This window comes from Triturus cristatus, chromosome 12, assembly GCF_964204655.1.
Source record: "Triturus cristatus chromosome 12, aTriCri1.1, whole genome shotgun sequence".
Classification (NCBI taxonomy): domain Eukaryota; kingdom Metazoa; phylum Chordata; class Amphibia; order Caudata; family Salamandridae; genus Triturus; species Triturus cristatus.
In genome coordinates this window covers 795,392,549-795,464,637 of record NC_140595.1, presented here as the reverse complement: position 1 = coordinate 795,464,637, position 72,089 = coordinate 795,392,549, and the positions used below count along the sequence as shown (strand labels likewise).

General features: G+C 45.6%; 1 protein-coding gene across 1 annotated transcript; it reads right to left on the bottom strand.

Moving 5' to 3' along the window:
- Positions 1–19,090: 19,090 nt before the first annotated feature.
- Positions 19,091–61,260, bottom strand: GABARAP (GABA type A receptor-associated protein). Its single transcript, XM_085638758.1, has 4 exons — positions 61,031–61,260; positions 23,973–24,051; positions 22,356–22,474; positions 19,091–21,772 (listed from the first exon to the last, which is right to left on the bottom strand). Exons 1-4 carry the CDS (start codon positions 61,118–61,120, stop codon positions 21,707–21,709), a joined length of 354 nt encoding a protein of 117 aa, XP_085494884.1. The 5' UTR covers positions 61,121–61,260; the 3' UTR covers positions 19,091–21,706.
- Between the last annotated feature and the right edge of the window lie 10,829 nt (positions 61,261–72,089).

Below are 72,089 nucleotides of genomic sequence, written 5' to 3'. Positions count from 1 at the left end.
CAAGCCGGAAGGCTCTTCTCTGTGGGCGCGTGGGAGGGGTGCTCGAAGCTTTTTCTCAGTGATGGCCTAGGCCCGCAGGCAGAGGAAGGACCAGAGCCTTTTTTGTCTTTGGCTGTTGGGGCAAGGGGGTTTCTGTACTCGCGATGCGCTGACCCGGTGTAACTTGATCCTCTTCTTCCATGTCAGAGTTGGCCTCAGACACTGAGACATGTTCCTCTTCCTCGGCTCCTTGAGGGTGTATTTCTACTCGGTCTGAATCTACGCCAAAGATGTCCGGTACAGAGCAACCTTGGTGTTCCATCTCGTAACGTCGAGCCAGACAGTCACGAAGCGTCTTCTTTGATCAAAACGATCAGCATGCATCACAGTCTTTCTCGTTCTGTTGCGGGGACAAACAGATTGCACACTTCATGCAGGTCAATGCGCGGAAACTTGGCGCGACACCAGGGACAGAGCTTCAATGGAGTCGTCTCATTGACTGCTAGCGAGCCTGGCGTGGGTAGGCCCAACAGCCCTACACAAGTTTTCCAATCGAAGATTTTGAAGTGGAAACGATACGCGGAGAATGGGAAACACGATTGAGAAACAAGACCGTTGAGGGTAGTGGATTGCATGTAGAAAGAATCCCAAGAAACTGCTAAACCAGAGCGCAGCAATTCACATCCGAACCCGATGGCTGAAAAAAACAATCTAACAATGGAGTCGATGCCCATGCGCACTATCACTGAATGGAGAAGTTATCTACATCGTGACTTAAAAAGACTTCTTCAAACAAAAACAAAGTGCACACATCCGGACCCAACACTAGATGGCAGGCTATGCACAGCATGTGATCAACAGCTCACATGCCTCGAATAAAGGGTTCTTATTCGTGTCTGCCACATTGACAATGCTGAAATACAGAGTGGCAGAACTGGGTGTCCACGAAGATGCAAATCTACCTAAGCATGTGCTCACACTAACAGCTTAGAACTTCGATCCATATCAACCACCCCCTTATTTTTCTCAAACAATTAATCATATTCCATAGAAACTGTTGTACTGGACCGATTCACTTCTGGACCATAAACCACTAACCTAGACAGTGAAGAATTGTAGCTCAATGACCTATAAAACAATAACTGAGACTACTTCTAAAATGCCTGCTCAGGCGCAACTGGGAAACTATGGTTAAATACAAAGGGCTCTCCATCACACAACCGACTAAACTGCAGCAGTATAAAAATTTTTTTATTTAACCTCAGGTGGGGCAGAGCACACCAGAACTCAGACAATGGATGAGACCGGTCCTGCTGAGGCTACAACAGAAACTATCCTGTTGGCCATAAAAGACTCAAACATAACTAGAAGGAAAAATAGATGAGATTGGTTTGGAATTCTCCTTAATCAGACAAAACCTTTATAATGGAGTGGACTGGATTATGGAAGGGAGGTCTCAACCAATGACAGTTCTATCCCTGAATGATTCAGGGACCAGTCTCTCAACTGCCACAAAACGCAGAGGGGACATTTATGATTGAAAGAGCCCCCCACTTCTTTTTCAAAGTCCCCACCTCGGAACACCTCTGCTCCTGCTTATTATAAAACGTAAATGTCGCTGGTTCAACAAAGATGCTCTTTTCTTGAAGACAAACATAAAAAGAGAGTGATGCAGTTAGACTATGTGTAAGATATCTTGTTTTTAGTATATTTCTGTGGATTTCAGTGGCGTTTTCCAATCCTTTTGAAATTAGTGTTGTCAGTCACACAGCTTTATTCGACCTTTTTAAAACGGATCATAAAAGCACAAGTTATCTAAAAAATTCCAACACAATATATACACATTTAAAATAAGAATTAAACAGTTGCAGTGATCTGGGTAAATTCATATCAAAGCGTTTATGAAAAAAGCAGTTCAGATTTTAAAATTAATTAGTTGTTGCTACTAAAATGTCGTCCCACCTTTTTCCTCTTCCTAAAACCCACAAAAATGAGGCAACAGAACAGCATACAAATGGATCCGGTAGAGTTTTTAAAAAGGACATGGCCACCCGGCACTTCCTAAAATTGTGGTACCTCAGGATTGGGAGTATGAATGTTTTCCTTACCTCTGTATAGGTCTTGCAAAATAATACAATGTGTAGATCTGACTGTACTGCGTAGTTGTTACAGGGACAGGGTGTGAGAAGTTGGCCTGATATGTAGTGCTCACTATTCTAGTGATCACTGTGTATCATTCCAAACGATTCTTATTGATGATTGGTTGTAAGTCAACCTTATAGACCAGCTATCCTAGTAGCGTGGACAGGAGCAGTCTTCAGGCTAAACTCTAGAGAGCGTGTTAAACCAGCTGTTTACCATCACATATACCCCTTGAACACCAAGTGAAAGGACACCACACAAGTTGTTATGAAAATAAAGGATATTTATTTATAACACGACTACCCTGGCTCTTTATGAGTCAGGGAGCTAAGCACACTACAAAACTCTTATGAAAATACTTCTGGTTGCACAATTTACACGAATGCCCGAAGGGCATGAAACCATTTACACTGCAAGTGGAATGGGAGAGATTAGAAAGTTTAAAGTTACTGATTCCGGAGGAATCCGATCAGTGGGACTAAACGAAAAAGGAACTGGACACTTGTAGAGTGAACCTACGATGGAGCACCGAGATGCTCGAGTTACCTAGCCCAGAGGCTGCGGCTGCGTGGGGTTCAGCAAGATGTCGGGAGTCCTCGTTGTAGTCTCAGGAGCCTGAAAGAAGAAGTTGCTGGCAGGTGACCAGTGTTGATGTTCAGAGAGATCCAAGCCTGGATCGGTGATGAAGAAAACCTGAAAGCAGAGGGGACTCAGTTCTCAACCGCTAGCCAGCGATCGTGTGGGTACCAGGAAGGTACCGGCTGAAGTCACCTCGACCAGGTGAGTGGATGACGTCGGACTCGGCTGTTCCTCGGACCAGGAGGCGCGGCGGCGACCAGGATGGAGGGCGAGCTGTCCCACGAAGGTGTCTGCTGTCGATGAGGCTGGGCCCAGGAATGGGGCAGCAGGTCTTGGCAGAGGCAAACCCACGCGGTGGAGTCAAGATGGCGTCTGGAGTGGACCAGGAGGGTCCGAGGTACTCCTCTGTTGAAGGGGAGCAAGAGCCAGTCTGGAGCAACCAGACCAGTGATGAAAGTCTGTTGTGGTGCGTCGTGAAGAGGGCCACAAGCCGGTCGGCGAGTGGTCGGACAACGCGGTGAGCAACAAGGAGCAGAAGGGCCCCCACGCAGATCTCGTGGATGCTGGGGAGGCAGACTTCGGTGCTGGAGCCGCTCAGGTTTAGGGCTTCTCAAACCCTAGGTGCACTCACTCGAGGGTCCCTCGGTGGGCGTGCTAGATAAGCGTCGTGCAGGTTCTGAAGATGGCCGGTCCCGCAGGTCTCGTCACACCTACGAATCTCAGCTGGGCTGACGATGTAGGTAGAGGTCAGAGATGGCAGGGAGTCCGGGTCTCGTCGAGCTGGGCAGTCTTGATCCGTGGGAGAGACGTACAGCAAACCGCAAGCGCTTAGGTGGTGCCTGCTGGTGCAGGGTGGCTACTCCTTAGCCACAAGGGAGAGTCTTCAGAAATAGTCAAGAGTTCCTTTCGTGGAAAGTAGTTCAAGATTCAGAATTATCCCATTTGGGAAGGGGACCCGCTCCCACCTTTATTCTAGGAAAAAGGGGCTGGCCCGTGACTAGGTCCTACCTATGGGTGGGCCCAGGAGGGGGGTGGTTACACCCCTATCCTTTGTCCGGCTTCGCCCCAGCTCAGGGGCTGGTGTGCCCCCGAAACTGGTTTGAGCCGGGCTATGCCCAGTGAGCACCGGGGTGCCACTTGCAATCACCTTCCTTTCAGCCCTGCCTACCTGGGATACACAAACCCTGTCTGGGATGGTGCTAACACCGCCCTCGACAGGAAACCCTTTGTCCAAGCTCCCCTCGCTGGAAGGTCTCCCAGCAGCAGGAGGTCAGACTTGTGTCTGGTGGCAGCATCCATTTTGTGATGCTGAGGCTTGAGTCAACTTTAACCGGGGTTCAAGGTTACTTCCATGTCGTGTCCCTCTAGAAGGGTGGAATGCTAACCCCGTCGCCAGAACTGGCGAGGGGTTCGTATTCCAATTCGTATGACACCTTACTCGACATGTTTGGGTGATGCGATGCCAACGTTAGCAAATAACCGCGAGGATTATAATGCACTTTAGGGTAGTTGGCCCGCGTCACCATGGAACGGCTATTAGGATTTGGTTCCGCAAGCCGTCGACGGGCTCAGCTCGCGCCAGAGCACCATCTCACATGATTCCCAGCACTCTGCATCCAGGATTGATAAGGCCTGCCATAGGAGTGACTGACAGGAATCCATGCGTCCATTTTAGGGTTAGGTATAGGAATACTACACCTACAGCAACGGGTGATTACACCACCTTGCCCCAGCTGTCGTGCAGCCAGTTGTGTCAGATTTGGGCGGCCATCCAGGGGTGGCATAATACATGCTGCAGCCCCTGGTAGGCCCTGGGTACACCGATGCCCTGGATACCTGTGGTATGCTGATACAGGGACTGATAAGGCGGCCCAGTTCCAATTAGTGGATGCACCTAATGTACATGTGTGTTAATTTCGAGAGAGAACAGCTAGGCTGTGGGTCTGATTGGCAGGCCCACAGCCGGGGAAAGTCGTAAACCAATGAAGCAAAAGCAAAAAAATCTGGGTGATCAAAGGATTGCAGACCCTACTCTCCTACACAGGGTAAGAGGTCTGCTAATTTATATTTATTTTTGGGAGTATCCCAGGAGTAGCGGGATCATGTTCATGCGGAAACGCAAAAGGATAAATCGGTGTTGCGCATTATTTATGCGTGATAAATACTGAAAACATTCCTACGATCTTGGTGGTACCACATCATAAAGAATGGAGGAATGATGAATACGTTTCTTTTCTCTTCGGGCATACTTTGATCTCTTAATGAATAAATCAGTTATTCTTTCCTTTGAAACCCTTTTGCAGGACTCAGGGTCCTGAAATGATTCTCCCATCCCTAATGCTTTCAGATGGACCTCTACATAATTTAACCATCCAATTTTTTTGGGGGGCGCTAGAGGGCGCCGGACTGTAATGGCCGCACACCTGTGAGGCTCTCACCAGCCGGGCGAGTTATCACTTCATTAGCCCATCCTGCATCCTGGAAATAAACTCCTGAGCAGCGCCGGGTGTTGGGCTGGGGGCCGGAGCGTGCCTGTGGCGAGTCTTGGGCCGAACTGCCTGGCGGAGCGGGAGAAATCGCCACCGAAAGTTCCGGCGGGTGCAGCTGAGTGTCTGCCGGAGCGAGGAAGCCAGCGCGAGTGTTCACGCGACAACGCGGCTTGCACGTGGACAGAGGGCCGCGGTGCGCGGCGGCTGTTGGAAGCGGCGAGAGGTGACTGGCGCTGGGGACGGGACTTCCGATGGCTGCGGCGGACCTGCTGGAGTGCCGGTAAGGCGGTGACGAGCTGGGGCGCTGCTGGGGGCTCTGAGCTGCATGACGGCCGCTGCCTGCCGGATCTCTGCATTTTTGGACCGGAGGGGGGGAGGTGCGCTACCTGCCCGGAGCTGTCCCTGGAGGTGCGGGACGACACAAATCCTTGTTGCTTACGCCCCCCCTCCGATCCACGGCGGAGAGACGCTCCCGCGGATACAGCACCGAACACGTCCAATATCGGAATCCAGCGAGAGAGGCTGCCTGATACCGACTGGCCCCCTGGCGTGGATAGTGACCCGCGGAGAGTGATGCTGCAGGCCCCTCTGCACCGCCAATACTGCGTCCTGTAAATTAAGACACACGCTACTAGAGGAGGTTGGTCATCCGGCTAGGCCGGACGGATCGTCGTCACCGGGCCCCTGGAGGCTTTTGCGGGGGGGCACTGGCAGAGTAGCGACCGTGCGCTGAAACTCCTCTTCAGGATGGGACATTGTGTTTGGCGCTCTCTGTGAGGTGGTTCCCCTGCCTTGGTGGTATCGTGCCCTTCCCTTTTGCGGACAACGAGTGGGGCCGTGTGTGGCGGTGGCTCGGAGTGCGGGGCTGTTCCCTATCAAGATACACGACGTGATCCTAACAGCTCCGGCGAGAGTCCTCCATACTGGTGAAACTATAGGGTAATTTGTCTCTGATACCTGGCTATAATGGGGAAAACAGACACTAAGCAATCCAGACTCCCCTTCGAAACTCAAAATAAAAAAACCCGCAGCCCTCCACCGGGGGACGGCGATTCTGATGGAGGAGACACTGAAGACGTGGACTGGAAGGCGCTCCTGCTTAACATGCAAACTAGCCTCACCTCAATTGACTCGAAAATTGACTGTATGTCTCGGCGCCTAGACTCTGTAGTACATAGACTCGACCAACAAGAGGAGCGAGTTAAGGAGTCGGAGCAGCGGATTTCTGGGCTGGAGGATGGGGCGACGGGCACCGCAATCAAAGTATCACACATGGAGAGATTACTGAAGGTGATCGCCGACAAGAACGAGGACTTAGAAGCGAGGTCGCGCCGCAATAACGTGCGCCTTATTGGTCTGGCGGAGTCTACCTCTGTCGGCAAAATGGAACTCTTCATTGAAAAGCTCCTGTCTGATCTGTTTGGCGCGAATACCTTCTCTCCACAGTTGGTGGTTGAGCGAGCCCATCGCACCCTGGGCCCTCGTCCCGTGCCCGGAGCCCCCCCACGGCCTATCATCATCAGATTTCTGAACTATAGAGATCGCGATACCCTGCTTCGACTAGCCCGGGAGAAACAACCTGTCCAGTTTGAAAACGCTACACTCTCCTTCTTTCCAGACTTCACACAATCGGTGCAAGATGCGCGCCGTAAATTTGGGTCGGTCAAGAAACGTCTGATCCAAAGTGGAATTCAATACTCCATGTTGTACCCGGCTCGCCTACGGGTGGTCCATCTTGGCAAACCTCACATTTTTCAAGACCCTTCTCAAGTGGAACTCTTTCTCAAAGACCACAAGAGCTCCCGGGGAGCTGCCGGGTCCCCATCGGAAAGGGCTGGCTCCCGATCACCCACTTCTGCACTGGACTGATTAAAAGCGTCATAGCTATTACTCTGGCCCCTCCTGATACTACAGTCTTGCTTTCGCTCACGCCTTGGGTTCGGGCCCGAGCGCTCGCTGTGCGCGTTGGTCTGTGCCCTGGCCCTCTCACGAAGAGCTGCCACTCGTTGGACTCTGTTGCTCTCATGGTTTTCCTAGATGTTACTTAACTATGACCTCGCCCCGGCATTTGCCTCCCCCTCCCGCGCCTTCCGCTGGCTATTGCGTCTGGCGGACAGCGGGTGAAATATCGGGGGAGGTGAAAGGCAGGTCCGGACCCCTTGTGTCCCCCAATTGGGTGTTCCCCAGTAGGGTAATGACTTGGTACTGTGAGTTTGTATGGGGTGGGGGAGATGCTCGGCATGTTTGGGATGTCGGAGTGGGTGGGCGGGGAGGGTTACAAGGGGTTGTATTTGGTTTGTTTGAATTTAGTATGGGAAAAGTCAACATGCATAGTGTTGTTGCACCATCTGACACCTTCAAAATACAGTGGCATGAGGGAAGGACTTGCGTGGTACGCTCCCAGACCTATTCTTCCCCTATCTGCAGACATGAGTCGCGCCGTAAACATTGACATCGGGGGGGGGGGGGGGGGCTACTCTCTGCTATCACCTGGAATGTTAGAGGCCTGGGAGATCCGAGGAAGCGGAGACTCATCTTGGGAGCGTTGGACAGATTAAGGGTACAGGTAGTCTTCTTGCAGGAGACCCATATGGATCCCCACCGCGGAGGCACATTTGCCGCCAGGTGGGCAGCACACTCTACTTTTGCGCCCTACTCGTCCTATGCGAGAGGCACCGCTATTCTGATAAAAAGAGGTGTCCCCTATACTCCCCTGGGCAACGTAGCCGACCGGGAGGGACGTTATTGTATGGCTTGGGGTAGGATAGGTGTTGAAACCATCACCTTGGCCTGCTCCTATGGCCCTAACTGTGATGACCCTAGCAGCTTCATTGCTCTCTGGAACAGGATCAGGGACGTGGGATCCACACACCTCATATGGGGGGGGCGACTTCAATGCGGTGCTTAACCCTGCGCTAGATAGGTCCAATCCCTCTACACAGCACTACACCAACACACACAGATACCTGCGTGACATTTGTGATGCACAGGAAATCATAGACGCCTGGCGTCACTTGCATCCGACTCAGAAGGAGGGTACACACTGGAATAATGCACATGCCACGTGGGCCAGACTGGATTACCTGTTGATTTCCAGAAGTTTAGCTCCCTCGCTGGTCGCAGCACAACATGTGGGCCGTACGTTCTCTGACCACTCCCCGGTGCTGGCTAAATTCCGCTTACCTGACATGATGGGGAGGTCGCCCTCCTGGCGACTCCAACCTAACATTTTACTTGATGAACTGTTCCGCCCCGAACTGTGTCAAGACATTGAGGACTTCCTGTTGCATAACAAGGGATCAGTGGAGCGTGTTGCCACCCTGTGGGAGGCGTTGAAGGTCACAGTGCGGGGTATTTGTATCTCCAAGAGCTCAGGTGTGTTGCGAGCCTTTACGTACCACATTGCACACATTAGAAACTGAACCCGATTATGCCACTAACTCGGATACGCAAGCACAATACCGGACGGCACTGTCGGAGTACAATTCCACCGCGGAAAGGGAGGTTAACTTCAGGGGTAAATACTTCAGGGCGAGGGCTTATGGGGAGGGAGAGCGCCCCGGGAGATTCCTAGCGGGAGTGGTTCGGCCCCCACGGAGCTCAAATTTCGTATTGGAGCTGGAGAGTGACGGAGGGGCACCTTTGCGAGACACAAACTCGCTCCTGGATGCCTTCACTGCCCACTATTCGGCCCTTTACTCTACCACCAGAGTAGGTGAACTGGATATGGACGACTATCTGAGGGAACTCACATTAGGATGGCTTTCAGACCGTCAGCGGGAGTTCCTGGCTGAGCCCATAAGCCTGGATGAAATTAGAGACGCAATTGGTCAGATGGCGCCTGGTAAGGCCCCCGGCCTGGATGGTTTGCCCATGGACTTCTACAAAGCCTATGTGGATATCCTGGCACCAGTGCTTCGCGAGGTTTATATGGAGGCTCATGAATCCGGCGCACTTCCCCCATCAATGCAGGAAGCTCTAATTACCTCCCTACTGAAACCCGGAAATCACCTCAATATTGCGACTCTTACCGCCCCCTCTCCTTAATCAACTGCAACGCTAAGATTCTGACCAAAGTATTAGCCAATCGATTGCAGTTGATACTGTGGGGCCTGGTGCTGTCGGATCAAGCGGGATTCGTCCCAGGCAGGGCCACCTCCCACAACCTCCGGACCCTCTTCTCAATATTGCAGAACGTAGACCCTGACTTGCTACTGGTGGCGGTCTTCTTGGACGCCACTAAGGCATTTGACTCCTTGGAATGGGACTGTCTCCAATGTATCCTGCGCAATATGGGGCTGCCGATAGGATTCACGCAGTGGATAGGTATCCTTTATCGTCAGCCGGTGGCTCGGGTAGGGGTGAACGGTCGGATATCAGAGGCCTTTGCTATATCGAGGGGGACACGTCAGGGGTGCCCCCTATCCCCATTGCTGTTCGCCATAGCGATGGAGCCGCTGGCTGCTCGGCTCCGACAGCATCACAGGGACAAGGCTCTGCGCTGCTTGCAGCGGGAGGTGCTCATATCATTGTACGCGGATGACATCACGCTGTACCTCCGCGACCCTGCTGCTAACCTTAACCCTATCCGGAGGGAATTCATTCGGTTTGCGGGCATGTCCGGTATCCATATTAATTGGGGAAAATCCACTATATTCCCGCTCACCGCGGCTGCACAGCCGTTCCACCTTGATTATCCACTGAGATGGTGCGAAGATGAGGTCCGATACCTGGGCATACTGCTCTCTCGGGATCGGGAAGAATTGATGCGGATGAATTACGGCCGCACATTTGATAATATTCAAACTTGCGTGACCAGATGGATCACGTTGCCGCTCTCTTTTGCAGGCCGTGCATCTCTCATTAAGATGGTGGTTCTTCCCAAACTCCTTTACCTCTTCTTAAATATCCCATATTATCCGGGCAAGTCCTTCTTCCAACGCTTGCGCTCTGAGCTTATTCGTCTAGTTTGGGGGGTGAGACGACCACGTCTGAGCTGGGACGTATTGACTCGCCCATTCGCGCAGGGGGGATTTGATTTACCAGAGTTTGAGCTCTACTACTATAGCGCTCAGGCACACTACGTCTATCACTGGTTCCACCCCACTCCTTTCATGCCGCAGATAGCGGTAGAACATTGGCTAGCAGATCCCATCCCATTGGAGGGTGCCATATTTAGTGCGCCAGAGGCAAGGGTTGTGCACCATACCACAGTTTCCACCTCAGTCCTAGCATGGCGGCATATCGCGAAAAAACTCTGCACGTCCTTGATATATTCCCCATTGCTTCCCCTGGCATACCATCCTCTGTTACCCATTCTGCAGGAACGATTATTTAAAAAATTTATGGACAAACTTAACATTAAGACTTGGGGTGACATATCAAGACGGACAATTTCGTTCACTGACACACATATTAGCCGACATCACACCTACCCCCATGGACACATTTCTCTACATTCGGCTCCGCGGTGGTGTTCGTGCACTGACGGAGGGATTTCCGGATGAACCACCCACTTTAGACCCTTTACACCAATTGCTCAAGGCTGCAACTTCAGCACACGCGGTCTCCAAGCTCTATTACTCACTACACCGGACCTAGAACCCTGCAGGGCACGTACAAAATGGGAAGCAGAATTAGGGGTACCCATTGAAGACGAGCTCTGGAGCTTTTGCTGCCTACAGACCGAGCAGATCTCCTCCAGCAGTAGATTCAGGGTTATTCACTACAAGTTCCTGCATAGGCTTTACTGTACTCCTGCTCACATGTGTGTGTAGGGTGGGCCTGCGAGAGGATGATTTCTGTTGGCGCTGCCACTCACCAGCGGCGGACTTTCTGCACATGGCCTGGAACTGCCGGGAAATCGACGACTATTGGTGTCAGATATACTCTGGCATTTCGGAGATGATTGATGTCCCTATAACACCTTCTCCAACGCAGGCACTTTTGGGCTACACAAAAAACGTCAAGAAACCGGTTCGCAGGTTTACCACGGTTGCTTTCCTCATAGCGAAGAGACTCATAGCATGTAGGTGGGGGAGAGGCAGGGCTCCTAAATTCAAAGACTGGATCAAAGACATGGTACAATGCCAGGACACTCTGCTTAGATATGCGGAACTTCTGCCCTCAGCATCCAGACCGGTAGATATCTGGAGTCCTCTCACAACCTATCTGTTATCGCATCCACAGATGACCAATTGCTCAGACCCTACACTACTGCTTCCACTGGATTGAATTGCTTGAAGGGGTGGCAGGGGGGATTCATTCGGGTGTAGGTTGTCCATATATCTCACTCCTGCCCAGCGGATCGGCGCTCCCGTTGATAACTGGCGGGGTGGCCGGGAGCTGCCACAGCCCACTCATCTGTTGCGGGAGGGTGGCGGGATGGTGGTTCCCCCTCACGGAGCTTCCGACAACTATGGGTTTACCACTGTGATTATGATGTACTATATATCGAAGATATGGCATGGGGGGCCGCTGCGCATGTCGGATCTTACTAATACACAATTTATGCATGTTCATACGGTCACTGGTAGAATACAGGTTACACGACACACAGAATGTTGCAGCCCCATTGACTGCCGTAACATATGTCGAAGATTATTGTGACGCTGCCAGCCCCTGGCGGGTTGGTGGCGGACAGCTGTGTACATTACCATCTTTCATTTCGCATAATACGCCGCCGGCCACTCGATGGTTGTAGGCATAGGGGCTGTGTATTGTTTATTCCTGCTGAATAAAGGTTTTGTTGAAACTTAAAAAAAGAAAAAAACCATCCAATTCTTTTATAATAATCTAATTTACAACAGTCCTTGATAATGGTTTGTGTCAAATCCACTGTAGACCTCCGCCATACTGATAGCCACAACAAGACTGGAGCCAGTCTTATGTTTTCGCTCAAATAAGGAAGCCCCAATTCACAGTGTAAATTATGATTTAGGGCTGATTGCGGTAAGGACACACGGTTTTTAAAAAAGGAGTCTTCTATTTGTTGTAGCGGTGATACAGGGAGATACGGCCGGTCTTACTCCTAGGTACACCACGGATTGATTTGCTCCGCAGAATCTTGTAGGCAACGAATCGTATGACCCCCGACTCCCATGAGGCACGCAAATACCGCGTTCTCAATTTTTCCCTTTCGACGATTGGAATGAAGGGAGTCCTAACCGTGAGTAGATGGTTAGGTTCTGAGTGACCAAGGGCAGGGTACACCTTAGCGAGTGTACACCCCCCGGGTCACGTTCACTGGTCCTGACGAAAACCCGGTAGTAACAACGGATGGTTGAAACATGTAGACCTTTTTTCACTTTTTACTCACAAGAAGATACTATAGGTCAATCTAACCTATCACGGTATCCCTATCATTTTTTAACATTGTCCAAATTGCCTTAGAAAAAATTATTTGGATTGGGTTCAATCTGGCCAATTTTTAACCAAAAAATGTTCTATTCACCTTCACACAAAACAACCAGCTCCACTGTAGTTAGGTGTCGCAGCACACCTGGATGGCACTCGGCTGTCCAGGTTGTACCCCGATGATGAATCATGTCACCAACCAGGTTGGTGAGTGAGGGGTCTTCTTAAGAAAGATAATCTCTTTCCTTTGCTCTGCATTCCAAATACCCCTAAGACAGGTTTCTGTCTATTGGGAGTACTCCTGTGCTTTGTTTGGTACTGTATTTTAAAGGGGACCAGGAGTACCCCCTCCAATGGTCTTTCATTGCGAGAATCCCTTTCTCTCCATTTTTGTTTTTTATGAAGCGGTGCAACATTAGCCATACCCCACACTCCGGCCCCATATAGTGCAGCGGACTTTGTTTTAGTTGAATATATATTCTTAATTGCATCCAGTGGGCTGCCTCCCAACTTTGTAGCAAATCTTTTGACAGTGTTAACACTCCTTTGCATGCCCTGGGCTCTTGCTGCCACTAAATTAGACCATGAGTGGTCTTTATCAAAAAGCACTCCAAGGTATGAAATTAGTGTTCATTCAGCTGCCTAATTCTGAAATAGACAAAAACTTTATTTTTCCAGTGTTGTTGAACATTTTTTTTGCAGTGCCTGTTATGAAGTATTTAATTTAAAGGAAAAAATAATGTAGGCTATGAAGTCCCGTCCCATTGGCAGTGTGTCCAGTGGTCTTACGTTACCCTGTTTTAAGCATAGAAAGTTAAGTGTATTGTACTCATACTCACTGTTCGAACTTGGTCTGGTTTACAGTACTATTAATGAATTAAAATGGTAAAAGTACTCCGTTCAAAATGTTGCAATAAATAAATCCATGATCACAGTGGGGAGGGTCATTCATTTACTCTTTACTGAATATTATGACATGACATTGCAGGGGTGATGAACCCTGCCAACAGCATAGAAACTTGTGAAATCTTTAAAGGTTAAAATCCAAGCTTAAAAGTGCAGTTGGGTAAAAAGCCTTGATTAGCTGAAGGTATCACACATAATAGAGCACCTTACAGTTATGCATTTTGTTGCCATGTGAAACGTCTCGTGTCCTGGTTTCACCATTATCCCATGACCATGGCGACAGCACTTTTTTCATAGGTCCCAGTCACTACACTTTGCATTGAATGTTCAATACTGACTGTTAGAAAAGCGGGCTGATATATCAAAGGGTTTTACGCTTTGAGTATGTGGGTAGTTGTGATAGTACATATTGGCCACGATCCTTATGAGCCAGACATTTCCCCAATCAGTGAAAGAATTTAACACTGCCAAAATATCAAATGTGATTTTATTATTCCCAGATTTTCTAGTGTATAAAATAATTAGATCAGATCGAAAACATGCTTTTAATCCCTGCACCGTTCTTTAATTCAAACCCACAAAACTACAGGCAATAAATAAATGCAAAACAATGAGTTAGTGACATCCCTAGACAACAAAACACAAGCAGAATAATTTTAGGTCCGTTTGTGTTGCTGCTACTTTATATAATAATAATACTGTATTGGCACAGTTGGGAAGACATAAAAAAAAAATTGCACTCAATTTCCTTCTTTTGAATGGCATTTTAGTTAGTGGTTGTTCAGTAGTTTATAGGTTTACACTGATGAAGGCGGTTTTCCTTTAGGTGGGGATTTGATCAATTATATGTTTAAACCTAGAACAGGATAGCCTAACTATGCGCTGTTTCCAGAGAAACTGCAGTGTTGCAAAAGTAGGACTTTCCCTGAAAGTTGGCCCTCAGAGGCATGGGACTGGGTGGAAACCTCCCTTGATACAAGACTGCAACTGTTCAGCGTCATCCAGATCAGGGAACGGAGTACTCACTAGCAGTGAAATGTTCAGGCTCCACTGTGATCCCTGACAGAGAAGATAGTAGATACCTTGAGTGCCATGCAAACCAGTTAAATACCAGGTCCACATAGTCTTTTATTGGAATCTTTTAAGAAACAAGTGTGTTTTTTAGTCCAGTTAACTATACTCTTCAGGCACGCAGCACATTTTCAAGTAACCTCAGCGCTGGCATCATTTCTGAGATTCAGAATCCAAGCCGGCCCCAGATTCATTGTGCATCATATCAGCCCATCTTGCTAATACCAAGATTTAAATATTAGCAAAAGCAGAATAGTGAGTGTAATAACTTCCTTGGTCCATAAAGACCAAAATGATTTCATGCCAGTCTGGGGAGCCGGACATTAGAGAAGAGTTCAGATTGCTTTTAGACAGTTTATGAGTTCTGAGAAACTAGCTCTCAAGTCATCTCTGATCCCTACAGTGTGTGGCACGAGGCAGGGTTGCCCACTCTTGTCATTATCATTTTCATTGGTGATTGAACAGACAGCATCCTGGGTAAGGAAAGATGGCCTCATGCAGAGATTCCATGGAGGTGAAAAAACTGAAGATAGGTAGCACTCTGTGAATAAGAAATGTTGATTTTCTTTCTACAGGTGAACAGGGAAGTGGCTCATGCATAGCCTAAATCTGCATGTCAAAGCATCCAGCGTTAATTAACACACATCAGTGGCATTCCTTATGTGGTGGGGAAATGGCCTTAAGGTTTGTGTTCACCATAAATTTCAAATACTTTTCTGGAAACTCAACTTGGCACCTTGATCACAAAACTGTGTAAAGACTTCAGAGCATAGGGTGCCCTCCCTATTAACACACTCAGTCAGGTTTCTGTTTTAAAAAGGATTGCTCTTTCCAGATTGTTTTATCTGATCCCCAACTACCCTTGTGTGGTACCAATATAATTCTTCAACACGATCAAAGATGTCTTGAAGATTTATTTGGGAAAGCAGACCCCTGAAGATTTCTTGGGATAAGTGCATTCAGTTCAAATACAACAGTGGACTGGGCATGATAGACATGTTATTGATTCCTTGTGATAAGATGGGCATGCAAATAAGATATTGGTTCAATAGAAGACTGGGATAGGTATAACCCAAGTTGGCACCTGGTGAACTGGCCACATTGGATCACCTGTACTGTAGCCAGATTAAATACCTACCCAAAGGTCATTACTCCCCTAAAAGACTTCAAACAATGAGGCATGAGTCCTCTACAAGTTCATGCTGCATGTCTGAAAAAGCAGACTGGTTTCATGTGGTCTTGAGGCATCCAAGGATTTATAGCCGCTGTAGGAGAATAGATCAATACTATTCTGTGTCTTAGGCTAGCCCCATAGACATCTTCCCAAAAATGTTTTGGTTGGTTGGATAACTGGAGAGTGGCACAATTCATGTTATGCACACGCTAGTTAACAGGGACAGGCTGCCTTCTTGCAAAGATACTGGACGTCAGAGCAGATCGCAATAGGCACAATTGATGAGGGGTAAGAATTACTATGCAATTACTGAGAAAGCAATTTATCAGGAAAGTGTATGCTCAAAAACACATTCAGATAAAAGAGGCCACGGAAACTATTTTTGCCCAGACATTGAACACGAATCAGCCAATTTAATGACGTCAAATGTTTTTATAGGACACTCGGAATTCACTTTCCCTAATGTCATACTATAATAGTTAACATGTTAGCTGCTGAACTGCCATTTTTTAAAACAATAAAAATGTGTTCATAAAAACAAAAGGCTGTTATTCAAGTGGCTGGGAGGGGTGAGGTGTTGCTAGGAGTAATTGTAGGAGAAGCTGGTGAGTTTATTTGAAAATCAATACCGAAAAGACAGAAGTGATGGAATTTGGGAAGGGGCCATCAGTCTGGAACTCCTTTTGGTGGCCTTTGGCAGCCGGGCAATGTCCCCTCCCAGTCACCAAGGTGAGGAATCTGGGGGTGGTTTTTGATCAAAAGCTAAACATGTCAGCTCAGGTCAACAGCCTTACGTCCTCCTGCTTTTTTCTGCTCAAAACCTTGCGGAAGGTTCTTCCATATATACCTCTGGCATTACAAAAAACTGTGATGGCTGCTCTTTTCATGTCCAGACTGGACTACTGCAACGCCCTGTTTTTGGGCACCTACAAATTTCAGGTCAGAAAGCTCCAATCCTTGCAGAACGCCGCAGTTCGGGTTATCCTTAACTTACCCAGGGGTTGCTCCACCTCTGCGGGAAGGAACTCCCTCCACTGGCTCCCGGTTCAACAAAGAATCGAGTTCAAGGCACTTTGTTTGGTGCATCGGGCTCGTTTTGGCGGGGGCGCGAACGATGGGACTGACAGGTTTATACCCTACACTCCGCTCCGTGCTCTGCGATCGGCCAATCTTGGCCTTATGTGTATCTCCAGATTCAATCTTGCCAGATGGGGTGGGCGTTCCTTCGCCATCTGTGCAGCGAGATTATGGAACCAACTGCCTGTCGAGTTGCGACTCCAACCTAGCTATGTCCTCTTCAGAAAATTGCTCAAGCATCACCTATTCCAGGTCCAGCTGTAATTTATTCTCCTGCAAGTCACATACACCACAGCGCCAAGACACCATATGGTATTCGAGCGCTTTATAAGCCTTTTTTATACTTATACTTTATTGGAATTATATTGAATTTTCTGAGATAAAAAATATACTGGTTTTGCACACCATTTGAGGAGGTGGATTTTTTGTGCTTTTGCTCCGTCAAGGGATGATAGTTCTTTATAATTTCTTTAAATGTCTGGAAATGTTTTCAGAATAGATGTGTTCATTGTAGAAGGATTTATTCACAGTGCAGGACCCTCACTTCAATTTACTGTACTGTGACATGCTTGCATGTTTATCAGAATCCTTGGGAATTCTTAAGACAGCGTCATTCAAGCCTTCTACCTTCCTGTTCCAGTTGTGAGAGGTGATATTAAAACCAAGCTCTGGTGTCTTGATTCTCACAGAACCTTTTTAGTGGTAGCAAGTGATCAAGAATCTTCATACATTTGGAGTAGAATTGGTTTGTGATGTGGTTAAGGTTATGAGAGATGTCTAGGTGAGCGTGTGATGGGCAGTAAGCCAAGAATAATGCATTTGGTGGGCTGGGCTGTTCTTGTGTTTTTGCGTTGGGATATAATGTGACCAGACAAGATACAGATGTTGCCCTTAGGATCTGGGAAAGGAGAATCATATTAATGTGAGATTCATTCCATGACAGGGGAGTAACTTAGAACATTCATGGGAAGTCTGGGTAGAGGTTGGTAAGATGGCCAGCTTGTTGGGTTGGGCCTTTAGTATGTTGGGCGAGGCAGATATAGTGTAGTTTGTGGGCGAGTCTTCTTCATCAACTTAAAAGTTGAAGTCACCTATAGTTAGAATGTTATTACTGGTGTCTTGTTTCACAGGGAGGTACAGCAATGTTCCTGAGCACAGTAAGGTGCTGTCATGGGCACTGAAAGTTTTGTTCAATGGTGTATTTTAGATATTCAGAGGAGGATAAAAGGGGGTGCAAGGATGTCTCTGCATAGAACAATGGGAGTTGTACAAGATGCCGCCTCCTGTTTTGCTTGGAGTTCGCGTACAAAGCTAGGTCGCTTAGTAGTAATGCTGCATTTAGGGCCACTTCAATGTTGATTTGAAACCATGTTTCTGTGACAACCAGAATGTGGATTTTATATTTTGCAAGGAGCTTTGGGATAGAATGCATGTTTGAAAGCTGATCTTGCATTTACAAGGATGTTAAGTCCATAGATGCTAGAGTGTTTGGATTGGGACAGCAGGCTTGGATTGATGCGGTTTTGTAATGTATATCTTTAGACAGTTATTATGTGGACTAAAAGAGGAAAGCCTAAACTGAATGCTCCCGAAACATCTATTCTTATGGGTCCAAGACTGGTGCAGCCATCTGTGGTGTTCTTTGCCTTTTTGTCCCTAGAAGATGGGTGAGGAATGGTATGGTGAGTATTTGACATGGGTTCTTAAATAGCCCTGATTCAGCCCAACTTACTTTAAACATCCAATCAGTGGTTTTGCTTGTAGAACTAGTTTGCCTCAGGGTAAAAAGACCCTCAAACTTACCTTCTGCTAAATGTATTTTGGGCAGTACTACATATAGAAGTGCTTTGGATATAAGTGAAAAACATAGATGTTGAACGTGCGGACACTGAGTTTCTTAATGTTCACGGTCACGTCATGTACCATGACAGTTTACATTTTGATTTTAGTGGCTCGCGTTACCAGTCCCTCAATGTTTTTTCTCTTGAAGTCAAATGCTTTCATGCCAATGATAGGAAATAAGCTGCTGGTGTCCACATTGCCGAGTACTCGGGCAGCAAACAAGGCCTCATACTCCTCACACCAAACATTCCTTTTTTTCCTTCTTTTAATGATGCTTCTGGTGGTCCAAAGACAGCAGTGAGGTAGAGGCTTCTGTTGATTTTAATTATCTTTCTGCTTTCTCCAACAGAAGATTCTGAAGCAGCTCTTCATTGTTCATTACTTCAAAATCCGAGTCTTCCTGCTCCTTGACTTTTTTTGGGCAGACAGGAAAAATATTCAACAATGTGAGGACTAAGAAGTCACAGAGCAAGAGGATTTTCCAACCAGATTTACTGATGTTGAAGAAAAGCACTTCAAACACTGAAGACATTCTGAGGTGTAAACTACAGTACAATGCACAAAATAAAAATAAATAAAGGACATACAACTTCAGCTCTTAGAAGGGTTCAGTAGATCCTCAGCTCAAAGACGAGCTTAAAAAGCATGAAGCACGAAAGGCATGGTTTATTTCCACACTAGGGAAAACTTTGCTGATTAACTTCAATTTCTTCATTATAATTTCCCTAACTAATTAAAAACTGTGAGGAAAAGACATGTTCACAACCTTCCTCAAATTCAAATGATTTGAAAAACCTAATTAGATACGTTTAAAAATGTGCCTTAGTGTTAAATATGAACAATGATAAAGCAAACATACAACTCACACACTCACCACCCCCACCACCACCACACACAGAGTGTTGTCACTTGTGAAAGCGTAACAGGATTAATTCCTGCACAGATAAATGTATTCTATGTTCATGTATATTGGTGACAATCCCATGATGGTGGGGACTAAGACCTTTCAGTGCAGGGCACTATGTGGTAGTAGGAAGGATAGCTACCATAAAGAATTATTTAGGGAGAGGGAGACCCACATTTATTTTGTGTGTGTTCATGAATGCGCTGCCTAGCTAGCTTTAACTCCCTCACTTTCATTCCATTTTTTTGTTTTAAAAAAAGGGTTACAGAAAAAAGTGTATTCAGTTCACACTACAGACAATTTGTAATTTAAAAATCAAATTTAAAATCAGGTTTAAATGAACAAATTCAACACATTTAAAACAGATTGTGGGAGATTTTAAAATACACTGAAATCCTGAAGCAAACTCCTTTGATGGGACATTTTAATGTTTATCACTATCAATGAAGATTCCATAATGAACAATTTTAAGTTCCACTGTTTACTTTCCCCTGCAATGCACGAAATGACTCAATCTGCCAATGGACCTGTGCCAAGACAAACTTACAGCTGTCACCTCTACAGGGTCCAAAGATGCATGAATACTCTCACATCAAAGGCCTCAAATAAGGTTCTCTTTAAAACAATTAAACCCTCTCCATCTTTTGCATGCCCCATGCCTCTGAACACAGCTTATGAGGGACCAACAAAAAAACCCAAGAAGCTGGAAACCACTTGTATCTAGAGTGAAGAGCGATCAGTCTTTTTCCATTGCTGCTCAGGGTTCTTCACATTGGCTACACAAATAGGGCTTATGTTTCTTAATTACTCCCCTGTCTGCAAGTAATCAATCCAAGCTACTGCCCTAATATACACACAGGACTTCCGTCAATTAACCTCGGCAAACTAGATCCATCCATTGGCAGTGTAAGCTGTAAATACATACTTAATTTTAAAGACACCATAAAATATTTAAAAGGGCAATGCCTTAATATGAAAGGGTGGCCATTTTCAGATTGCCAAAATTCGAACTCCTGAAAAATATCTTATGAGGCACCTGAAGAACTGCAGGGGTTACACTATATGACAGCATACTCAGAATGAGTTAACATGCAGCAAAGTTCAGGCAGGAGATCAAAGGAATCTTGTACACCAAGAGATGTTGCAACCTGCTGGATTTCTTCTCCAGATACGATTTTTATTTGAAGCGGAGACCTGAAACACACCTGGAATTCTTGGTTAGCTGTCCAACTAGGACTAATGAGACATTAATCTACTGCTAGAACATAATATGCATGTCCTCTTTGTGTTGTAGACTGAAAAGTCAAGATCCTTTCCACAACTGGAGGTCCTCGTTGCATTCCTCTACTTCACCAGAATCAATTTCCCTTTCCACAGCTACAGAGATCTGCTGGGGGTGCACATGCACTGCTCTGTAGAAAGAGGGCTAATCTGCAGAGGCAATGGAGCATCACTGGACATCCTCCTACAGCACTTTTGGACCACACTCCTTAAGTGACTCAAACTCTATTAGGTCTGGCTCGGTGTCTACAATCTACTAGCTGCACACTACACACAGCATGGAGGCATCATTTGTAGGTAGTTTGCTTGAAGTACTACCATGTAGCATTAACCAGTCACTAGCTGCCCCTGCATTGGAATTTTCTGTTTATTGAGGTCTTTGTACAATGTTGAGCAAGAGGTGACGTCCAAATTTACAATGTGCTTCGTTGTTGCATCCGCCGCTGCGTTACGCACCAAAAATCACAGAGACTTCTGTCACAACTTCCTTTTCGGGCCCTTCCCCATGCCTCGACCCAACAAAAAGGAAAAACAACTCAAAGGCATGAACCACTATCTGTTCCCACCCACCCACCCACCACACAAAGAAAGAAGCCAGACAAGCACAGAACAAACATGTAAGAGATTTAAGAGCAAACAGCAAAAGCAGAAGCAAAATGATTTGGACTTCGCACAGAAAAGGCATTTGCCCAACAGATAATAACCAGTAAAGGACGGAGGCACAACTCCCCTCCCAAGACCCACTCCTGTAATTCCAGCAATGCTGAGCATCTTGTCCCAACCCTGTACCTCCAGAGAGGGGAAAGCAATGCAAAAAACAAACAAAAAAAAATACCAACCCCACCTCCCTCCCTCATTTTCACGTGAAAGTGCAGTTCCGTTTGGGTTAAGGGCTCCGTAGGGCCTTCACATCCCATAAACGCTCTCGTCGCTGTAGGCTATGTACAGGAAAAAGTCTTCCTCATGATGCTCCTGCCAAAGAAAGGACAAAGTCACTACTCCGCCAAGGCCCTAGAGGGCTTCACAAACTTGGCAAGATCTTAGACAACAGAGATTTCCTTCTGAGAAGAAGGGATTGTTCAGGTACAGATATACATTTCTCACGTTCACAAGTGACACACTGGAAGAAATGCTGGATGGGGACGTTCCAAAGGACATTTTAAAAGATTCTTAATTTGCACCGCATATCATAAGTAGACCTAGTTTCTATTTTTAAACTGAAGAATTCTATGTGCAATTAATAGGAATTTTACTGCCACAGAAATATATCTTTCATAAGCAGTGCGATGGAGTAAGAAAAGCTATCACTTGGTGCATGTGATGGGAAGGGATGAAAAAAAGAAAGACAAAACAAAAAGAGTAAGATAAATGAGATCATGAGATGTGATGTCTTATGATGTGAGTGGGGATTGTGTGACTCTAGGAAGAATGTGCAGTGAGGATCAACACCCCCCCCCCCCACCCCCTCCTTCTGGATTTCCACCTCTGGACTCACATGCACACCGCTACAGGAACCCCCAGGTTTGGTAATGCTTCCCTCCTCATCTCGACTCACCTGGTATAACTGTCCCATGGTGGCACTGGTAGGAGGGATGACATTGTTTACAAAGAAGAAGAGAGCATCCTCCGCTCGCAGATGGATGCGTTTCCTGATCAGGAAATAGAACTGTCCAACTGAAAGAGAAGAGAAAATGAAAGGATTTAGACAAATCAACAGGTGAAATGGAGAATCAAATGTGTAGTGTGTTCCTACCAAAAAGCACAAAGTTTATGAAACAAAACTGACGCGAATTTTAAAGATAAATTCCTAAAAGCCAAATTGATGAAAATTAAGTTACAAAATCATGCAGCTTGGATAACAAATAAAGTCAGTCATCAAAAATGCTTATTTGGAAAAGAGATATAAACTTACCAGTACTCGACAATAAACCCATACCTTATAAACATTGTTTTTTAAGTAGCAGGAAAAATAAATGAGTAACAGCCAAAAAAACATTGCAGTAGCTGGCACTCCATTTCTAATGCCAACTAAGATGGTGCACGAGTGTAAGACAGACACAGAAAAACAGGAAGACTGCTAAGGAGGAAAGGGACAGTAAGAAGGTAACTTATGTAATTTGTAACAGAAAAGACGAGTAGACTTAACTAACAGCAAAGTGCGAACCAAGGACAGGCAACAGAGTGAAAAGGAATAAGCAAGTGTGTCAGGGAAACACAAGGGGGCATGGAGTATGTCTAAGTAATGAAGAGGGCTACCCTTAACAATAGTTCTCGATCATGGGTATTTAAGCTTCACAGGAAAAACATTTATTTCTCTCATTATCGGGAGAGGAACTCTTAAACTGCACATTTTCCATGTTGCCTGACTTGCATTGCTGGGCGCTCGTCCTGTGTTCATGGCTCTGTTGTTTCCCAGCCAGGTTTCCAATTTATAATTAGCGTTGCACACATACATGTGCAATTCAGAGGCGATGCACGAATAGGACTCAAGAAAAAGAACAATCTTACACATAGGTACTGAGCATTAGGGCAAAGAACATACCTACACAAAATTTACTATACATGACTTCTGACTGAGTTGCAAGCTCTGCAGGGTGTTTTGCTCATGACTGCGTTATTTGCATACAGCTACCCTTCAGAGCAGGGAGGTCACCTCACTCGCTATTGGTGCTACTGGAAGTTCAGTATGGAGCTATTCCACCCAGTATCTGTATGCCAACGGTTACTCCAAGCTCGATAGAGCTGAATCTCAGTACAGAGGTAACTAGTGCTACTGGATGTGAGCTCTCACACTGGTTCTGTACATTACTCGAAGCTCTGAAGGACCCTACTTCTCAGTAACTAGGGGGCCACTTTACACATCTCTTCCATTGGGGTGTCTTACCCCTCTGAACATCAAGAGTAAGGCTCCTATACTGTGTATTATTGTGAGCTTTACATAGAGATCTGTGTCTGGCATGTGCTGAATAACATTCTTGCAAGATCTACGGAACTGCCTCTCACACGCCTGGTCTCTCCAGCATGTGTTAGTTTAAGGTGTGCGGGGCACTACTTATGTGCCTGGTTTTGACAATGAATGCTACAATGAATCAGATATTCATGGATTTCCACCAGCATCTAAATATGTTAAGTACAGACAAGAGGCTCTATGCCCCACTTTCCAATGAGTTACCTGTTAGGTCTGAGGGGACCAGGTACTTCTTCTTATCCAGGTCTCCTATTCGAGCCTTCGGCGCCTTCTCCACTATCACCTGTGAACAGAAACAAAAGCTCGGCTCAGAAAAACCATACATCACAGCAGCAAAACCCAAAAACTGTAGCTCACTACAAATGTCTGAGAGAGTAAGGGAGAAGTCACGGAGTACCAGTTTTGGGGATTTTTTTCATTTTGTGTGCATTTTATTACTCAAGTAATTGGTGTTTATGGATATATTGTTTTAATAAATTAGTTTACAACTGGTTTATTTTCACGTGTATATACCTACAAAATCTGTATCCCTACTTCGCAGCACAGCCGTGTTTTAGCACTGTAAAACTACGATACATAATACATTTTTTAGCATTATAGGATTAACAAATATGCAAATATTTTTTTTAAAACCCTTATTAACTATTGATGCTGCCATTCTGCACTGAATCTGGGCTAGCAGTCATGATTGACACCATGGAGAACCATTTGAATGAAGAGCTATAATTTATTTGATTTTTTTCCCTCTACAAAAAGACCGGGAAACACGTGGCTTTAAACCTGAATTTCGGTTGAAAAATCATTAAAAATGAAAAATGATGGCTTCAAATAATTCCAATGGTAACAGTAAGGGCAGAGATCAAAACCACAGCACAAAATTTCCTATAAACCATAATTTGCAGCAAATTATTTCCCATATCGTTTTGCTCCAAAAACACATTTTGGTGAAATGGAGTGTCACCTGCTAAAACTATCATTGGAATAAATGAAGTATAATAATTTAATTAGAACGCAGAGACTTGCACCATTTGCATACAACTTTGTGTGAGAATCTGCAGGTTCATGCAGCTCTTGTATATTTAACAAGCAATGGGTAGGAATGTGCAGGCAACACACCTGCCTCACCTTTCACAGGGCAGTGATACACTCCTAAGCAAAGCTCAACCATCAAACTGCATCTACGCCAGGCTCAACCACAGGAATCATAATGGATTCCACAACTACACCACACAGAGAACACTCTCAACCATCACTAAAATTCAAAACCAAAATCACACTAAAGTCAGCAACGGCGGCCCAAAATAACAAGTTACTCGCCATAGAAAATTCCCAAGACATCATACTGGATCCGGAAACTCTTGAGCAGTACCTCTGCATGCCGATCGCCTCTATGTCGGCCATATCTGTGTTTGCAGTGGCGTCGCGGTGCCCATAAAAGCACCTTCTGCCATCAGTTTCTTCTGTGACTACAGTTGCGCAAAAAAATGCAGAGCCATGTAAAAAACAATATTTGACAAGTGTGCAGTGTCTAAAAGATGAAGGGCCAAGTTAGCAGAGAGGGGGTGGAAGGGTCAGTGAGTGACAAACCTGCAGTTCGAGTTCTAACCACAAATTTCAACCTTAGAATAGATACCCAAGAAATATCTCCCTGGAAGTACATCTGCAAACTGCCTCAAACTAGAAAATCCTGGAGGACCGAAGGGGCAGAATGTCGGACTGTACAGGCAGTAGTGCTTCATGAATGTGTGGAGTGTCTCCCACCATAGCAGCTAGGTTAATATCCAGGACGGGTACCCTGCGTGCCAACGCAGTAGTAGCTGCTTTGGCCCTGATGGAATGGGCCCTGAGGAGGCTGCTTCTTGGCTAATGTATGGCAGAACTTAAAGCACAATTCAATCCGTTGTACACTTTTGCACAGCCTTTCCGTTTTTCGCTCCAGTAAACCCTACAAAGAACTGACTGTCCACCTGATGGTCAGTGGTGCGATCAATTTAAAAAGAGAGAGCTCTCTTCGGGTCCAGGCGATGGCGTGTCTCATCCTAGGTTGGAGGAGTTGGAGCTCTGACCAAAACAAAGTGACAACTTTTGACAGGAAGGAGGCACAAGTCCAAAGAAACAGTTTGTCGGGGAGAGGGGTGAATCACAAGAGCTTGAAGTTCACGGACCCTCCTGGCTGATGTAATCGACACTAAAAAAAGTTTTAATAGTCAAGAGCTGCAGAGAATAGCAGTGTAGGCGCTCAAAGGAAGCAAACAGGAGAAACAGGAGGACCAGATTGAGGTCCAATAGGGGAATCACGAAAGGGATATTGGGGACCAAGTGTTGCCAACATTCCAGAAAACGAGTCACAGCGTACTTAAAAAAGTAACCCTCAACAGTTCCCCCAGGGCAAGGGCTTGCCGGGCTAAAGATAAAACAAACGGCAACACCTCCGACAGCGGTGCAGAAAGGGGGTCCAGCTGGAGTGAGAAATTCGAAGAAACAAACTTATCTGAACACAAGGCAAATACAGTTTTAGTAGAGAGACCTGGCTGCCAAGATGACATCACAGACCTCAGGAGGAGGATTGACAACCCAAACTGTGGTGGTCTAATCTCCACGCATGAAGGTGGAGTGTGCATGTTACGGTGCTGGACCCTGACCTGTTTCTACGACAGGAGATCCTTTCGAATGGACAGCCTGACCGATGCTCAAGCGCAGGAGGGCAGGATAGCATACTTTCCGTGCCCAACCTGGAGCACTACAATCACTTGGGCTCGGTCAGTCCTAATCTTGAGAACTCAGGCAGAAGTGGTATCCGTGGAAAGGCCTACTTGAGTCCCAAATTCCACTGGAGACGAAATGAGTCTCCAAACGAGAACTGCTTTGGAAGCAGTACCGGGCAGAGGTGCAGACATTGCCCTTTCTCTGCAGTGGCGAACAATAACAAGTCAAGGTTCTCCCCATACGTGGAAGAACTGTTGTGCCACCTCCAGACGTAGTCATCATACATGATCCGCAAGGCATCGGCGTCTGAGTTTGCCCGCTCTGGCATTCAATGAGCTTGCCAAGTGCTACATTATCAGGAAAATATTCTTGCACTCCAGCCAAGTCAAGAGGCACAGGACCTCCTGACACAGGGTCCATGATCTCACTCTTCCCTATTTGTTGCAATACCACATGGCGATGTTCGTGAACAGCTGAACCAACCTTTCTTTGATGGATGGAAGAAAGGCTTTCAATGCCAAACTTATCGCCCTGAGCTCCAGAAGGTTGATGTGCAGCTGGGACTCCGACAAAGACTAGAGAACTCTGATCTCCACTTCACCCAGGTTACAGCCCCAACCCGGAATTGATACATCAATCACCACTGTTAGCTCTGGGTGGGTGAAGAGAGAAAGGCCTGCCGCTGGGAGGTTAGCCAGCAACCACTGCAGATCTTGTGCAGTCCCCTCCGATCTGAGAAATTTCACTGATGCTGCACCCACTGGGACTTCACGTCAGACTGCAGAGCCTGCATGTGCCATCAGGGATGCTTCACCATCAGGAAACCTGAGGCCACGATACCCAGAAGCCTCAGAGTCAGTCTCAATGAAACCCCAGAGGTTGAAATGTCAGAATCATAGCCTGAATATCCTGGACTCACCACTCTGGATAGGCACAGAATTACATTGTGTCCAGACTAGCTCTGATGAAAGGCAGCATCTGAGAAGGTGTCAGGTGATTACTTTAGTACGTTGATAGTGAGTCTCAGCGAATGCAGGATGTCCTCTCTAGCCCAGAGATGGATGACGACCACCTTGGGCGAGCATGCCTTCAACAGTCAGTCGTCGAGGTAGGGGAAGACTCAAATCCCGACCTCCACAGATGGGCTGCAACCACCATTATCACTTTTGTGAATACTAGAGGGAGACTGTTAAAGCAGAAAGGGAGCACAGCAAACTGGAAATGTTGGTGTCCCACTGTGAACTTCAGGGAACGCCTGTGAACTGGCACAATGGGGATGTGGAAATATGCATGCATGGTCCAGTGCAGACAGAACTTGAGCCAATGTGAGTATCCTGAATTTCTCTTTCCCCAGAAAGTAGTTCATGGCGCAGATCTAATATAGAACGGAGGCCTCCATCCTTTTTGGGCACGAGAAAGTAGCAGGAATAACAACCATGCCCTACTTCTGGTGCGGGTTCCCTCTCGATGGTTCCTTTGGCCACAAGAGCTTGTACTTCTTGACGGTCCTTCGTCAGTCATTCTTTGGAATGTGGAAAAGGTGGAGCAGTTTCTATGAATGGGAGGGCGTACCTCATCCACACAATTGGAAGCACCCACTTATCAGAAGCAATTGCAGACCACTGGGGCAGAAGGTGCTTAATTGTGCCGGCAACAGGACGTCTGTGCTGGATGGATGATGGGTCTGGCTCCTTCATCCTCTTTGGGATCTACCTTCACTCCCTTCACCCACTCACCACGAAAGGACGGGTTAGTCTGCTGGACTGGCTGGTGCATATATGTGTCCCAACCATGCCAGTGTTAGGGATAAAAGGACTGTTACTAGGACTGGGCAGCTGGAGAAAGCCCAAGAGACCCGAGAATGGCCTGGCTTTCAGGCGTGCCAGCCTTGTTGCCAAATAGCAGGGAGTCATCAAAGGATGAAGGCTGTACCTTCCTCCGAAACAGGGCCTGGAGGAGAAGTCCAGAGAAGTGTCCAAATCATGAACATCACCCAGCCCTTCACACCAGTCCCTTCTAGCGCTGGGTCCTCTTCTTTGGGACCAACCTTTCCTCCTACTCACCCCCTTCACAAAGGAAAGGTCTAATTAGGGGCGGTAAATCTGGGGTAGGTCGTGTATGGACGGCAACGAATGGTACGGGGGCGGTGCCAGCTCAAAGTCAGAGATGATGATGGGCTCGGCACCAGATGGGAAGGAGCAGAGGTGGAACAAGGCACCATTGCCGGAATCAGCAGGGATCGGGAAGTGGATTCAGAGGGCCCAGCTGGCGCTTGATGTGGATCTGCTGGTGGTAACCCAGCTGGGGCATGTCTCGGCTTCTTGTAGCCCAAAGACATGCCAGAGGGAGTCAGTGGCCCAAAGATGGTGGGAGCAGGAACTAGTTGCATGGCTTTTAGATGGGGAAGCCGAAGAACAATACGACTTCTTCTTGTGCTTCTTAAGACTAACTCGTCTTGGCAGGAGAGGTCTTGGAACACGAATACGATGGTCTATGGGAATGGCTATGGGAGTGACCCAGCCATCTACCCTGGGAACGGTACAGAGCCGCCTTCTTCCACGCTACGATGAGCTTCAACACCCGCTTGAAAATTGCTTTGGGGGTGCATCGACTTGCACCCAGCGCAGTCCTTGGGGTCACGATCCGACCGCAGGCACTAGAGACAGACCAAGTGGGGATGAGATACAGATCAGATACACAGATCTCTCTGTTGCATTCCCCACATGGTTTAAACCCTGTAGGTTTGGCAGGAGACATGTCCCTAGCACACTGGAGCAATAGCTTATAATAGTCGATAAAGAGGCCGAAAAAGCCGGTCAAAAAAATGACAGAGGTAGCACTCTGGATCTGTGCTGTTGGTGTGGATACAAAGGAACTGATGTCAGTGTCCTGCATATATGGTTTCTGCTACGTAACTTTCGACACAGACTTGATCGATGCCAACTACCTGTGCGCAGGGGTCCTGCTCATGGTTCTTCGACTCTAGTCTGATGCCTGGGGAACATTCTATGGTGAGAAATCTGCAGTTAGAATCTCCAAGATGAACAGAAAAATAAAACCACGCCTAGAAGAAAAAGGAAAAAAAATAAAAAAGAACTAATGGTTCAATCACTAACTATACCAGGGGGTAACAGCAACCTAGCATGCAAATGGCAAAAATCACAACTAAAAGCAGACTAAACAAGCACTGTAATAGCCAACTGGTCGCACCCATGAGACATATTAGCATTGGTTATGATAGTAAGCCATGCTGTTCAGCAATGTGCCAGCTGTGTAGCATGGCTGAAAATAATATTTAAAATAATGGTGCTATGATATAGAGGTCACAATATTTTGTAGCGCCAACAAGGATGTATGCACCTACAAAATGAGGTGAGCATTTTTTTCTTTTTATTAACCAATCCAAGCTGGATTAGTAAATAAAAAGTAGTTTGAAATGCGCCGTTTAACATAGTTCTAATGCGCTTTATAAAAACAGACAGGGCAATGGGTTGGGTGTCGAAAGCGGTGGGGGAGGCAACACAAACGCAGAGAAGGCCAGAGAGAAGGACAAGCCAGAGCCAACAATGGGGAAAATAACAAACAATGGAGGATGGGGAAGATGAAGTACACAATCAGTAGAGAACATGCATGGGAAAGCACTCGGACAACAGAGGACAGTTAGGGAAGGCCAAGTACACAGTCAGTGAAGAGGGTGGAGAAACGTGAACAGCAATGGAAGTTGGGCACGTGGGGAGGAAGCAAGAACAGCAAATGAGGGAGGGCGAGGGGAACCGCACACAAATGTTGGAGACAGCTGGAAAACAAGCATTTTTTGTAAAGTTCTCGCCCCCCAAAAACACAAAATTAGCACCTGAAAATGGGAAAATGGAAGTACACAAGTAATGGGTTTAAACACCAGAAGAGAAAGGAAAGCCCCCAGAAACGTATGAGTAATAAGCTAGCAAATAAGAGTGACAAAGCCAAGAAAAGTAAAGCAATGGGTAGGTTCTAAGCCCACTGTAAGCTATCAATAGTCTTGCAACAGACAGAGCATGCGCTGCCTAAGGCAAGACCTAAATGCACAAAAGATTCAAAAGGCAGAGGGAACAAGAAAATGCTTCTACTTCGAACACATCCTGCAATACATATCCACAGCATTAGTGCAAGGGGGTCAAAGGACTCTTTGATAAAGCAAAACATTTGGTCCGAAATCACAATCGCCATATCACCCCTCAGCATTTGGTATAAAGACACCATGGTGGGTGATAAAGCAACAAAGCATGTTAGGATTTTAAGAGAGAACACCTTAGATCCGTATCCACCTTGCTACGCGACCTAAGAACCACACAGAACAATATTGATCACATGTAGCACTGAACGAAAAACTTGTATGTCTGAAAAAGGTCCGAGACAGAAATCAAATACAGCAACGACAACAACAAAAAAACAATGGATTTGCACCCTGCTGAGTGTGGCAGTAGTAAGAAAACTGGGAATAATGTTAGATTTTGAGCTCCGAATTATACTCTTTAGTAGCGTCTCCCACTCTTCATGGTGGAATGGCAATTCCATTCTTGATACCCCTTCGCAGACAGAGCAGTAGGTGAGCCACCACTGGACCAAGTACAAATTCACTCGGTTTTAAGACACACAAACTTTTTAAGTCTTAGATGGATACAAATCTTCTGCCATTCCGCAAACTGACAGCCAGAATCAGTAAAAGCAGGCGATTACTGAAGGTTAAAATCAGGAAACAGAATTAATAACTCACCTTTTCAGAACCCAAAATCATTTTACTAGAGAACCAGGGTGATAAAGTCATGTCAGTCTGAGCTATCCTATCAGGGCACGGGTCCAAGCTGCGAAATTCATTCTATTGAAGGGTTATATACACTATTTGTCAATGCCATTGCTTTGGCCCTAAAATTAAGTGAGTTCATTTTTAGCAAAGTATGAATTTCCACTGCAGATAGCGTACATGATCTGGCATAGATCAACATGATTTAACATATCAACTGACTGCATGTTCCCCAGTTAAAAAAATAATTGAGACCTAGATCAATTCAGACTTGCAGCACAGTCTAAAAACAAGCCCAACAAGATGCATATGCTGAACGCATCTTAATTAACTGTATGAAGTGGACTACAATGTGTGTATTTTCACACTGACATATTTTTAAGGAGTACTCACAAGCGTATTTTTGAAATATTTTAGTACAGCTGTTCAGGTTTATCAACTTTACAGAAACATATAACAAAGTAAAGTCCAGTTAGGCTGGTTCCAGCAGCGGCGAAAGATGAGGCAAGAAGGTAGGGAAAAACCATTTGGTGGATGGACAATGGCAGGAGAAGAAGCGAGGAGAAATATTACAGTTGAAGTAGAAACTCACACATAAGAAACCATGGTAAAACAAGGGTATTTTAATAAAGGTATCAGTAGGTGGATCTAAATGTATAAGATGGAATAATGATGCCATTAATCTATTGTCGTGATTCGCAAATAACATTAGCAAGAGGAAAAACTCAACAGTCAATATAGGCATACAATTATAGAACAATGCTCTTAGCTGTGAAAAGGGCCATCGAGATGTTGAATTTCTTGAGAAAGAACAAATAAAAGGCGAGAAAGACTGATGCTCCAGTGTGTGTGTGGGGGTGGGGGGGGGGGCATTGCCTTTCCTTGCTGCAGATTAACTATGTCTGGTGCGGCTTAGAGTCAGTTTTAGGCGTCTCTCTGCTAATGTAATTTCAACAATACACCATTTAATAGTCAAAGCCGAAAGAGGATTGACCTTGAGCTACTGGTTTGTTAAGAGTGTTAATGAACTGTTGGGTAAGCCACCAGAAAAGCATACATGAGCAGTGGGAAAAGGGTAGCCTTCTTGATGTACTGACCTGGTTTGCAGTGCCAATCTTATCTTAGCTCAGCCCATTGGATAGACGTTTGTTAATCACACATTTATGTCCGGTAATGGCATTTTGCATGGGCACGAGTCATGGTTTGGACTGGGCAGCAAGAGTGAACAAATGCCTCAGCAGTAATGGACTTTGGTTGGCTCCTCCTTGGAAAGCAGGTTATTGTGCAAGCTGTTGAAAGCGGTGACATGTAACTGTGAGCAGAATGCTTCTTTGCAAAACAAACTGTACTAAGATTGATAGTGTTGCACTGTAAAGTAGTTATTTGTTTTGCTTTAATTTTTTGCTATCAGCGAGTGGGTGGTTATTTTTAACAATTTGCTTTTATATAGATTTATCTATCATGTGGTAAATATAAGTAAGTCTCCCAGTTTTCCGTTTTTACAGATACATAAAGACTGAAAACGACGTGTTTACTGTTTAAGTATTTTTAAAAGAGTAAATATTCAGAAAATTAGCCTTCTTGTAAGTGAGTCTCAATGGTGTCTTTCATGAATTCCTAGCCAAGAACTGAGCAGACAGTATGGGGAGTATATAATAAAAAAACACATGATGAGATTTCCTTAAATGCAGGCATATTTTAAAACATTTGTAATATAATGCTAATATTGATCAGTGGGTGTTATATTTAGCTGCGCAATTTGCTAAACACACAAAAGGGATCAAAGTATGTCTTTCTGTTACATAAATGTGGAATTATACCATATTACAACCATTTACTCTCAAAGTAAACAATACTTAAGATAAATACTAACAAGATGACTATAAAATAAATATGGATGAAAACAGACGAAAAGATAAAAAAAGAAAAATCAGAGCCCTAATTGTAAGCAGGGAAAAAATACAAATGTCCCTGCGCGTCCCTGATAAGAAATAGGTAAATTGAGTTTATATTACAACATCTTGGACAATAACAATCTCAACAAACCATAATAATCAGCGGTGTTATTAGATAGATCACCCCATACCACACCTGCCGTTCCAAAGGAATGTATAGATCAGATAATTCATAGGCAGCAGCATTTTTTGTTGCATGGGCTTCTAAGATATCCTTGTCAGCTAAAGCAGGCAACTCGTGCTTTTCTTGTAGTATGAATGATATGGAACAAACAGTATGTTCTAGACTACCTTGGATTTTTCTTGGTGCACTGTCAGTAGATGCAACGATTTTCATTGCTTTTGCCACAAAGTGGGACAATGAGGACACAGGTTTGTTCCCTTCTCACAGCTTATTGTATCAATGGATAATTCAGATTGCTGAGAGAGCTGTACATGTGCTCCTTACTGCAATAAGTGCTTGAGTACAACTTAGTTAAAGATTTCACTGGCATCTCATCGGACAGACTATGGCCCCAGACCTCTTTGCATATTTACACTGCATGTTCATTCTAATCAGAATATATAATTTTTAAAGGATTTGGCTCATAGTACCGTTTGGTTGCAAATGGTCAAATGAGAAAAGATACATCATGGTTACTCACTTTGAAGATTCTCATTCAGGTTTTCATAGGAAATATGTGGGCTCACATCTAAACAAGCATACGCAACGCCACTAGTATGTCACTAGCTGCGGGCCTTTTAGTATTGTCAATGCCCGTTTGGCATAGCTCTATTACTGTGGGGGCAGTTAGGCCCTCATCAATCAAATTTTTTTTTTTAAGCTAGAAACAAACAACTGTATTAAAATCCAAAGGTCTTGGCTAACATCAGACCTGAAGCAGCAGAATTTAACTTCACCAAATCTGGGAAGCTCTCCCCTTACTTGATACCATGTAGTGCCTTTATTTTTGGAAGGAAAAGAGCTATTTCAGCACCTTTAGATGCTCAAGATAAATAGTTCAGCACCTTTAGATGCTCAAGATAAATAGTTTTCATTTCAGGCATCTTTGAACGATGCAAATTTTAACACTAAAGGAGGTCTCGGTACTCTGAACGGAAATAGTAAAAAAAAAGTCCTTGACATTTACTGATAATACTAAGAGGGATGCACTTCAAGGCTACAAAACATAAGTCCCAAGTACGTTGAATCACCAGCTGGAAGCAACATTACCTCCCACCAGGAACTACCACACCCACCCACAAGCCATTGCTACTGAACACACATTTCTGAACCTAGTCTAGAGCTGGGGGTGTTTTAACAAGAACTTTAACCTGAACTTCTTGGGCACCTTAACCAGTCGATTTTTGGATTCGAAATTTTAAAAACCAGTGACCAATGGTTATTATCATTTCCATGGTTAAAGTTAATGGTCATTCGTCTTTGAAGACCATTGGCTCAAAAGCAGATAATATATACATTGTAAGTGCTTAAACATTAAGTGATGCCTTTTTGTCTTCTGTTGAGTCCGAGACTCAGTCACCTACAAAGACATTCCTTCTGATGCAAGTCAAATAACATTGCGATGATCAATGCTTTGGGCACCTAAGAAATGTGAGAGGTGATATCTCAGGTCAAATACTATTAAGAATGAGTTATGGTCATAATTGCATTGCGCAGTAGGTAGGAGCCATTGAATCCATGGGAAGAAAAAGACTTCCTGGCCCAGCAAACCTAATATTCTACCTATTTTCATTTGATCTCCGGCTTTACTCTACTTCCCCATCAATTTACGCACAAAAGCAATCAATTACTGCGCAAGTGACCCACCTTTTACTAAATGTCCAAGGAAATGCTACTCATGTACAAAGGCAGCACCCAAACAAGCTCGGGTATAGATATGCTAAAAATGGACCACAAAGCGTCATCGAAATGTGGTGTGAATGGTTTCATAGGTAAAAATCTCCTCCCTAAATAATCAATGGTTCACTCCAGCATTGGCTAATACGAAACTGATTTTACGCCAATATGGGCTGAAATGGCAAAGAAACCATGAGGAGCTAGCCATAGCAAGGTACAAAGAATATACTAAACTTTACAAGGACTAGATTGCAGTTGAAAAAAAGATTTCTCAGATGTAGTCAAGAAGTTGCCAAATTTGGCTAAAGATCTCTTTAGAGTTACAAACAAACACCAACAACTGGCACAGTCTGAGGATTGGTAAATTCAGATAGACGCAAACTGTGAGACCAGAATATCAAATATCCACAATGAAATTTAAGGGTCTCCAACAACATTCCTACACGCCGCCCTGGAGAGAAAAGAAAATACACTGGGATAAAAAGGGATCAGCAGAATCTTTACAACTAGAGTTTGAAGCCATCTCTTCATTGACTCTAACTGAAATGTTCTCATTATAAACAACCGACGGGATCACCTAATGACCCTGCACCAGCAGAAAATACTCAAGTTTATAACCGTCTTAGATTATACTCTTTATATTCAGCTGCAGCTTGAGGAATAGACATGTTCCCTCTGCTTGGGAACAAACTGTTGCGAAACCCTTATTGGGAAGGCCCGATTTAGATCCGAAGCTATTGATCAACAATAAGCCCATCTCACTCTTACTGTTTTTGGAAAGGTTCTTGAGAAATGGCTCTACTAGCAATTGATTACATTTGCTAAAGCACATATACGGTTAGATTCACATCAGGCAGGTTTTAGACATAGGCATAGTACGGAGATGGTGGTGGTGTCTGGCCTGGATGACCCAAGGAGAGCGGGGAAGAGGTTGGAGGCCTAGTCCTCCTCGATTTATCTGTCGCTTTCAATATCATCGAACACTCAATGCTAATTTCTAGATCAATAAAAAAAGAGGGATTTGTGGGACAGCCCTGAAACTAATCAATTTGTCTCCTAATAAAGAACACAAACTGTTACTAGTACTTTTTTCTGCCAAGCCCACCATTATTAAACATGGCACGCCACAGGGCTCAATTTTGTCTCTGCTATTATTTAATATTTATTAACGCAAAATGAAATTAGCTCACCATGAGCTGGGGGTCGAACTTCTACATGTTTGCTGATGATACACAGAATTGTTTTTCGACTGAAGAATGTTTTTGGTCAGAGCTCCTTGTCCAATCAGGAAATTGCAAATGTCTAAAAAGATACTGGATGTCTGTTAATGCTTTATAGTTGCAAAGTCTGCTAGTCCGCAACAGCGCTCAAAACTTCAATGTGCCACATTGGCCCCAGACATGGGAATAAACCCAATCCCAGCAACTCTGTGAGAAAATTAGGGATCACTTTTGATCCATATCCAACGCTTAACAACCAAGTAGCAAATGTAGCTAAAATTTGTTTCTAGTAACTAAACGTTCTTAAGAATTTGCTGCTTTTCTAGAGAGGAAGCTCCATCCCCTAGTTATAACTTTCTTCAGAAGCAACGTCTTATATTTGCGATGGTGATGGAACCGCCGACGTCGTTGTGAGGCGGAGACCAGATCCCTGGGGTATCCGGGTGGGAGACACCAAACACAAGATCTCATTAAACACGGACGACACCCTGGTGTATCTGCCTGATCCAGTGGGGGCCATACCGGTACTTTTAGCAGCCTTATCCGAGTCTGCAGAAGCATTTTGACTCTCAATCAATGCCCAGAAGTTGCAGCTGTTGCTGCTTGGAGGTCTGGAAAGAGCGGACCCCGCGACGCTTACGGAGCTCGCACAGCCATGGTGTCCGGAGGGTGCACATTAGTTACCTGGGAATTAGGATAGCTACTGAAAAACAGCGATTTCCGGACATGAATATTGGCAGGGTGGTCTCTGTTTCTGGCGAAATCTCCCCCTTCATTGATGGGATGAACAGCCCTAGTAAAAATGGTGATGCTACCTCAATGCATGTACATTCTACAGGGTGCACTCTATGATATCACCCACCACTACTTTAGGGAACTGGACAGTATAATAATAGATCTATTATGGTCTGCGAAATGGAAGAGATTAAGACTTACCATGCTTAAGCAGATGTGGGATCAAGGGGCCATCAAACTTCCCAACCTGCTGATGTGGGACCAAGGGGCCATCGAACTTCTCAACATAGAGATGTATTACATGGCAGCCCACCTTCAATACGGGATCCATTGGTTCGACGAGGGGGACAATTGAAAGAGGTTATTGGGAGACCCAAGCGGGAGTTATACTCTTCTTGCACTCCTCATGAGTGAGGCATGGATACAGAAGAAATATCTTCTTTTGATTAAGCAGGTGGGTCTCATCTGGGAGCGGGTAGTCACAAGGATCCTTCATCGAGCCCCTTATACATGCAATATGCTGATTTGAATACTTAAACCATTTGAGGACATAGTGAAAATCATGTCCATTTAGAAATAGCGAGAGAGAGGTTGTGATGTTTTGGGTGATTTACACCTTGGGGGACAGTTTCACAGCTGACGACGCAATAGACCTCATTCGATTTGGGCCAGGGACAATACAACAAAAAATATCTATGGCGCGAGAGATTTGGCCCAGCTTCCCAGCTGAGACCATTCCTTCACAAACACCGAGCAGGCTACTAGATCTAGAACGGAAACTTATAGTGCACCTTTATAGAGCGTTTCGAGAACATTCTCCGGAAATGACCCCAAAGGCACACAACAGGTGGGAAGAGGGATTAGGGCACGATCTGACGCCACACAACTTGCGCAAGATCCATATGGAGAAGCGCACCGTGATTTCAAAGAAACATTATAAACTTTTATCGTATAACTTTGTACACCAGTTGTATCTCACCCCAAAGACCATACATGCTATCTACCCTTCCTGATCAGATGGCCGCAATGTAGCACGTCATACAGATTTCCTGCATGTGGTGTGGAACTGTACAGTTATAGCACCTTTCACGAGAGATGCGTTACTGGGCCTGCTCCCACCCCCACAAAAAGAAACGTAGCCGCAAAATTTCAATGTTACGGTTAGTGCTGGCAAAAGGCGGATAGCCATTAAATGGTTGAACGCCCAACTAACCTGGTTATAAGGAATGGCTGCGAGCAATGTTCCCTCTAATTTTTTTCCTCTGTGTGCGGCAGTGGAGGGTCTGCAACCTTGGCTATGTGCGCCATGAACCAGACCGCGCGCGTGTGCAGCGCCAACTGTCACTCCAAACGTTTGAAAGATGGTGCATTTTTTACACATACAGCGCCACGTTAAGGGTCTTAAGGTCGGTTTTCAAATTGGATAAACACCCCATGACATGAATTGGTTACACAGGCAAGTACAATTCAGGTTTAGAAAAGCACAAGACTCCAAGGGGCATATTATCAAGAACGGCGTTAAAATTATCGCCGCTTTGGCGGCAGGAAACTGCCGCTAAAGCGGCGATAATGGGCTTGATAATATGCCGTTGAGAATTCCAATAGAAGCCCATGTTCTGGTGTGAACCTGGGCTTCTATAGGAATGCTCAAGGGCATAATATCAAGTCCATTATCGCCGCTTTAGCGGCAGTTTCCTGCTGCTAAAGCGGCGATCATTTTAATGCCATTCTTGATAATATGCCCCCAACGGTGGTACCATCATAAGATTTTACTAAAGATTCTTAACTGGAGCACTGTTCATTGGGTGGGGAAATGTTGCCCCTTTTGTTACTTGCAGTTTATAAGTTTAAATACTAATATAGAACAGTAAGCTATTAACTATCAAAGAGCTGCATTTCCATTCATTGCAATGGCAGAAAACCTGCGACAGACCACCCGAGCGGAAGAGTAATATAGCTTTTGATTGTAAGAACGTAAGGGTGTTTTTGAACAGTAAATAGAAAAATTCAGCTTGAAATTTAAAAATTGGCATCAAGAGGAACAACCTTCAAATCATGTTTTACTTGCAGATAAGTTTTAACAAAACACAGAACAAGGCACAGTAGGGCAGCCGATTCAAGGGAGTTCCTCAAATACTAAAATAGATGCCTAAATAACAGCCAACCTCTATACGTCTCAAACCACAAAGTGACTAGCTAGAATCCCATGACCTCTTCCTCAGATTCCCTCACTGCCACTCTCCAACAGTGCCCCTCATCTTTACGTAGCCCCTCTCTCATATGCTTTTAATTTGTTATATAGCGCTACTCATATCAGTGTAGTGTGTGTCAGTACTTTACACCACGCACACATTATACAGAGACAATGAATCATACAAGTATGTAAATCAGTCTACAGGGAAAGTCACATAAGCCAATGAGGATTACAAGGTGTAGGAATCACATGTCATCCATACTGGTGAGCAGTATATTTTAAAAGGGTTTGGTCTGGGGAAACACAACCATAGGATTTAAAGAGTATTCCATGGGGGTCAGCTTTACTGATAAAAATGTATATCTGCACAAACATACTCATTTTAGCAACATTAGAATAATGAAAGACTGGGGAAGTTCTAGCTATATCACAAAACAAAAAAAGCCAAGTTCTAAGTATACAATTTATGTTTGTCTGCAGCTCTTTGATGACAGTTCATTGGTCACAATCCTATGTTAGGATTGTAACTTCTGAACTGCAAGTAACACAAGGATCTCTGTGACAAAGGCAGTAACCCACTGAGCTATCCACATAAAATACAGTTAATTTGACAGACAAATGATTGCTCTTCAGCAGGATCACCAGTGTTATCGTGGCATTTTGTACTGTCTTATTGTTGTCCTGCATCGGCCATGATAATGATAAAAACTGTTTAAATGAAGCACACACTGTGCAGATTTTAAAAAGAAAAAAAATGTAACACATTCTCGTTCCTACTCCATTAGTCAAACTTTGTGTCACAGCCTGATGTGATAAGCCGCTGCAGGGGTCAGGAAAGGTAAATAGGAATAAATAAACTTCTTCTATCATGCGCGGCATAGAAAAAGAAAAATCCATGCAGCAGAACAGTAGGCAAAGGTTACCAGTGCCAAAGAAAGGATGTGTCGCCTTTCGCCATGTGGAGATGAAGGGGTGAAAAAATAAACAAAGCCTTGTTACCATGTAAATGGTCTTTTAAAGACCTGTGAAGTACTCGGGTGCGGCTACGATAATCTCTAAAACTGTCTGTGTGCGTCCGGGAAGCTGTCTCATCCCGGGCTGACACACACGAGGGGGGATTGCAGCACTTTGAGCCCAATGGCGTTGCGCGTATGCCTTCAAGCCCCCACTGCGAGGGCCAAGGATCCTGTTTGGCTGGAACTGGGCCTGGTGGGGAAGAGTGTGGGCTTTTAAGTATTTATGTTAATCACAGCTCGTGAAGGGGCTGTGATTAACATGAATACTTAAAAGCCCACAATCTGCCCCGCAGGTGCCAGCAGCCGCAAGCCCGCAAGCCCCCAACCCCCAAAGCCCGCCTTACCTTCACTCCCGAATCGCGCCGCTGCTTTAAAAAAGCGAGCGGTGCGATTCACTTCCGGGATGTCGTGGGTGTGTGCGCGCTGCACATACGGCATTGCGCGCTCACGTTAATAGAGGTGCGCGCGCGCGCCTTAATGTGAACAGTGGCTGCGAGGTATGTCTGAATGGGCAGTGGCTGAGGAGGTCAGGATGAAACACGTAAGATGGGATGAATGACTAGAGGATTATCTGGTAGCTTGGAGACAGATGCTTATGGTCCTACGTGGGGATGAGACTGAATCTGATGAACATATTGGGGATGCATGAAGAGAGATAGATATACAAAATATACATACCGGGACACCTGGTTGTACGAGGTTATTCTAACCATGAACAAGAGCATTATTGATATGTTAAGATGTATGCATGATTCGAAGAAGAATTCTGGCACTAATCAGATTAAAAATCTTACTACAATTTTACTTGAGCTGTATAGGGTGGGTGGAGTTGGGGAACTGTTTACATAAAGCTATTGAGGACTCATCCAGATATTTCTTGTACGATGTGTCGGAGAATGATGGTTGTAGCGTGTATTGTACTAGATAACCAATGAAAATATCTGAAGAAAAAACACTTTACACAATCCCATTTGAACATTGGCAATTCTATCAACTTTAGCCTTACTGAAAGCCCCGCGACGAAAACTACAAATCGTGCAAAATGTGGTTGACTGATTAAAGATCAAATTAATTTCAAAGCTACGGTCTCCATACACAAAGCCCTATATTTGGGCTGCCTAAAATTTTTGCCCGCTAAATTTAAATAGCATGTTCGAGCTCGCAACCTAGAACTACTTCAATATATCAAACAACAAGTAGGTATTAGTGTTCCTTAAGAAGGAACAACCGCACAACAGGATATAACATTTTTTTTTAATTAGGACAAGTTACCTTTTGGTGTATAGTTTAAAATATTCTCAATTAAATCGGGGTGCTCAAAGCAAATATTGACATCTACTACCTAAAGACATCACCAGCATACTGAAAAACATGCATACATTGAAAATCAGAAAGAGCCTGAACAGCACACCCTTATGTAGAAAAGTCAGTCTAACATTAATGTAAGTTGATCACTGTATCCAAAATAACATGTACTCATCAGTACACGTAGGGAAGATCAGTTCCATCAATCAATAGTCTCCGTTGCCAAAGAATCCAAACCTCTTCAGTTTCAGTACATTGTCATCTTTATTGTTAAAAAAGAAATCTCAGCACACGATCTAGCGGACACGTGTTTCGTCTTTTACTAAAACTTTTTCAAGGCGATTGCTGTATAAAATAACAACATCACTGCTGGTACTTGTAGGTGACCGTAGGCAAATCGTCCAGTCAAACCGAAATGACGATGGACTAAACAAGACTGTGAATCTTGAAACAGTTCGTAATTTCGAGTATAAATGCAGACCGAATAATAGGCGGCAAGCTTCAATCACGCTATATCTGTTCTTAGTACAACTCCCTGATACGAGTGTACACGCTATCCAGGAACGGTAATGAGTGCCACCAGACGTGAAACAGTCCTGCGAAAAAATAAAAACGCACCCTAGAACTACGACAGCTAGGTAGAGTGACAGAGCCTTTTCGGTGACATCTACTGAACTTTGAAACACGCTGCCCCTTTCTCTTCGATCACAATCAAATACACATACTTTTTTTTTTTTATAAACGAAAACCTTTTTTTTTTAAGCCCGTTTCCTGTCTCTAATTGGTGCAATTACAAAGGCTTAGCACAGCGCCAAGATTGCTCGGTGATGGTGTGCTTTTTAAATACATATTCACAGCCATAGCACGAATGCAACTGTTTTCCTTAGGAAGCTACAACTGTTTGACCGTTAAGAGGGCTGGAACTGCTAACAAAACCTGAAGCTGGAATGTCTCTTCTGAGTTCCTCACCTCCATGTGTGCAGCCAGTTGCCTACTCTGTATAAAGCGCTCTACTCCTATTAGGGTCATTTGAACCCACTGTCCTGTGAGTCTGCATCATGCTTCTTGCTCCTCCTAGGATGTTCACAGTCAGATAACTGGAGTCCCAGGCAACTATATTTAGAAATTCCTGCTCTGCGAAGGTGGTTGGATCTCCCTCCAAGTATGCTTTGACTTCCAAGTTACTTGCGAGCGTGCTGCGAGTTCCAGTCCCACAAGTGTGTTTTTAGCTCCCTCCCATATGATTTCACCACAAGACACGAGAACCCTGCCCCCCCCCCCCCCGAGCATGCTCTACGCTCCCCATCTAGGTGACTCTGATCAAGTGCTTAACTCTTCGTCTGAATGAGTAAATTAGAAATGTCAACATATGCCCAAAGGTATTTTGACTTTAGGACTGAGAAAAGAATCATGCAAGATCAGTTAACGGCCATCAAGGACCAGGGTGACAATCAGTGGTTAATGATCTGATGAACAACAATCAACTCTGTTCCAGAGCTGTGAGGTCAGGGTAGAGAAGACCTTACCTCTGAGCTGCACCTACCTGAACCAAGGTACTGCAAATAGAAAATGTATTCTTGAGCTCATTTCAGTCTCCTATTAATAAAGTTAGTCCTGTGTCCAAAAAAGGTATCCCCGGTGAGGTTAAAAGCTTACATTGAATCTACTGGGTGATGGGTAGCCAGTGGAGACTGCATCTGACGTTAAACTAGAATGAATTTGCTTAACTTGAAAACCAGCTTAACTACCATATTTTGAACAATAAATGGCATCTGAATAGCCTAAGGAAGCCACAAACCACACATGTTGGAGTAGTCCAGTTTGTAAAGAACGACAGGTCCCACAACAGAGGATCGCAGATATTCAAGCAAAAACGAAAGAGTCTTTAGTAATGCTCTTATTTAGAGCAACAACCAAAAAACACACACAACAGAGGACACCACCAAGTTTACCTGTTCCCTAAAATGTGACTCTTTCTTGACCCAAAATCCCAGTTTTTTTAAACTTGCCACTGGGGAGGGTGTGTCCCATCTGAGGAGGCCAAAAACATGGTGTTCTACAAACGCTTCTATACTTCTCCTTTCCAATGATCAGAACTTTCTTCTTACTAGCAATAAAATTCACAGATTTCTACTAATCTAGTGCTGGAAGGCAAATAGACAGGACTGGGGGGTATGCTGAAGCTCTGACAAAGGATCATGGAACAGGATCAGCTTGGTATCGTTCTCATGCAAAACAGACTCTGCACAGAAAGATCTTAAAATACTAGCTGGCGGCTGTATGTGCTGTAAAGAATTAGGGAGAAGGGAAGCCCTTGTGGAATTCTAAACAGGACAAGCTGACATAGGTATGGTAGGGAGGAAGGATCGGAGCGACTGACTATGGCCACACAGGAAGAATGAGAATCTTGGAAAAACCCAAACCCTAGAGGCAAGCAGTCACCAAACAGTGGACTAGGATAGCATGGTTCACATTGTTAAAGGCAGTAGAATGGTCCAAGACAACCAGTGTCAAGGGTAATCCTGAGGTCATTCAGCACCATTATCATAGCTGGTTCGAGAACACACACAAGAGTTCTGCCCATATTTTTTAACAGCAGGTAGGTGGGAAACTTAGCTACAAAGTCCATCAGTGTATTATTTCAGATGCAAACATCAAAACTTTACAGTAACCTACTGATAAAAAAAGGCAACCAATAAATACGTGCAGCAATGCAGTCTTTCATAGTTTCCATGATCATACACAGTTTTTTATAGTAAATAAGTTCATTGTATTACAACTTCTAGAATTCACAATGACATCAAATCAAAATTAAATGACATTATATAGTGCCATTTTTGTGGCCATCATAGTACAACAACAATTAAACAGCATGTCAAATACGTTTTTTAGGTCTCGCCTGAGCCAGCCATTGCGCTGCACTGGCAAGACTTTTAGTAATCGGGCTTCAGAAAATGCTACCACAGCTTTTTGGGTGGCATACTGCGTGCGATTACGCGCACAGGCACGAGCAGAGGCGCCATCTGGCTGTCCTCTCGCTCTCCCAAGCGCACGCGCCTCGCTCCGCCTTTCTGTCTTCCTCATTCTTCAATGCCCCTCGCCACCACAGAGCGCGTCTCGCAGCCGCGGGTCTTGTCGCTCCTTCTCTCTGGCTCCCTTACTTGGCAGTGGAAGACGGTACTAGAAAGTGCGCTTTTTAATCTTTTCTCCCGCTTCCCTCGCTCCTTGTCTTTCCTCTTCTTTTCTTGAACTTTCTCTACTCTGTTCTCTATCAGTTTTCTTCCCTCGGCCCCCCCCCCCTCCCCCACTTCTGAACATTGGCTGATATGAAAGCGGACAGCGTGAATGCTCCTTACAAACGCTCGAAAGTGGCACCATGTTTAGTCTGAAATCGACTAGGCAAGCGATCTTTTTCTCTGATCGATACTTCTCAGCTGGTAACTCTGCCTTTTGGCGGGAGGCAAGCATAAATGTGCAAAACAATACCTTTTAAAGGCAGTTTTATCAACTACTTGAGTCCGGCTATTGTATACTACAGAGGCCTACCCGACAGTGGCTTGATGGAGATCTTACTTATAAAAACTGTGCAGTTCAGACCATATTCACATGTTGATATTCTCGACACGTACTATGCAAATAAAAAGTGACCATCTCTTAGGAAGAATCACATCCACCTGTATAAAATTTAAATTATTGGTGTAAACAGACAGTACCGGAGCTGTGCAAAATACAAAACCACCTTTCTAAATGTTACTGCCGCCAAAACAAATCTCAAATATCAGAAAACGAAAACACTTTTTTCGTCGGATGTGGACTGCCGCTTCCTGCTTTGCTCTTAATATGCACCGGCCGTTACTCTCCGTGGGTTCGACGTCAGGTTTGTTCTCTCCGGACAAGAGGCCTTGTACTTATTTTTCTGTTCACGTTTTCCTGTCAAGGTTATCGTCTCTGGTGACTCGAAGCTCAGGTGCGTCATCTTCCCTGAACCGAAATAAATGCAGGACTTTTAAATCTGACCAGTCTTGCAACGTGTGTTTTTTGGTCTTTGGATGATAAAAATGAATTATCCTACTCCGACCCTGCACAAGCATCATTATCTGCAGACGGATGGTCTAGAAGTCTAAACCTGGGGACCGGCTATTGACGGTGAGCAAACACATTGCCCATTTCAAACTAATATTTTTTGTTTTTATGTCATTTTATCCATTTGATAAATTGTGACCCTGGTCCAAAGGCGTGGAGAGAATCATAAATAAATGCATGGCTTGCATCACTAATAACGTTAAAACGCGAGAAAAACAATGAAAACCATGAAGAGAAACAGGTAACAGAAAAGAGTTAAACTATTCACCCTTCCACAATCCGGATTTCTAAACGCATGAAAGCACAAGGTAAAGACGCACATAGGGCTGCTAATGTTGTATCTTCTAAACAGACAAGTGTCGTGACGCATGCGCCGTGAGTCTTGTTTGTGCCTCCAGTTTCCCGATTTTACTGATTTTTACAGATAAACGCAGACAGAAAACTATCTATTTCCTGTCTGTATTTATTTTTAAAAGCAAAAAAAACAAGCCTTTGCAATGCAATAGGTCTCGCATTTACGGGAGTTTGAGCTATTGACATTGCAAATGACAATGCCTTTTATTTTTTTTCGTTTTCAAAACATAAATAAAAGGCATTGTCATTTATAATGCAAATAGCTTAAACTCGCGTAAATGCGCGACCTATTGCATTGCAAATGCTTTTTGATTATTGTGGGCAACATTCGAGCTTGTCTCCTTCCCGGGGTTATGGAGTTTCACCAGGCAGTCATATACTTTCAACATGAAGAGGAATTTGGAAAATGCATACAACTGGGCTGCACATGGAGCAGACTTACAAAACTCCAAGGCTGCTTGCCAGCTTTGATCCCATCTGATTTGAACAGCGGATCAGCCACTTTTTGAAACTCTATGTAAATTGGATAGAAGGGTAAATCAAGCATTGGCGAAGCCAATAGGTCTCACCTACACAAGAGCTACTGGCTGTGGCAATGTGTTTTACCCATGTTGTACACCAGTGTGGCTGCTATCCAGCATGGCTAAAAGTTGGTGGGGTGGGGTTGATTGGGGTAGATTAGTGTAGCGGAGAGAGGACAGATTGAGGTACTGGGGCAGCGTAGGTTGTTGAGTATAGTAGCGTGGAGTGTGGTACACTGGGGTAGCCTGGAGTGGGGTCGAGTAGAGTTATGAGGAGTGAGGAGACTGGGTTAGCGTGGAGTTGGATAGAATGGAGTAGCGTGGAGTGGGGTAGAGTGGATGGGGTGGAGTAGAGTGGGGGCCGAGTAGAGTAGATTGGGGGCCGAGTAGATTGGGTGGATTAGAGTAGATTGGAATGGAGTGGGTTAGATTGAAGTGAGGTAAATTGAAGTGGGACAGATTGGAGTGGGGAAGCATGAAGTAGGGTAGAGTGGGTCAGAGTCTGGTAATTAAAGTGGAATGGGGTGGGGTATATTGTGGTGGAATGGGGTAGGGTATATTGGACCAGAGAACATTTGGGTGGAGTGGGGAATATCAGGTAGAGTGGAGTGGGGTATATTGGGATAGATTGGAGTGGGTTAGATTGGGGGAAAGAGTGGAGTTCCTTGGATTAGGGCCGATTGGAGTGTAAGGACGTGGGGTAGATTGGAGTGAGGTAGAATGGGTTGAGTAGTGTAGAGTGGAATAGTTTGGATTAAGGTAGATTAGAGTGGGGTGGGGTAGATTCAGTTAGAGTGGGGTAGATTGGAGTGAAATGGGATAGGTTGGAGTGGGGTAGTGTGGGATGGAGTAGAGTAGGATAGATTGGAGCAGGGTAGTGTGGAGTAGGGCTGATAGAGTGGAGACTGGAGTGGCATAGATTAGGTGTAACAGAGTGGGGTAAATTTGAGGTTTGACAAAGACTGCATGCGCACTTGAAACGCGAAACCTGGTTGTGCGTTGTTCAAAAATAAATCTCTATTCAGCTATCCCGAGCGTGCTGCAGTCTATTTCATATAGTGAGAGCAGTTGTTTGTAGAAATATATATATATATATATATATATTTATTTTTTTTGGTAGTTTTATATAGCGCGAACGTGACCAGAAAGTATCAGATCGCTTAACATGAGCACCAGTTGCATTACAGAGGGACACATTCATTTTTAGGCACTGGGAGATTAGGTGATTTGCCCCAAATCACAGGATGTTTGAGCTTCTCGGCAGCCTCAAAGCTGGTTCCCCAGTTTCAAAGTTGGCCACCCTAGCCGTTAAGCCACACCCTCTCCCCCTATATTGGAGTGGGGTAGAGTACAGTGGATTGGAGGAGAATGGAATGGGTTGGGAAAGAATGGGATTGGGTAGATTGGAGTGTGGTTCAGTGCAGTGGAGTAGATTGGGGTATAATGGAGTGGAACAGGGTAGATTGAGTGGGGTGAATTGGAATGAGTTGAGTGGAGTAGATTGTGTGGAAAGGAATAGGGCAGATTCAGTGGAGTGGGGCAGAATGAAGTGAGTATATAACAGTGGAGTGGATCGAGGTAGACTGCAGTGGAGTGAGGTATATTAGAATGGATTGAGGTAGATTGGAGTCGAGTGGGGTAAGTGATGTGGAGGGATGCAGAGTTGAGGGGCGTGAAGCGAAGAGATGTATCACAGAGCGTCTTACAGTGGAGTGTCGTGGAGTGGCAAGGCATGGAAGGGCATAGAGTGGAGTAGAGTGAAGTGGTGTAGAGTGGAGCAGCGTTAATTGGAGAGGTGTAACTTGGATTATGCATGGTATGCCATTAAAGACAACACATTTCCAATTGAAATGGCCATTACATTTGCACAGACCTACAGTTTTACTGCGCACAAAGCTGCCCCCTGTGTAGTTTTTCAATTTACAATCCCAAGGAAGTCTGAGCTAGAATATCCGGGCCCATAAAAAGGAATCTCACATTTATCAATTGTACATCCCTGTCATGTCATATATTTGAGCTACTTGCACTAATGAATGATAAACAACTGGACGTTCTGTTCCGAAGAGAAACACGGCTACATGACTGTTTTACACTAGACCTCAATCAAGCACTCCAGCGGTATATTATTAATACCACAAGCACAAAAGCAGCGGGGGTAACGCCATCATCCTAAAAGACACATATAGATGTACATTTAATTCCTTGTCTATCCCAGACTGTGAGAATCTCTCTTTTACTATAAACGTGTTATGCTCTGCTTCCTTCTCAGGGCTACTAGGTTTGCGGAAACCTTACTGGGACAGTAGCTAGCATTGCCATCGATTAACCAAATTTCACTCTCCTTGGCGATCTCTGCAATCACTTTGATGCAATGAACAACACCACTGTGCCAGGCATTTTACATGACCTAAGCAGCCAGCTCCGCCCATGACAAAGGACATATTCTAGATCCAGTGTTTAGTAATGAACCTAACATTAATATTGGAAAACCACGTCCGATGATATGGACAGACCATGCCATGATCTCATTCACACTGGAGGGCGGTCCCATCCCCTTTCGGACAATAAGATCACAATCGGCTAGAGCCGACGATGGTCAAAACTGAATAAGGAAATATGAATGACCTCCCTAGCCTAACTAAACTAAACATCCCTCAGAAGAAGAGAGGATTAAGGACTAACTAGATGACACGATCCCTATCACTCCTATGAAGAATGGAAATAAAGAAAAATCAGCTCCTTGGTTCACCTCCCACAAGGTCACCCTAAAAAAAGTTCTAAAATACTAAAAAGAAAATAATGAAAAAATGATGAAGAAAACCTAAAACTCTCCTATCGGATGGCTATCAGACATTGCGATCATAAAATGAAAGAGGCACAGGCATCTATCTCAACTCTCAGACACATCTAAAACCCTGTTCTACTACTATGATCAACAAAATAAGCCTTTGTAGACTCTTCCCTCCTCTATCTCTTTTTTGCGTCATCTCATACCAGTTTTACTATTCAGAACCACTAACAAGTCTTTCTAAACTCTTCCCTCTGACTCTTCCCGCCTCCCCTTTACTCATCCCAAACCTCCTCCTACTGCTATGAGCACCCTAAAAATAGCACCTGTTGGAAATGGCCCTTTTTGCAGGGTTATCCCCAAACTTTATTTTTGCCTGAACCGTTTGTGTTGGTTTTAGGAGTCTGGGCACTTTACCACTGCTAATCAGTGCTAAAGTGCATATGCCCTCTGTGTAAATTGTATTATGGATCGGTGTTTCCATGATTGGATGTTTGACCTACCTGTTAGCCCCTGGTAAAGGGCACTGAGTATGCCGGGGCAGGCAAGTCAAATACTACTAGTGGGCCTGCAGCACTGGTTGTGCCACCCACGGGAGTAGCCCTAAAAAGGTAACTCAGACCTGCCACTGCGCGCAGTTTGTAACTGCCATGTCGACTTGGCCAGTGCACACACTGGCCAGTCCCTAACCTTCCCTTTTCTTACATGTCAGGCACCCCTCAGGTAGGCCCAAGGTACCCCTGTAGGCAGGGTGCAGTGTATGTGAAAGGTGGGACATGCCCTGGTGTGTGTGGCATGTCCTCATAGTGAATTACAGCCAATTTCGTTTTTCACTATTGCAAGGCTACCGGTTCCCCATAGGACAAAATGGGAGGTTTGTTTAAAACATCTTATAAACATACCTGGCCCAGGGAATTCGGTAAGAAAATAAAATTTAGTATGCCTGAACAAAAGATGCATCTTTTACTGAAGGGGATTTTTACATTCTGTGTTTGAAAATTACACTTTTAGACAGTAGGTATTTTCTTGCTCAGTCATCCTGTGTGCCTCTGATGGAATGTGGATTGCCTGTCTGGATTTTAGATGACACAAGGCTGGGGAGCAGGAGGGGCTCCAGATAGTCTAGGTAGGTCAGGAAAGGGCTGAATAGACCTGGGCTGCGATGGTGGGAAGGGGGAGGAGATAGCCTTGCACCTCAAAGGGCCTGGTCTGCCTCGGACAATGCCGTCTCCACCTCCTGACAGGAAGTCACACCAGAGAAGGCAGAACCTGTTCTGGCCGGACACAGACACCCTCTGCCTGAAAGATCAAATAATTTTGGATACATATACTGGGGCCCAGACTCCTGAACTTTAGAACTCTTTTGGACCGAGAAGACTGCTAAGAAGAAGAGCCGGAGAAGCTGACAGGAGGGACTACCACTTTGCTGTGTGCTTTGCTGTGTTGGCCTGCGGTGGCTGCTTCGGTCTTGGGCAGTGAAGGGACTGGACTTTCTGCAATCTACTTTGTGAGTTTCTCCAAGGGCTTGAGGTAACAGAGGAAAAGCAACTCGACGACGTCAACGAAGCCGCTGCCGACTCAGTGTCCTGACTGCATCGCAGAGGGCACCGCCGCAATGCAACCCTGGTCTCATCGAGGACGCCTGCTGATGCCACCACCGAGCCGCTGCTTGCACCGCGACCTGTGGACACCGCACTCCGCACCGCCTCGCTTCACGACGACGCTGTGGTATCCCCGACGCCGCTCCACGCCGAAATCTATGCCGCTGCTTGCACCGTGGTGCTTGGGCACCGCTCGTAAAGTCACACGATGCACCCCCCTCATCACCGCACCGCAGCCTTGGCCTACCGACGCCATCGATTCCAGTTCATCAGCCGATGACAGCGCTTCAGCAACGATGACTCCGCTGCCAGCACCGTGACCTGCCAGCACCGTGACATGCACCGTCTTCATCTGGCACCGCGACCCTATTCAACGCCGCCACCGAGTCGCTGCTTGCACCGCGACCCGAGGGCACCGCACGCCGCATCGCAGCACCCGACGCCTGCCGACGCCAGCGCTCCTGACTCCAACAGAGAGGAGATCGACCTGCAACGCGTGTGACTTAGAGGACCCGACGACTACTGCACCGACCTGCGGAACAGACGCCTGCGGACGCCGGGTTTTCGGAAGCTCAACAAGAGGTCGCCGACGCCCTGCATTTCTAAAAGGTACTGTTTACGGGTCTTCCCGACAACGTAGCTGACCCGCGACGCCGCGGTCAGCCAGAACTGTTTGGATTTATTTGCTCGCGATGCCGTGATAGCTCGGGACGGAGCTATCGACATCACGGAACTGTTTTTAAAGTTTATTTTGATAACTGTTGATTTTTAAGTACTATAGATTTTTATCGATTTTGGTCTTGTCTTAAAGTATATGAAAATATTGGCCATATTTCTAAAACTGGCGTGGTGTCCTTTTGTAGGGTTACACTGTATTACTGTTGGTTATGTGCAAATGCTTTACACACTGCCTCCAAGATAAACCTGGCTGCTCGTGCCAAGCTACCAAGGGAGTGAGCAGGGGTTATTTTAGGAGTGTAACTCCCTTATCCGGACTAGATTGGTGGTTTCTGCCTGGCTTTGGCACCTGCCCTAGCCTATCAAAAATCCCATTTCTAACAGCGCCTTAAAAATTACTTAAAAAAATTAACTTTCTAGATCCTTCCCTCTTCTGTCCCTCCACTATCCTTTACAATCCAACTAACAGACTAACATGTCCACCGCTCAAATTGATTTCATATTTCCCTGTACTAATTCACACTAATCCTGTTTGAGTTCAGGAGTAGCATGCTACCCACCAAAAAGCGCTTCAACACCTCATCAGGGTTAGCAAGCTCTATATAAATTCAAACGCTTCCTCCCTCTATCACGCCACTATCCTTTTTCAGTTCAAATAAACTCACATGGCCATCGCTCAAATTAATTTCATATCTCCCTGTACTAATTTACCACTAATATTATTTGGGTGCTTGAGTAGGGTACTATTCGAAGTACTTCAACCCCTCATCAGGAACAGTAAGCGCTTTAGAAATGCAATTACAATTCAGGGCTCGAAAAATCCGAAAAATGGTACTAGTCCTGCAGGTCTAGTTCCTTGGAAAATCCCCTCGACCTCACTTCAACCTGCTTGACCTCCGTCTCCGAAAACGGAGCAAAAGTGACAAGGTAACAAGATTTAAAGGCATCTTTATTGCTCATTCCCTTTGTGAGCAATAAAAATGCCTTTAAATCTTGTTATCTTGTCACTTTTGCTTCGTTTTCACAGACAGAGGACAAAAGTTAGTTTCTCTTCCTACTCCCCAGAAAGGGCGAGTAGGACCTAAAAATAGCTCATCCTCATCAATTCTCCCTCGCAAATGCGAGCGGGCGAGTGGATTTGTCGAGCCCTGCAATTATAATAATGTGTGAAAATGTCATCACCTTAGTGTATTGATGTGTTTTGGTTGCAGGGGTGTGGAATTTAATAAACGATCTACATGCCCATGGGACAGGTTGCCTCATGACTACCTGTCCTGGAAAAAAATCCACAACTCTTAGGTGCCATGCTGTGCAGCCACAAATTATGGTGGCATTCTCATTACATAGGAGCTCTGATAATAGTCTCTCCGATTATGAAAGTGCTCATACTATAGAGGGGTTTGAATTCTTGCACAGCCCTTATTTTGCCATCTTTCTGCAGATCTACATACTGGGGCTGGAGGTAGCGGTAATTCTAGAGTTGAAATGCCATTCTGAGCCTGTGCGAACCTACTAACTTGCATGTTTTAGGGGTTTTCACCAGATCTTCTCTAATCTTGTTCCATACTGAGAAAGTTTGGAAATGTACTCCTGACAATAGCAGAAGTAAACCTTCTTCCAGAGTTGGGAAAAAAGTGGTTTAAGGGAAGAGACTTTTAGACGGTCAACAGATTTTCGCATGAGCAAATCTACACATGCATATTTGTTTGTGCTAAAATGCAGATCACAAATATTTTCTAGGAGTAGGATTTCCTGGCCTACTTCTGTAAATTGTTGTTAATTCATGAAACCTGTAAATATGCATTAATGTGAGGACATATACTAACTAGGTGGTAACTTTTGTGACATTCTTTAAGAACTAGGCATCGAATTAGGTCGGCATTAGCCAAGACCTTTTGTTTCTATTAAAATTCTCTCTCGATTGGCTTCACTGTGAGTGACAGCATTTTGCTCTTTCACAAGGAACATATATCCGCATGCAAAGTAGTTTTGTTCCGTACCAGTGACTACTGTGGCAATGTGTGCTTTTTGAGACCAAAAGGTATTTTTGACAATGTTTGTTATAATGGCGAGGACCCAACAGCTATCACAACAAAAAAAGTTTTATAAAAAAGCATGTCAAAACAAGACACGGATTGCCAAAATGCTGACCACCAATGACAGACCATTTGGCTTCGCAAATGCTTGTTTGTTTTCATATTTCTCATAATCTTGTTGAAAATGGTTATGACGATTTCCAATATTATGGGAAATTCTAGCACGCATCAACATTTTCCTAAATGATGCTTCAAAGAAATGGTATCTAATATTTCACAGTAGTTCAGCAAAACATTTTTTTTCCTGATTGCATTTTTTTGTGTGAACATTTTATTTTGAACACAAAGGATCATTAATCTTGTTTCAAGCTTCTTCAGATATCTGCATCTGATCACAGAGCATTCTGGAAAGCATTATACATAGCCTCATATTCCTAACCTTTACAAAAGTGTGAATACCGTTTTGCACTGGAACCACTGTCAGTGGTGCAGTCCGAGATTACATTTCCTTAGAGAGCTCACCCTAATAATATTTAGCATTTATGAACCATAAACACAAGTCTGAACAGCATTAACGTATAGATACAAATTCTACCTTAACTGCAAACAATGCCCTTCCCTGATCCATAATGTGGTACTGCACACTGCAACAAAAGGTTTTGTGAAGCAGGGGGTTTGGCATACTTGTCCCAAGGACAAATTAGACATAAAAACGTGTTGCCCTGGACCCCAAACAATATGTCCTGGGTGTCTGCTATAGGAATTCAACACCCATGGATTGTAGTAAAATATTTGTTTCCATCACACTTCAGAATTACAAAGAACTTTCTTTCATTTTTACTTTCCTCATTTGTTTTTACTCTGAAAGATCAACACAGTTAATTTTTGTGGTGTGCTAGAAAAAAATAACATCCTGAAGCCTACCCTATAGCATGGGTAGTCAGCAGGATGGATGGTCACATAAAATCTCTCACTTTGATGTCAGAGAGAGAAAGGCAAACACCAACCTCCCTAGAAGAGACAGTATGACATCTGACCTCAGTCTCTGAATGCCCAGCAAATGTTACAAGGTAAGAACAAGATTTAAAGGCCTGTTGACAGAAAGCAAGTTCGTGGAAAAATACAGTAAACGAGATTTGGGCAACGGGAGGGACAAACTCAAGCTGGACATCTTTAAAGCAAATAAAGCCAGCAGATAGAAAGCAATTAGATGTGAGTTAAAAACCACAAGGATAATTGTAAGCAAGTGGCGGAATGGATTCCTAGGTCAACTTTCTGAATGTTCGCAAGATGTCTTTAGAAAACCAGGTCTCTGGATGCTTGTTTTCCGGTCCAGGGAGGTCCTGGCAGTAAGGGCTGGGCTGTTCCCATGTGGAGAAGGGTCAAGACTGATTTGCATATGGCTGGGACCAAACTGGAGTGGCATGGTGAGCAATAAAACGACGAATTTAACACAGATCTGTGACTGGGTGTGAATGTTTGATTTGTTCTGAATTCCGTCCATCATTTGTGGTTTTTGTTTTGCACTATCAGGCTAGGGAGACCCCTAAGGTGGGCCACATGAAGTGGGCACTCGAAGAAGGATTTCACCATCTTGTTTTGATTGTTTATGCCCACTCCCCACTTGAAGTGGTCATACAGGGGGGTGTAGCCACCACAGGGGTAGGTGGCCCGTTGGCTACTACCTTACATTCCCCTTAATTGCCCTAAATTCAGTATTTAGGTGCCCCCCTCCCCTGACACCAAGAACTCACATTTGTCTACCTGGGAACAGAAAAAGGAAAAAAGGAGAGCCAACAACACAAGAACTGTGGACCAGAACCAAAACTGCCACTAAACCATCCCTGGCTGCTGCTCTCCTGGCAATTGAAAGAAACGACTCGTTCTGCGCTGAACAGCCTCCCCAAACCCTTAGAGGACTGTCCAGCACTTCAAAAACCAAGCATCATCTAACTTCGGATGGAGAAGCCACTCCCCTGCTGCTGCAGGCACTGACTGCACTTGTTTGGTACATCGTCATCGTCTTGCTGACCATCAGGTCCACCATGAATGCATCATGCCAGGCAGCGGTTGCCATGGTTGCAGGCGGTCAGATCCGTCTCCCTGCCACGTTTATAGATGCCAGGCCCTCCAGGAGCCGCCAAGCACCAATACCCTAGGTACCGGATTACGTGCAGAAACTAAGGCGTGCTGCGTATCCAACCCGGACACCACCAGCACCAATCTAAACTCTTCAGATGGGGGACTTCAGGACTGACGAGAGCCTCACCGGGAGTCGCCCTGCAGACTTGTTTTCTTTTCCTCTCCAGGTCAACCCAAGAAGTGAAAGTCTCAAACTCAAGGGACCCATCGGCCAAAACACCTCGACACCCGAGCCCCACAGCTGAGTTTAAGCAACCCAATGGTGCCCCATTGTCTCAGAGATCCTGGAGAGTCAAGTCCACCATTGGATTGCTCCACACTTGCCCCCGAATCCCCCCATGCAGCCTTTCTTTTTCAGGTACTTCCTAATAGACTTTAAGGTGTAGCGCTCAAGGCTGTTAATGCGACCAGCACCTCTGCACCCAGACACACTAGGGCAGGTGGATCCAATCTGCTGGAGGTTTCTTGGACCTTGGCCAAAGGATTCCTTAAAAACCACTTTAAAGTAACCGTATGCAGTATATGCGTCTCCCGTAGGAGAACATTACCACGTTTGTGGCTTATACCTCAAAACCTGATATTAGGGTATCTTATATTTTAAAAAACTATAAATCTGAAAGTTCATGTCCGATTCTTATGATTTTTGTGACCGAGTTATATTTAAAAAATCTGTGTATTTTTCTACATTGGCCTTGGATTTCTTATGGAGTGTTTGTCTCATTCATTGACTGCATGTACAACAAATGCTCAACACTCCCCTCTGACAAGCCTAAACTGCTCAACCACACTACCACAAATATGGTACTTTGGATAATTATGGAAAGTCCTGTAAACCAAACAAGGGTTGTCTGGACTAATTGCATGGTGTACGCCTAAATTGGCACACTGCATAAATAGCAGACTTTAATTCTTTCAGTTTGGTAAACAAATTGTAGAACTCCATTGAAAAACAAAACATTCAGTTTGGTAAACAAATTGTAGAACTCCATTGAAAAACAAAACAGAAATTGTGACTCAGTAATGCAAATCTAAAAGATGAAGGCCATCACTGCAAATAGTGCTGTAAAGAAGAAAGCATTATACTCAGGCACTAATATTGGCAGCACCCCTCGGTGTTCAGCTGGTAGACAGCTCAAAACAGGGAAGAGAGACAGATAAGGTCAATGCAGAGATCACTTTTCAGGCGTGTGTGTAAACAGGCTTAGATCAAGCCTGAAAAGAAAGTGCTCAGAATTTGAGGAACGCGGGTCAGTTATGGTTTGCCAGCGAAACTTCTCTATTTCATAGGTACCCGTCTGCATGATAGGAGGAAAATCAAAGCAAATATGAAGTCAATGGATTTAAGAGGACAGAATTCTGCCTTTCTATACCAGATTTGTCAGCGCTCCCTGACATTTCCGTTAGCTAGAAAGATACAGTCTGGACTCCTGACAATAATAAACACCCTAGTGCAAATGAGGAACCTTGCAGTGAAGCATATCACGAGATGTAGAGTGAAAGAAGAACTTGGGCTTTTTTCTGAAAGGATACCAGCATACAACTTGCGTCAGTGGAAGAGGCCGACATTACAGCCAACCAGGATGCTAGGGCCCGCAGCATTACTACCCAGTCTTGCAGGCCAGCAGCACAAGGCACTACAATTCAGTCTCAGAGTACAGGCAGCTGGCACACATCCCTACAACCCAGCAGTGGGTCTTTAGTACTACTGTACCACTTTGACCAGTACAACATTGTATGAAAATTTCTCCTCACCAGCCGGCATACATAGCACTACTAATGTTTCACATGGTCCAACATCAATCAGAACTAAAAGTTCCATGTTGGCTGGAGGCACGCTGTCCTATCAGTACTCCTCTCAGTATGTCATGAGAAAGCATTACCAGCATTCCATGTTGGATGGTACCACACAGCATGATGATCACTTCTCTTTGGCCAACAGTACTCGGCACTACCAGTCTCAAGACGGGATTCCCACTGTTACAAATCAGCTAGCTGTCTACAGCACTATCAATGTGGCTCACTAAATGGCTTTACCAAACAAACAGAGTATAGTAGGGTCTAAGGGAAACTCTTTAACAACCTGCCACAGTTCTATTCCCCAAAATCTACAATATCAATAACCTAATGAACTGGGGGTCTTCCATCAAGGTACCCACAAGTGCCTAGGGCTACAAGGGACAAAAATAAAGAAGCAAAGAAAAGACCTCCACCCTCGACTCAGATGAACGCCAGAGGCAACAACGGACAGAGCGGGGCCTTGTATTCCTGAGCAAGGTTCCAGGCGAGGTGAGGTCCAGTCCCCAATCAAGACGGATGCCTTCTGCATCCCTTGAAGCAAAGGATCTGTAAAGAAAGGTTGTATTGATTCCAACCGTTTAGTGGTGATATGTGCACATTTATTCATTTTTTTGACACATTTCGTTATCAGTTGATACATCCATGCAGTATCAATATTTGACAACTTAGGTCCGGAAGAAAGCCGAGGGCAAAACTTTTTTCCCGTTTGGCTGAAACATGTCTACCTTGATGAATAGCAGTTATTTGTTAACACTGCTTTTTGCACTGTTTGGTTTTATTTAGAGTGTGAGGCGATATTTTCATTAAACAGTGGTTTTCCCCTCACAACTTTATTTAAAACACTGCACTCACTTTTCTTTGCACTGCACAATTTTTCTATGTGATCATTAATCAAAGATATATATGATCAGTTTTTCACTGTCTGGCGCTCCTTCGCTGATTCTAACGAGAGAGCTTTCCCTTGAAGATAGTCTCTATGATCAAGAGACATCATTCGTTTGGGTGGATCACCAGATAAGATTGATCACGTAGACAACTGATGGGAATCCAAGCTCTGCTCAAGGGTCCTCTCACTAAATGGCAACAGATATCGCTAATGTCACCCCTTGACCGGTAGCATACAGCACGCTAAATGTTCCTCGTTAACCCTAATTATACAACGCTGCTCACTTGATGATAGTACATGACACTGCCTCAGTGCCTCATTTTCCAGCACAATATAAAAAGACCGCAGTGCTACAACTATACAATGTTTTGTTCAATAGTTTCTGCACCTAGTAATGAAACAGGCACATTCAAACTCACCGTCACTTGTGTGACGTTAATTTCTGAAAAGATGCCATACTTACTGTACTTATGCAACCCCTATGATCAACCCCACACAAAGAACATTCACAACGGACAGAATACATCTCTGACCCAAAATGAAAGTTTACGGATAAAATCACCGGGAAATCAGTCATTCAGATTTAGTTTAGACGTTTTGCCAAAGATTTCTGTGTGGGGGCATTAGTTTAATTATATTCAGTTCAGGCTCAAAACTAGACTACATACATCTAACAGAGCTCGGTAAAAGGTACGCAGTTCTATTTGGAGTCACAATCAACACTAACTTTAACGTCAACTGTCTCCAGACGTCTCTGCAATATAACCATTGGCACTTATTTTAGTACTTTTTGAGGATAAGGGGTAAAAGGTCCCGAACCCTTACTGACCGTATACTGAGCAAAAGTTCCCTTCTTTGATGCTTGCCCTTGACAGGGGGGAAACCCCTAACCCCCTAATTTAAATAAGATTCAAAACAGGATTGTCAGGGCAAGATTTGTTTCCTATGATTTTAATGGAAAAATTCCCATCACACATTGGTTCATTTTGTGGCTTTTTTATATATTGGTGTTGTCACTTTATCCGTGATAGTGAGTGAAAGAACTGCCAACACGTGTTTCACCCGTTCTCAAAATTTCAGGCGTAATGCCACTCCAGGCCGTTGCAGGCAGTCGGTGTGGATCTACACCGACTGAATGCTACGACCTGGAGTGGCATTACACCCGAAATTTTGAGAATCCTTAAGAAATCTATTGACCAAGACGACCGGATCGACATCTATTATCCTTTATTCCGTCCTGAGGAAGCCCCAGGCCGAATGGCCATGTAAAGGGGCGAAACACGTGTTGGCTGTTCTTCCACTATCACGGATAGAGTGACAACACCAATATATAAAAAAGCCACAAAATGAACCAATGTGTGATTGGAATTTTTCCATAAAAACATAGGAAACAAATCTTGCCCTGACAATCCTGTTTTGAAGCTTATTTTAGTACAACAGCTCGAAAGTACCTATAAAAAAGACATTTTCGGAATGATGGGCGTTTAATGCGTACAGAGCAATACAGGCAAGCAGAAAAGTAAGATACTGACCAAAGTCTGGAGGCACAAAAAAAGCTACTGGTATATCACCCAGTCAAGGCAATCCCTGCTTAGAGGGCACCAAGAAATTCTCCTCAGATCACGGTTAGCTGGCTCTATACTCCCTGGTACTGTTTCGCCCTCCTTACCCAAAGCCACGTTAGATCGTGTTGTAGGGCTTGCTCTCTACACCAGGGCTTATGCTGTCAGTGGACCACAGTCAGAGATGTGAAATACTTCTCTTGGGCTGAGGAATCGTAATACAAACACCATCTGTTGTCTTTTACTGGGTCCTTCAACTCTGCCTCCGTGCACACTCGGGTCTTACCAATGCGGCGAAGCAAGTCTTTACCCCCTCAGCAGACACCTCATGCAACCTCGCATCATTAAACCAAAAGTGATCTCCTAGGTCACACAAACCGTGAGCGAGATCCATAAAATGCGTGCGCTCTAGTGTAACCTTGCAAAACTTGATTAATGCCCTACGCAAGCATACGTGATTATGTATGGTCTGGTAGCTCCTCCTGCGCTGACACTATGTGTGACCTGCAACTAAGATTTGGCAACTCCCTTACGCAAACACCTTGTGACTGGGGTGTCCACGCAAACACCTTGTGACTGGGGTGTCCAACCTAAGTCCAGACAGGATCCATAGCAAATGTCCAAGCTACAACCACTGCTAAACCAGTTAAACTTAGATTCCTTGCATGCCAGAATCGCACCCCGGACTCACGTTGAACACCTCGCCCTGTGCATCCTGACAACACCTCGCTGTCTCTACTACTGAGCAGACAGTTAGGGTGATATGATATACCACCAGATCCTTATCTTTAGCCCCCAGGCAGACGCCCAGTGTCACGAGGTAGCAGTCATGTTACCAGGCGCTTCCCGTCACCATGGTATCCATTAACCCGCCCAGGCCTGTGCTTTAATCAACGGTGCATTCTGGGAGCTATAGTCCTGATTCGCTTAAACCCAGGTCTTCCCTTTAACGAAGTGACTTGCGAAAGGGTGACTTGCGAAAGGGGGGCTTGGGACACGGTGCCGCCGGTGACAAGGAGCGTCTGGTCACACTCGATGCCCCTTCCCTTGCCCCAATTCTTACTGGCACACGGTCGGGATACTTCTTGCGGATCTTCTCGCCCTCGGACCGCCGCTTCTCGAACGGGTGCTCCTCCTTATATACGAACTTCATGTCGGGGCCGTGCGGTCGCTGGGGCTCTCCTCTCTCAGTGTCGTTCCTCTCTGTACCAGGCTCCGCTGTCTCCGTCTCTGTCTGCGGCGCAGCGATACCAACAACAACCGCGTCACCGCCCACCAGCCGCGCCGCTTCCGCATTCACAGACGGAGGTGCGCCAGCGGCGTAAGCCGCCCTGGACATAGAGAGAGGACAGGGCATTACCGCTCTGTGGCGGACATCTTGGAACGGGATGACCTCACCTTAAAGTATTGTTTACACATGTACTTGATAGTGCATCATCCACCACACTACCGTACCTTCGGCATGCAGTCACGCTATTTCCATACATGCCAACATTTCAGAAGAGCAAAGTGGGAGATTTAAAAAAAAAAAAAAAAAAAAAAAAAAAATCGGGAGAATGGGGCCTTCAATCGGGTTTCTGTCATGTATGGACTTTGGAAGTGTGCTGCTGCAGGATCGGACATTTGAAAGCAAATTCACGTGTTTTTTTTATCACCTTTCAGAAGCATGGAGCGCAATGGCAGGCAGAGAAAGAGGGGGATGCAAGAGTTGTGCACTGGCCTGGCAGGTTGCGGTCAGTGCATACCCCCCCTTCCCTCGTCAGCCCGGGCTGAAACAGCTTCCGGGCACACACACAGCCGCCCCCCCCCCCGTACTTCACAGGTGTTTAAAAGACCATTCGGTTGTTAATGGGGCTTTGTTGGTTTTTCACCCCTTCTAGAGCCCCTGCATCGCCATTCTGACTATTGCTGGAAGAATTAGCACGTTACACATTACCAAGCCCTGTCAGCTGAAACCCCGAGGAATAGGGTTTTTGCTTGCAGGAATCGGGAGGCGGGAGACTAGCCTTCAAATCGGTAGTCTCACGCCTGAATCGGGAGTGTTGGCATGTATGGCTATTTCTATTGTTTTACACAAACCTGTTTTGTACTCGAGGCCAACCCTTTCATGAGGAAAGCGTTCACACCCACTGACTGTTCATGTTTTGCAATTATGAAGGTCCTTGGACCTGGTATTTGTATAAGCCTGTGTGTAAAGTTTTGTTTCCTTTTTACCGTTGCAATTCTGATCCTGTTCGTTTTAACAATTCTGATATATTGTATTTTATGTTTAACAATTCAGTTACATTGTATTTTTCGCTTTGGGAAAAACACCAGCTTTTCTTGACTTTACAATTAATTTTACTGATCTTGATTTAAAAGAAAAAGGTTTGTGATCATGCAAGAAGTGGTTATCCCCCACAATTCTTTGACTATTCCAGTTAGGATGACCAACTGGCCTGGGTGCAAATTCAGGACAGTGAGTGTAAAACTTTGGGGAGAGGATGTAGCCTTACGGCTAGAGCGGTTGACCTCGGAGCTGGGGAACCGGTTGGCGTCTCGGCAACGACGCTCAACATCCTGTGATTCTGGCCAAATCACTTAATCTCCCGTGCCTAACTAAAAATGAATGTGTCCTTCTGTAACGAAATTGGTGCTCTGTAAAGAGCTCTGATACCCGATATCTTGGGTGTAGTTCGTGCTATATAAAACTCTAAAAAATAAAAAGGACAAAGGGTCAAAATTCAGGACAAAAATTTGGGGCAAAAGGTACATTTTAGAGACACATCAGAGGAGTTCACACAATATTACATAAGTAAATAGACAACTAACACAAGCACAAGTCTAAATAGGTTTATATTAGGTTGAGAGAACCTTGCACTGCATCTGTTGTGTGCTTGAGTGAAACTTAAATACCCGCGTTTGCATATTGGATGCACCTGGGTAACATGTGCCAAAATGAAATCTCCGCCCACCCCAGAGATTGGACCCTGGTGAGGTGACAGGAGCCCATAAACAAAAGCAGTTTGCCATGTCCTGGGCTCTGGCAGGAGGAGGCCCAGCAAATGCTGTCACTGGCCCATTATCATTCTATGTGATAATTAGGCCGACATACAGAATGATAATGGGCGATAGCTGCGTGTGCCAGGTCGGGGAGGGGCTGATACAGGCCACTGATCACAACAGGAGCACGAGCTGGCACCTGCAATGAGAGTTACAGAACTCACAGGCTGCTTGCAGGGGAATAGCTCACTCTAAAGTCTGAAATTACGGACAAAAGGCGTCCGCAAAAGAATACTTCACGGACAACGGACAAGAGACCCAAATTACAGGCAGTCTGTGAAATTTACGGACGGTTGGTACCCTAACTGCAGTTGCTTTTTGTGTGTGACTAAACTTGGTAAATAACAGAAGATAAATGGTGCATTTTTGCAGCCATACATTACAATACCAAAATTGGAATGCCAATATTTTTGCTTCAGGTGGGGCACTCCCTACTTTTTTTGTGTCAAACTTCTTTTTATTGAGAGTGTGCAACAAACAGAGAGACAGTACTTCGCATCGTCAACTTCTTCATTCCCCCCATCGCTACTGATTACACAGTGTCGTAATGCTCGGGAGTATCAACATTATATCAACTGTCACTGTCCGGCCCCTCTGTCTACACAACATTTCCATAACATATATAACTACCCCTCCTGCAGCCCACCTCCCCTATGGTGGAGAAGACCTATCTGTCGCTATTGGAAAACTTTGCGTCGTGAGCGAGGCGGGTGATGGTGCAGAGACCACGTCTGAAGGGCATGGCTAGGTGAGGAGCTGTTAGGTGCAGTTAGTAGGACAGCCTACTAGAATTCTAGAACTGGAACAAATGTAGGTCCCTCATCGTGGGTGGGCACACCGCCAGGGGCAGGCCATTTGTAATAAAGGACACCAAGGGGCCCCATCTATATTCAAAGTTCTTGTAGTCATCTCTAAAGATGTCCACCATCCGTTCCATGGTGAGTATCTTCCACAGATGGGAGTGCCACTGCGCCTGGGCTGGTGCTGTTTTCTTCTTCCAGGAGGCTGCAATAGCCTTTTTAGTCACCTCCAGGCGTGCCCACATGATCGCCTTATCTGCTCTGGTTTGCTGCTCAAGGACAGATCTCTGAGGCCCAGAAGCACCGTATCTACCGAGGTCGGGACAGTATAACCTAACATCTCTTTCATTTGAGCCAGTATCTCTTCCCAGAACTGTCTAATGGTTGGGCAGTCCCACCAAATGTGGTGAAAGTCCCCCAGTAAGCCACAACCCCTCTAACACAGGCCTGAAGTCTGAGGAAAAATCTGTCTAACTTTGGTGGGAACAAAGTACCAGTCAAAAGGGTCTTATAGTGCACTTCCCTTAATTTTAGTGAATGATTGTTCTTGGAGATATCAGACCACAGATGTTTCCAGTCTCTCTCTGTCTCCACCCACCGCAAAGTACGTTCCCAAAAGTGGGTGTAGCGTGGCTTCGGGGCCCGCATTGTGGAGACTAGGAGACTGTACAGGAAGAAAATCACTCCCCTCATGGAACCAACCTTCGTACGAAGGACTCTATCAGTGTCAAATCTCGTGTGGCGGCCTCCCTGGTGGGGGGTGTAGGGCCCAATGCTTAAATTGTAGGTAGCAAAAGTGTTAAGTAGCTGGAAGATGGAAATCCCGTTGACAGTGCTCAAATGTAAGACTGTCATGGTTATGAAAGAGATCCAAAAGTACAAGGCATCCCCCTCCCTCCAAGCGTCAAATAGGTCCACCTGCACAGCAGGGGGAAATTTAGGATTTAAGTGTATTGGAGTATATGGGGAAGGGCATGTCGTCCATCCCAGACCCTTAGTGAGGTCATCCCATACTTTGAGGGTAGTCCGTGTCGGTGTGCTCAAATAAGCATTGAGCGGTCTTTCTTAGGCTTCCAGAGAAGGTCCCAAATCGTTCTTCCCACTATTACCCGATCCATGTGGAGCCAGTGCTTGTCCGACTGTCTCATGGACCACTCCGCCACCACCCTCAGTTGTGCTGCCTTATAATAGAGGCCAAAGTTCTGGAGCCCCACACCCCCCTCATTCCTTGGTCGCCTTAACACATGAAACGGCAGGCGAGCTCTGCCATTTTGCCATACACAGCACGTGATGAGGGAGCATAGACCTGGGATGAAGTCTCTCTCCAAGTCTATCGAGAGAGCCTGGAACAAATAGAGGAGTTTGAGCAGGACTGTCATTTTGATCGCATGTATGCACCCCAGCCATGACACAACAAGAGGTTACCACCGCTTGAGATCTTGTTGGTTATGGCATAGAAGGGGAGGATAGTTAGCCTTAAATAAACCCTCTCAGTGTGGCGTAATCTGTATTCCCAGTTACACGAGTTTTTGTTTAGCCCACTGAAACAGGGCTTCCCCTTGTATAAGAGTCTTCTCCCTCTCAGACAAAGTCAGGTTTAGTATGGAAGGCTTAGCCAGGGAAACTCGGAAGCCCGCCACCTCTTCAAATTCCCTCAGTTGTCCCGAAGTGCCCACAAGGAGGAATGGGGTGAGGAGAGTGTCATCAGCAGGCCATCTGCGAAGAGCGACAACTTGTGGTCTTCACCCCCAAATCTGAACCCTTTGATTGTTGGAGCTGCCCGAATCCAAGCCGACAGGGGCTTAATATTCAGGGCAAACAGTAGGGCGGCAGTGTACACCCCTGCCGCGTTCCCCTACCCCATTAACTTGTATTCTCGAGCGGGGTGTACATAGTTGGCTCTAATCATGTTGATAAAGGAATCCTCAAAGCCAAAGCCTTTCAGTGTAATAAAGAGAAAGGACCATTCCACCCTATTGTAGGCATTTTCTGCATCCAGCTCTACCAAGATAGCCGGAGTCTTGAATTTGTAAACTTTTTCTATAAGAGGTAGCGTCCTGCGAATAGTGTCATGAGTTTGCCTCCCCTTTATAAAACCCGATTGGTCTCGGTGGATTATATCTGGCATCAGGTTCTCCACTCTAGCGGCCAAGATTGCAGAGTATAATTTGGCATCCTGGTTCAAGAGTGCAATTTGCCTGTAGGAGGCACAATGCTTTGGGTCCTTCCCAGCCTTCAGAATCACCGTAATCACGGCCTCCGCCATTGATGATGACAACTGCTGGCCCTCCGCTATCACATTAAAGAGTGAAGTCAGGTGGGGAATAATCTCCTGAGCGTACGTTTTATAAAAAAATGTGGGCTGTCAACCCATCTAGTCCTGGGAACTTATGTAGTTTTTATGCCGTGATTGCCTGTCTCACCTCCTCCTCAGAGATTGAAAGGTTCAGCCATTCGTTCCAGGTTGGAGGAACTTGTGACAGTGTGAGAGAATCCCGATATCTGAGTTGGGTTTTAGTCTCTGCGGGATCTGCCCGATAGAGTTTCTTATAGAAGTCCCCAAAGATGTTCGTCTTGTCGGGGTCTGAGACTGTTTTATCCCCCCTCCCTCCCTGCAAATTCCGCCTATATATGCCCTTTCCCTTTATTTCCTGGAGTTCCAGAGCCCAATGCGTGCCCACCATGTTGCCCTGAGAGTATGCGTTACGGCGTAAACGGAGGAGAGTAAATTCCACCCTATTTGTGTTAATTGAGTTAAGTTTCCCCTTTAATGCGCTGAGTTAGCGCTTTAAAATCCGGGTGGGTGTTTTTTAATGTTCAGTTTTTATCCACACAAGCTCTACCTCCAACGCTGCTCGTTCCCTCTCTGTCCATCTTTATACCCTCTGGCTGAATTTGGTGTTGTTGTGGAACAGTAACGTTACCCCATTATGTTTGGTGCAGGCAGAGGACCTATATATAAGGAAGTCGTTTTTGTGTCGGAGCCTGAGCTCCTCGAATCTCTTTAAGTGTGTTTCCTGTAGCGCTACGACATCGCATTGATGATCCACTAGAAATTTCCATATTTTGAGGTGGTTGAGTGGGGAGTTCAGGCCCTTTACATTCCATGAGGTTACAGTAATCATCCCTCCAGGTAAGCATATCCCCCTCAAAGTGTGGCCCCTCTAGTTTACACATCTTCTCCTCTCTTCTACGACCCCCGTGTTCTCCTCCCCCCGCAATGACCGCCCTCCCCAGTAGCAAAGTTGTGTTGTAAACTGGCTTCTTCCCTTGCTTCTCCACCATCCCCCTGAAAATAAACCTCCCCCTGGAACTATAAAAACAAGTCACATGGAGAAACCTGGGCTGTGGGGCCAACGGGTTCCCCACAGGGGAGTCCCCCCAGACTAAGGGCATGCTGGCTGGAGCCTTGGCAAAGGCCCACCGCCTAGCTGTCTAATGCTGCCAATAGGATGTAGTTCTCCCTTTCGTTAAGGTCAGCCTGATTGTGGCCGTTTGCGATCTGCAGCGGCTCTGGAATCAGTTCCTTTCCCTTCCTTGGATGGTGTTACTGTCCCTTTCGCTCATCCGGCTTCCAGTGTCTTCCCAAGTGCTCCTGACTGGGGCTGGAACGTGTCTCCCTCACAGCTATGTTTTGGTATGACAACCCTTGGACGCCATCCCCCATTGAATGGATTTAGTACGCACTGGGTCCTTCCCTTTTGCGGGGACTGAAGTAAGCTCCTCCTCAGGGATTGTGAGACCCAGCACTTCCAGTCCTTCTCGGAGCTCCGTGATATGCTGAATCTTGTTGTGGAGCTCTAAGGCAAGCCCAAACGGGTACGTCCAACGATATTTGATGTTGTAAAACCGTAACGGTTGCGCGAGCATTCTGAAGCTTTGCCTTCATTGGAGGGTGAATTACACCAACTGCTGGAACAACGCACAGTAGAAGCCTTGGAAGGCAATCGAGTCCTTTTTCCACGCCACCTCCAGTATGGCGTCCTTAACTTTGAAGGAGTGGAGCTTAACCAGGTCATCGTGGGTACGTCTTCCCTCTCCGGGTGTTGAGGGTCCCACACAATGAGCCCTCTCTATTTTGATTTTCAATTGGTGCGGCCCTAGAACCTCTGCAAAGAGACCTTCCATGAAAGCCTCCAGATCGGGCCCCTCAACACCCTCTTCCAGGTCTCTAATTCTGATATTGTCTCTCCTCAACAGGTTTTCAAAATCTTCGTTTTTAAGGAGGGCCAGCTGTAGTTGTTTATAAAGGTCCTGCATACTTTCTTGGATATCAGCTATACGTTTGTCCAAATCATTTGTTTGGCCTTCCACCTCAATTACTCTTGTTCCTATGGAGTCCACATCATGTTGGAGGGAAGTCATAGGTTCCGTTAGGTCAGCTTTAAGTTGCTCCATTGACGCTTCCAAGTCACTCTTTAACTCTGTGCGCAATTCGGCCTTGAATTCCCTCAAGGAGGCCATCAGGTCTTCTTTGGTGAGCAACATGTCTAACTTGGTGTTTCTCCAATCCTGAAGGTGCTTTTTTTCTGTGGGTGTAAAAGAAAATTTAGACTTTGGGTGCAGCTTTTTTTGGTGAAATAGATGCGAACCCGACTCCTGTGTGGGCACCGTGAGCCTCCAGGCTCCCCATTGACTACAGATCTTCTCAGTCGCTCCCTCTAGTTCTTTTTCTAGAGTGTAGTTGGCTTGGAACCCTGAATGGACGATTGGAACTAGCGGGGAGTTAGATGGGATCAGTGGTGGCCATCTTAGGGTCAGGCGCGTTGTGATGCATATGTCTCTTGCTGTTGGTGACAAGTCAGCCCTCGGAGTTGTGTCTCTGGACAGCTCAGGGACTGACCTGGTGATTCAGGGAGTAGGCCTCCGGTTGAAGTGGCTGCCACAGTCCCGCCAGCAGCTACAACAATATGGGAACCATGTTGGAGTCAGGCGTGGCCGGGGATCATTATTCCTCCCCTGTTGGGATCAACCTTTGGCTTGCATTTGGGGGGCAGACCACCTCAAAGCAGCGCTCAGGGCCATCCGGATACCTCTCGGCACCCACATGCCATTATGCCCCTCCTCATCTTATGCCGCTCCTCGTCTTTCAAGCTGATGGAAGAAGCCTTCCCGGGGTCCCCGACCTCTCCAGACGTTGCCGGTACACTTATCGGGAGGGGGCCGACCCTCACTGCCGCCTGCGGTTCACACCTTGCCTCCGGTCTCAGCCTCAACCTCTCTTGCGCCTCCCAGACGTTTTCATAACTCATACATGGTCGCCGGAGTCCCGCGGCGCCATCTTGCCTCGTGCGGCTGCTCCTGGGCTTTCGCTCTGTACCGTCGTTTCCTCACCCCGGTGCATGTGCAGTCGGGGCACCTATGTGGGACAAACGTTTCAGGGTCCCGAGGTCGTGTGTCTCGGCTGTATCCGTGCTCTTATTCTGACAGCTACTTGGCGTTGGAGCCGATATGGATCACGTCCAATTGCCCATCTTGCTTGGCCACGCCCCCACTCCCTACTTTTTAAGCCAACTAAGGCTTCATTTTAACTTTCCCCCAAATACATTTTCCGCTACTTCAATGCAAGTCAATATAGAAATGAAATTACCCCAACATTGTTTTCAAAATCTCTATATTGTTCTCAAAGACCAAGTTAAGGTAAATAAGCTTTCTAGTGGATTCTCTATCAAACTGCAGATTCCTCCAGGCGCGAGACTGGATCCCAAAGATTTTTCAACATAGCCTCTGCACACCAGTAGGTGGCATTGTGCAACTCCGCATCAACACCTCTCCACCATGGAAGTGCCGGGTGAAACCGAATAATGTGCCACCCAAGCATGCTTATGTCATTTTCATTCTGGACATCGGCCGCTCCCTCGAAGATCAAAAATTAATTGTTATGCCAGTGTGCAGATCTCTAAATTGGGACCATTTTAGATGGAAAAAGAGTGAATTCCACAGAACTGGGGCTCAGGAGGACAGTGGGAATTTGCTGTTCTATTATCCACAAGAAAGAGTGTTACCGACCATCAGGTCTTCTTTGGTGAGCGACATGTCTAACTCGGTGTTTCTTCAATCCTGAGGTTGCTTTTTCTCTGTGGATGTAAAAAAATTTGAGACTTTGGGTGCAGCTTTTTTTGGTGACATAGATGCAACCCGACTCCTGTGTGGGCACTGTGAGCCTCCAGGCCCCCCATTGACCCCAGATCTTCTCAGTCGCTCCCTCTAATTCCTTTCCTAGAGTGTAGTTGGCTTGGGACCCTGCATGGACGATTGGAACTAGCCGGGAGGCCACCCCTCCAGTTAAATGGGATCAGTAGTGACCATCTTAGGGTCGGGCGCATTCTGATGCATATGTCTCTTGTTGTTGGTGACAAGTCAGCCCTCGGAGATGTGTCTCCGGGCAGCCCAGGGACTGCCCCGGTGATTCAGGGAGTAGGCCTCCGGGTGAAGTGGTTGCCACAGTCCCGCCAGCAGCTACAACAATATGAGAACCATGTTGGAGTCAGGTGTAGCCGGGGATCATTATACCTCCCCTTTTGGATCAACCTTTCGGTCGCATGTGGGGTCCGGACCACCTCAAAGCCGCGGTCAGGTCCATCCGAATACCTCGCAAATCCCACACTCTGCCGTTATGCTGCTCCTCATCTTATGCCTCTCATCGTCTTTCAAGCTGACAGGAGAGGCCTTCCCGGGGTCCCCGACCTCTCCAGACGCTGCCGGTGCACTTATCGCGTGGGGGCCGACCCTCACTGCCACCTGCAGTTCACACCTTGCCTCCGGCCTCTACCTCAATCTCGCTTGCGCCTCCCAGAAGTTTCCATAACTCATACATGGCCACCGGAGTCCCGCGGCGCCATCTTGCCTCGTGCGGCTGCTCCTGGGCTTTCACTCTGTTCCGTTGTTTCCTCACCCCGGTGCGTGTACAGTCGGGGCTCCTATGTGGGACAAACATTTCAGGGTCCCAAGGTCATGTGTCTCGGCTGCAGCCGTGCTCCTATTCCGGCACTGACAGCTACTTGGCGGTGGAGCCGATACGGATCACGTCCAATCGGCCATCTTGCTTGGCCACGCCCCCACACCCTACTTTTTAAGTCAACAAAAGCTTTATTTTAACTTTCCCCCAAATGCATTTTCCGCTACTTCAATGCAAGTCAATATAGAAATGAAATTACCCCAACAATCTTTTCAAAATCTCCATCTTACTTGTTCTCAAAGACCACGTTAAGGTAAATAATCTTTCTAGTGGATTCTCTATCAAACTGTAGATTCCTCCAGGCGCCAGACTGGATCCCAAAGATTTTTCAGCATAGCCTCTGCACACCAGTGGGTGGCATTGTGCAACTCCGCACCAACACCTCTCCACCATGGAAGTGCCGGGCGAAACCGCATAATGTGCCACCCAAGCATGCTGATGTCATTTTCATTCTGGACATCGACCGCTCCCTCGGAGATCAAAAACGAATTGTTATGCCAGTGTGCAGATCTCTAAATTGGGACCGTTTTAGATGGAAAAAGAGTGAATTCCACAGAACCGGGGCTCAGGAGGACAGTGGGAATTTGCTGTTCGATTATCCACAAGAAAGAGTGTTACCGAAGGTAAGTAACTTGCTTTTCTGATGGATACTTCTAACTGCATGTTCCTCACATTCAGGATAGATACCAAACCTTAGCTCCCTGGTGGTGGGTCTGTGGAATGACTGGGACCAAAAAGTCCTACAGGTTTGAACTGCCAACATGCTTTTCCCATCAGACCAGCCGTCAAAGGCAGCAGTGCTTCATGAACATATGCACTGATGTCCACATTGCAGCCTGACAAATATCTAGGACAGGCATTCCATGTGCTAATGCAGTGGTAGCAGCCATGGTAGAATGGGCCCTCAACTCTTTTGGAGATTGATTCTTTGTCATTGTGTAGCAGATCTTAATACAGAGAATGATCACTCTAGACATGATCCCTTTCTGCACCGATAAGCTTTCTTTGCAATGAAGAAACCCACAAAGAGCAGATAGTCCCCGCAATATTCTTTGGTGCGATCGATGTAAAAGCTGAGCGCTCTTTTGTGTCCAAACAATGGTATAACTCCTCCTCTTTCGAGGGGTGAGGTGGGGCAAACAAAATCAGAAGAATGATGGAATGCCAGTCGTGAAAGGAAGTTACACATTTCAGGAGAAAGGCAGCATAAGTCCTCAGCACCAATTTGTCTGCAAAGAGGCTAAGGTGATCCTGATGAGAAAGACTATCTTGAGGGGCAGAAGACGTAGGGGACAACTATGCAATGATTCAAAGGGAGTACA

Coding starts and splice junctions, on each gene's coding strand:
- GABARAP (XM_085638758.1), bottom strand. CDS start 61,120: ATGAAGTTCGTATATAAGGAGGAGCACCCGTTCGAGAAGCGGCGGTCC. Junction 24,052..61,030: donor AGTATCCCGACCGTGTGCCA/GTAAGAATTGGG, acceptor TTCTGTTCACAG/GTGATAGTGGAGAAGGCGCC. Junction 21,773..22,355: donor CCATGGGACAGTTATACCAG/GTGAGTCGAGAT, acceptor TTTCTTTGGCAG/GAGCATCATGAGGAAGACTT.